Genomic DNA, 63,720 nt, shown 5'->3' with positions numbered 1-63,720 from the left:
ACTGCTGATGGGTAATGAGATTTGCTTTTCATCACAATCCTCCGGGTTGATGCCCAAGAAGAGGTCTGTAGGCTGCGATCTACCGAGTTGGGAGGCAGGATTAGGGGGGGTTATGCAAGCAAGACAGCAAAATCAATCACAAATGAAATTTAGACTCATCCCAGTGTTGTGTTGAACCCTGCCCTCTCCCCTTCAGCTTGAGGAGAAAAAAATGCAGAGATCTGTACAATGATTTGAGAAGTGGCTTTCAGGCACCGTCCCTCCTACTCCTTTCCAGCTTGGCTGTTCGCACTGCCAGATGCTGCCAGCATCTTTTGCTTCGGTTATCCAGCATGTTCATCAGTACCACATGCAGCAATGTGTGCTGATGTGTTTCTCTCATGCAAGGATGAAAGAAAAGTACTATAATATATGCATGCAGTCCCAGCCGATTCTTAAGTCTGCTCCTGGGCTGCTCAGTGATCAGTAAATCTAGATTTGGGCAAGGTGATGGTTTGCCCCCCAAGCACAGGCACGAGCACAGCTGGCCGTAAGGTCTCCAGCAGCCACTGTGGGGATGGCACGTGGGGTTTGCATCTCCTTCAGAGACGTCGGGCCTCCGGGGTGCTCCAGTTGTTTGCCTTAAGACAGCTGGAAGAGGCATTGCCTGGAATTGCTGCTGTTTTGCCACTTCATGAGGCGGTTACAGTACAGGCCATCCTGCCCTTCCCCGCACCTCGGGTAGGTCGCTCTGCAAAAGCGTCTGCGACAGCGTGAGCTGCGGCGCAGAAAGCCACCCACCCAACAGGGACTCAGCTGGTATCTTCCCCACGGCTGGAAGCTTTCTGCCCGCTTTCCTTATTTAAAGAGTAAGAAAGTTTTGTTTTTCATTGTTTTTCTTTTTGAGCTTGACAACCAGACTGTTCACGGTAACAGAGTTAGGTACAGATTAATGTGTTTCCATTATGAGGACTAATGCCTGACTCCACAAAGTCTTAGGCTCCTAATAATAAACACGGGCACCAGGCTTGCCCTAGATCTCCAAACCAAAATGCCCCTGATGATCTGGGTCTAAGTGGCCATATCAGTAAACCCATGAAACTAATTATACACAGAGGGCTATCAAATGCAGAGACTAATCAGCTAAAAAACTAGAGATTGCTTTTTGCTAATTGCTTTCATTAATAACTATTTGCTGTTATTGGTGATAATAGTTCAAACTCCTTTTCTCCTGCTGGGAGAACTTAAATGTTCCAACGCAATGCTCAATACAAATACAGTGCAACAGTACTGTGCTTCTGCAAGAGCTCCAGAAAGTAAAATTGACATAAAAATGAGAAATGTAATTTTTTGTCTAAACTAGTTCACTGTGATAAAACGAGCAAGCAAAATACCTACAAATACTGAATTTTTAAAAGTGTTATTGCTTCATATATTCTGCAATATTATAGGTTTAGCAATCCTACCTTTAAAGGTATAGACCCATTTTTTTTATATACAGGACCAGATAGTACACTGATGCAAATAATAATTTCACCAATTTGATCAAAGTGGCTTTAATTTTTGTTAAGTGACAAACAGATCCAGTAGTACGTGTCCTCTATTTTTAGCTTTACTCCAGAACTCCACATTGTCCCTGGCATAGTAAAATGACACCTTCCACAAAGACAAGAAATTCATTGACTTCATATTCTAAAGAAGTCATTGTTAAAATAAATGGAAGTCTCTTAACAATAGTGAGTCAGATGGATCTGACCTCTGCGGGTGGGACTTTAATTATGCCTGCTATGTTTAAGAAAGTACAGTATTGTAATAATATTATTCATTGCATACCAAGAGTTCCATCAAAGGCTTGACAATCCCAGGAAACGATGCACATCCTCACTTACAGTACTCCTAAAATGCTAAATATGTCCGGTCATATAAAGCCTGATCCTGTGAAGTTTTGGCATCGCCACTTAATAGGAACCAACAACATCTCCGGCCATCCCTTTCCCTAAGGGACTGTCATTGTGCTCAATCACAGCTTGCCGCCTTTAGCCCTCTCTAAAAAAGGATAACTGGGATAAAACTACAGCAAAAACAAGCGGTATTGCTGCTGTACAATGAAGTGTTTGTGAGGGTGGGAAGGAAGGAAGCCGAATAAGTGGTTATCTGGTGGGGAAAGCCAGGGACGGGTAATTTATAGCCTGTAGAGGACTGAAGGACTGCTGGAGGGAGATTCCAACGTGACATAAAAGCGGCGTCTCTCCTAACCCGCTGGAGTTATGAATTGGAGTTCCCAGGCACCAAACCATCCTCTGGAAGGGTGACATGCTGCCACCTACCGCTGCGGGGGCCGGCGTGGAGCGGGGGCCGATCGCCGGCTCTCCTGCCTGGCCGGTGGAGAGACCCGTCAGGAGGGATAACTCCCAGCAACTCCTTCAAATGATGTGGCTAATCGATACTGGCTTGATAATTAATTTTCAACTGATTTCATCGCAGTGAACAGAAAAGTTGTCTGAAAGGAGTTACTGCAGCAATCGGGGTTTTTTGCTGGAAATACAGGATGCTGCCGCCCGGTTATACTTCTCATTCACAGCTAGCAGTGTCCGCAGAAATAATCACAGCCTTATTCTGAGTCACAGGCTGTTTTAGATCCTGCTGAAAGAGGTTTTTCAGGTGGAAATTAACCACAATGTTCAAGCATCTAGAAAGTTAAACTTTTCCTCTAATCTTACATTTTCATTGCAGCAGTTGCGTCAGTAGCTGGGGTCCTGTGCCTGCTGGCATTCAACCCCGCTATTTAGCTTTGCTGAACAACTTGCTAAATCTCTTTCCTGTTGAGAACTGCTTTTCTGTTTGCTCTCTATTTGAAGGCCTACCGATCACTTATGTCTGGAAGATACCAAGCAGAAAACCTGCCAGCAGTTTGGGAGGCAGCATCTCTTCTCCCAAAGCCAGGAGGTGCATCTCTTGGGATGCTTTGACCTTCCTCTCCTCAAACCTAGCTCCAACATGTGACTAGTTGAGTCACTTTGCATCTTCTGCAACTCCAGTCGTACATCAGCTGCTTGGTGGCTTCTCGGCAGGAGCTGCCCCAGGAAGGTTGCCTGAAGGGGCTTTTCAACTGCTCATCCTGACTCTTACTTGGAGAAGAGGCTCTATTCAAAGAGGATTTTGCATCATTTCCCATATCTAAGTAATTAAAGCTTGAGAAAATATGGGCACTTGTAGCTAGCATGTAGTTTTTGTTTCTGTTTAAAATCTTCAAGAATTATTAGCTAGTCCATAGTCAACTGAAAATCCATATTTTCCCTCTAAAAATTAGAAAACTGGTGTAGAAATCCCCACAAACTACTGCCCCAGGAAGTGTTCCCAGGAGTTGGGGGGCCCATGTACAAGCTGGCTGACAGGACTTGTCCCCCTGACACACACAAGCCCAAGGGCCCAGCTCGGTCCAGGACCACCTCAGCGACAGCCTCTCCAGGGAGCAAGTTGCGTGGCTTTGAGGAGCAGCACAGGAGGGCCATCCACCTCTCCCACCACAAAAAAAGGAGCACCCAGAAGCCAGCTGCCATCTGATAAATTCATCCCACCCTTAAAACACTTCCTCACCTTGAGTCCTTTTGGAAAGGTGCTTGGTGACTGGAGGGAGCAGAATAACTGCTCTTGTGGGCAGCAGTGCCCTCCAGACCATGACACCACCAGCTTCCTACAGGAGCTGATATGTTGATGCTGTGATAGGGAAGATGGCATCACAGAAACACTGCCTTTGCAGGGCTAGAAAATGTTCAACCTGTCCAACATATTCCGGAGGGGCTGGATGAACACAGAGCATCTCTCTGCTAGAGATGTGCAGTTTCAGTACTGGATCTCATTTTTGTTAGAAAGGTACAAAATTATATTTGGATTCTCTTTAGCACTTCTATTATAGACTTTAAAACAGCTGGCAAAAATAAACACCCTTATACTAGGTGCTTAAAATGTTCCTTTTGAGCAGCGTACCCCAATACTTGAAACATAAGGTCTGTCACACCTCAGGTATGGACTCAGCCGCACATTTAACGTCAAATTGAGCGGGTCGCTACTGACTCCCCCTAACAACTTAGTGTTATTAACAGCTACAAGATATATAATGTGCTCCCTCAGCAGAAATGTGGCTTTCTATTTTATTAAAACTTCATAACATTTCCTTCTCGCTAACCTGGGAGGATGGCATTTATATGATCTATTTACCTTTCCAGCCTACCAATTCGGAAATTTATAAAGCAGCTCATCTAATTTGATAGCATGTTCTTTTCTTTGTTTTGCGTACTTGCTCAAAAGCAGCTGGGCAGAAAAGGCCCTTGCAGCAAAGGCAGCTAATGGCATCTTGGGCTGCATCAGGAGTGTTGCCAGCAGGTGAAAGGAGGGGATCCTTAGCCTCTACTCAGCACTGGGGAGGCCACACCTGGAGTGCTGGGTCCAATTCTGGTGTCCCCAGTACAAGAGAGACATGGACATACTGGAGAGAGTCCAGCGAAGGGCCATGTCATGGTTTTACCCCAGCCGGCAGCTGAGCCCCACGCAGCCGCTCGCTCACTCCCCCCATCGGGATGGGGGAGAGAATTGGAAGAGTGAAAGTGAGAAAACTCCTGGGTTGAGATAAAGACAGTGTAATAAGTAAAGCAAAAGCCGCACCCACAAGCAAAGCAAAGCAAGGAATTCATTCACCACTTCCCATGGGCAGGCAGGTGTCCAGCCATCTCCAGGAAAGCAGGGCTGCATCATGTGTAACGGTGACTTGGGAAGACAAACGTCATCACTCCGAATGCCGCCACCCCCCCTCTTCCTCTTCCCCAAGATCCTTATAAACTGAGCATGATGTCATATGGTATGGAATATCCCCTTGGTCAGTTGGGGTCACCTGTCCTGTCTGTGTCCCCTCCCAACTCCTTGTGCACCCCCAGCCATCCCACCGGCAGGGTGGTGTGAGGAGCAGAAAAGGCCTTGGCTCTGTGTCAGCACCGCTCAACAACAACAGGTCTGTATAACAAAAACATCTCTATATTATCAACACTGTTTCCAGCACAAATCCAAAACATAGCCCCATACTAGCTACTATGAAGAAAATTAACCCTCTCAGCTGAAACCAGAACAGGCCACAAGGGTGATGAAGGGACTGGAGCACCTCACATATGAGGAGAGGCTGAGAGAGCTGGGACTGTTCAGCCTGGAGCAGAGGCAAGTCAGGGGGATCTCATCAGTGTGTACAAATATCTGAAGGGAGGGTGCAAAAGGATGGAGCCAGGCTCTTTTCAGTGGTGCCCAGAGACAGGACCAGAGGCAATGGGCTCAATCTGAAACACAGGAGGTTCCCTCTGAACATCAGGAAACACTTTTTCACTGTGAGAGATGTCAGAGCGCTGGCAGAGGTTGCCCGGGGAGGTTGTGGTCTCCATCCTTGGAAATATTCAAAAGCCGTCTAGACGCAGTCCTGGGCAATCGGCTTTAAGGGGCCCTGCCTGAGCAAGGTGGGGTTGGGCCAGATGACCTCCAGAGGTGCCTTCCAATCTCAACCATTCTGTGATTCTGTGAATTCTGTCTGATAAACAAATGGATACACAACCATCCAGTATGGGCACAAGGATATATCCAGTGTGAAAAGCACACACAGACTGTGAAGGGCAATGGCCCACTAAGGAATTGCTGTGGGTAACGAGGGCAATAACCTGCAGGTGCTCCACCTAAACAGGTCTCCAGTAACAGCAAGGTGTTGGGAGAAGAAGATAACAAAGACAGTGTTGGTTCCTTTGATAGCCAGCTAATTGGGTTTGCTAGCTCAGATACTTTCTGATTTCTGACATCACATGATAGCTGCAACCCAGACACTCTTTTTATCTCCTGGGTCCACTGAAGAGATGATAGCTCTTTCTTGCAGACACTACTCCAAAATCTTTCACCTCTGTGTCCTGTGAGCCTTGCTTGGGTGACAGGTTCATATTATGGCAGTCCTGCTGTTCCCGCACGCAGAGCTGAGAGCAGCAGGGACAGAGACCCCACAGCACACGGTGCACCCCGTGGCTCAGGGACCCCAAGACTACAGCAGAGGGGGCATCAGAAGGTGCCCAACTCACTGAATTCCTATTGGGAAGGTTACTTCACTATTTCTAGCTATTATTTGCAGGTGTGAAGGTGCTTACGGCTTTGGTTAGATTTTCTTTTAGCATTTTAAATTCAAAGGACTAAGAAACTTCAGGTGGAAAAAGCCCCACTGAAACAAATCCTAGGTGAACTGTTGAAAATAATTTTTTAACGTAACCATAGGAGAACAAAATAAAACAGTCTAGAAAAACCCCAAGGCATGTGATGATAGACCTAGGAAATAATTACATTTGTGCTTAATTTTATGTCCTGTGAGGAATCTTGGCAATTCAACAGAAACTCTTCACAGTGCATAAAGCTAAACACCTCCTCCAGTCCAGCCCGGATGGTGGCTGCATTAGCTTGAGCACTGTACCATTAAAAACTCCTCCACCTAGCTGCCTTTTTCCATAACGTCAACCCCAGCAGCTGCAGACAAGCAGAGGCTTGCTGAAGTGTTATTTTGGGGGCAAGTGCCAGAAATTATTTATTTCAACAGAGTTTTGAACATACTGTACTATTATTCTTAGAGTGTATTAAGTGGGGTGTACTTTTAGTAGAGTGGATGCTTAATTCTTGTTTTGGGTAAAAAGATTGTTTATTAGGCACTAAAAATACACCAACGGTATTATATATGATTAAGGGATGTTCTTTTCAGTGGTGCCTTATTAGTGAGTCTGCTATGAAAAATGTGTTTATTAGATAGCTAACAGCACTTCAGTTTGTATTGGACCATTAGCTAGCAACCTCTTGAGTGACTCTTCTGCTGTTTCTGGGGGATCAGCTGGAGATTATTGCCTAATAACATAGCCCAGTTTGGGTGCAGTAAATCACTAATGTCCAAATTATGTTATCAACATAAAGTATTTGATAATAATACAAAGCTAAATGACTGTTGGAAAAGCTGATGATGGTGGTGTTGGCATTGATGTAATTCATGTGAGCCATACAGCAAATAAACTGAAGTCTGAAATTATTTTTTTAAAAGTTATGGCCAAGTTTTGTTCTTATTTTAGTCACTTGGATGATTGCCTGTTGTGCTTAGGACTTGCCATTTTCTGAATGCATTTAAAGAATGCATTTAAAGAAAGATACACAGTTCTAAATCTAGTTAATAGAAGAAATGGTCTGACAGTCCCCTGAGACGGTGCCCAGCCCCTGAAGGCCGCTGCCTCAGACCAACTCCTCTTTCCACTTGCATGACACTGAACTACTTTCTGTTTTCTGCCCTCTCTGAAGACGACCCATGGAACTAACACAGGAGATCAACAAACTGACTTGGCAGACTCAGACTTAGCAAAAAGATGAAAGGAACTACCTCAAAAGAGATACAATCAAGTAGAATCATCTTTCCTTGTCACCACCTCATCAACTCTACCAAAAGTGAACGTAGATAGTCTCCTGCCCTCTCTGAGTATTTCCAGACAAGCTTGGTAGACTCTTGGCAGAACTTCACCACTCTGCAGACTGAAGAGGAAAGACCTGCCACATCAGGATTACACTGGAGCTGAGTAAGGCAGCCTGGTCTGCTCCTCATGTAACAACCAGCGCAACTAAGAAAAGACAATGGGTGAAAGCAGTAGGCGACTCCCTTCTAAGCGGTACAGAAGCACCATCTGCTGACCTGATGCACTCTCTAGAGATGTGTGCTGCTTACCGGGGACTCGGATTAGGGATGTCATGGAGAGACTACCAAGCTTTGTACAGCCCACTGACTATTATCCGCTGCTGTTGTTTCATGTGGGCACCAGTGATACAGCCAGGAGCAGTCTGAGGAGCATCAAGAAGGATTACAGAGTCCTGGAGTGGTGGTAAGGGACTCTGGAGCTCAGGTAGTTTTTCCATCAGTCCTCCCAGTCAAAGGGAAGAGGTTTGAAAGGGCCAGTCGAATCTGGCGAGTCAGCACATCGTTACAGGACTGGTGCCACAGGCAGGGGTTTGGCTACTTAGATCAATGGACTGGCTTTGAGAAACCTGGTCAGCTGGGGGTTGATGGGATCCATCTGTCAGAGAAGGGGAAGAGCATCTTTGGTCACAGGGTTGCAAAGCTGGTGAAGAGGGCTTTAAACTACAGTTGCCAGGGGAGGGAAACCTCAATCCATCCCACTCCTACCAGTTTGATGCCAGTGCCAGCAGCAGATGCTCAGAGCTGGGACAAGGATCACAGGTCAGCAGGAGAGCCCCTGAAGTGCAGCACAAAGGAATTCCAGCCCCTCGAGCCAGTCATCTTCATTGGGGGCCCAACTTCAATGCCCCTATGGAAATGCACTTAGCATGGGGCATAAACAAAAGGAGTTGGAGACATGTGCACACCTGCAGGGCTGTGATTTCACCGGTATCATGGAGATGTGGTGGGATGGCTGCTATGACTGGAGTGTTGGGATGGAAGGATATGGGCTCTTTAGGAAGGACAGGCAGGCAAGATGAGGAGGGGGTGCTGCCCTCTATGTCAATGACCAGCTGGAGTGCATGGAACTCCACTTGATGAGGAGCTGACCGAGAGCTTATGGGTCAGGATTAAAGGGAGAGCAGGAACAGGGGCCACTATAGTGGGAGTCTGCTACAGGCCACCCAACCAGGAAGACCGAGCAGATGAGGCCCTCTATAGACAGAGAGGAGCAGCCTCACGTTCACAAGCCCTGCTCCTCATGGGGGACTTCAACTACCCCGATATCTGTTGGAGGGACAACACAGCAGGGCACAGGCAATCCAGGAGGTTGCTGGAATGTGTTGATGATAACTTCCTTCTCCAAGTGATAAAGGAGACAATGAGGAGAGGTACTATGCTGGACCTCGTTCTCACCAACAAGGAAGGGCTGGTGGGGTATGTGATGCTCAAGGGCAGCCTTGGCTGCAGTGACCATGAAATGGTGGAGTTCAAGATCCTCAGGACAGTGAGGAGGGTGCACAGCAAGCTCACTACTCTGGACTTCAGCAGAGCAGACTTTGGACTTTTCAGGGATCTGCTTGGTACAATACCATGGGACAAAGCCCTGGAGGGAAGAGGAGCCCAAGACAGCTGGCTAGTATTCAAGGGTCACCTCCTCCAAGCAGCGATGCATCCCAACAAAGAGGAAGTCAGGCACAAACACCAGGAGGCCTGCATGGATGAACAAGGAGCTCCTGGACAAACTCAAACACAAAAAGGAAGCCTACAGAGGGTGGAAGCAAGGGCAGGTAGCCTGGGAGGAATACAGAGAAATTGTCCGAGCAGCCAGGGATCAGGTTAGGAAAGCCAAAGCCCTGATGGAATTCAATCTGGCCAGGGACGTCAAGGGCAACAAGAAAAGTTTCTATAGGTACATCAGTGATAAAAGGAAGACAAGGGAAAATGTGGGCCCCCTCTGGAAGGAAACAGGAGCCCTGGTTACCTGGGACATGGAGAAGGCTGAAGTATTCAATGACTTTTTTGCCTCAGTCTTCACCAGCAAGTGCTCTAGCCACACCGCCCAAGTTGCAGAAGGCAAAGGTAGGGACTGGGAGAATGAAGAACCACCCAATGTAGGAGAAGATCAGGTTTGAGACCATCTAAGGAACCTGAAGGTGCACAAGTCCATGGGACCTGATGAGATGCATCCGCAAGTCCTGAGGGAACTTGTGGATGAAGTGGCTAAGCCATTCTCTGTCATATTTGAGAAGTCGTGGCAGTCTGGTTAAATTCCCGCTGACTGGAAACGGGGAAACATAACCCCCATTTGTAAAAAGGGAAAAAAGGAAGACCGACGGAACTACAGGTGGGTCAGTCTCACCTCTGTGCCTGGCAGGATCATGGAGCAGATCCTCCTGGAGACTACGCTAAGGCACATGGAAAATAAGGAGGGGATTGGTGACAGCAAACATGGCTTCACTAAGGGCAAATCATGCCTAACAAATTTGGTGGCCTTCTATGATGGGGTTACAGCATTGGCGGATAAGGGAAGAGTGACAGACGTCATCTACCTGGACTTGTGCAAAGCATTTGACACTGTTCCGCATGACATCCTTGTCTCTGAATTGGAGAGACATGGATTTGACTGATGGATCACTCAGTGGATAAGGAATTGGTCGCACTCAAAGAGTTGTGGTCAACGGCTCAATGTCCAAGTGGAGAACGGCGACAAGTGGCGTTCCTCAGGGGTCGGTACTGGGACCGGCACTGTTCAACGTCTTTGTCGGCAACGTGGACAGTGGGATCGAGTGCACCCTCCAAGCTGTGTGGTGTGGTTGACATGCTGGAGGGAAGGGACGCCATCCAGAAGGACCTTGACAGGCTTGAGAGGTGGGCCTGTGTGAACTGTATGAAGTTCAGCAAGGCCAAGTGCAAGGTCCTGCACATGGGTTGGTGCAATCCCAAGCACAGCTAGAGGCTGGGCAGAGAAGGGATTGAGAGCAGCCCTGAGGAGAAGGACTTGGGGATGCTGGTGGATGAGAAGCTCAACATGACCCAGTAGTGTGCACTTGCAGCCCAGAAAGCCAACCGTATCCTGGGCTGCATCAAAACCAGCAAGACCAGCAGGTCAAAGGAGGTGATCCTGCCCCTCTACTCTGCTCTCATGAGACCCCACCTGGAGTACTGCATCCAGCTCTGGGGTCCCCAGTACATGAAAGACATGGAGCTGTTGAAGCAGGTCCAGAGAAAGGCCACGAAGATGATCAGAGGGCTACAGCACCTCTCCTATGAAGACAGGCTGAGAGAGTTGGGATTGTTCAGCCTGGAGAAGAGGAGGCTCCAGGGAGACCTTACAGCAGCCTTCCAGTATGTAAAGGGGCCTACAAAAATGCTTGAAAGGGACTGTTTACAATGGCACGTAGTGATAGGGTATGGGTAATGGCTCTAAACTGAAAGAGAGTAGATTTAGATTAGATATTAGGATGAAATTATTCACAATGAAAGTGGTGAGGCACTGGAACAGGTTGCCCAGAGAAGCTGTGGATGCCCCATCCCTGGAAGTGTTCAAGGCCAGGCTGGATGGGGCTTTGGGCAACCTGGTCTAGTGGAGGGTGTCCCTGCCCATGGCAGGGGGGTCGGAACTAGATGATCTTTGAGGTCTTTTCCAACCCAAACCATTCTATGAGTCTATGATTCTATGTGGAGCAATCAAAGAGGGTATTACCATCTCTAGTTATCTGCTTTTCCCTTTTGCTGACGGTTACCACCTCATAACAGGCAGTAGAATCAATGTTTCAAACCACACAGCATATTAATGTAAAGATCCATCAGTTTGGGATTTATTTGTTGATCTGTTGTGGGTTTGTTTTTTTTTTCCTGAAATGGAAACCTTCAGGAGAGGGACAGCTTAGACAAGAGGGGAAGGTCATGTCTCTTGGTATGAACAAACAGACAGTGTCTGGAGACACTGTTCTGCTTCACGTTCTTTAACTTCTCTTGGATCATGACTAGATGGCATGGTAGGTTGGATTTTAGAGACGCCTGTTTATCCTCCAGTTACTGCCATTGATAAACCACAGAGTTACGGATACAGAATTGCTCTACAGGGAGAATGGCAACTGCAGGAAATTTTGAGAAGTCTGGTGTATTCAAAACCTCCGGGAAGGGCAAATGACACTGTAAGACTCAAAATGTTGGACAACTGAGGAAGAAAAAGATTTCAAGCCAGATTTTTCTTTTTCTGAGCACCTCTGAACTGCACTAGTTAATCAATACTTTGGAGAAAGCAAGTCTGTGCTAAGATTCTGCATTATAAATGAAATATATGGTCCTCTTCTATAGCAGAACCAACAAAGGACAAAGAGTGTTCCTAACCTCTTGAGGTTAAATAAGGAAGATCAGAAAAATCAATCCGCCATTATTTGTCATGCAAAAAATAAACTAATGGACCTTTTGCATCTGTTTAAAAAATAAAATCTTTTAGATATTCATATGAGTGCAAAAGTATTGATTCATGTGAAACAAAGCTATTAAATTGCAGCATTATAGTATTCTCCAGTATGGTTCAGACTGCATAAGCTCTTGATATATGAGATGTTTTCATCCCTTAGGATAAACAAAAAGAATTTTAAAAGATAGGGAAGGAACACTGTTTTCTAAGTTTATGGATCTAAGAGAGCGCTGGTATGCAATAGGAGCAGTTCCTCCATCTATGGATCTATGGAGGAACTGGACATCTATGGAACTGAACATCTATGGAGCTCTATGGTACAAATTAGGAGTCAACATGCAAATAAAATACCAATCAATGCTCCTGTAAGACAGGCCTCAGAAAGGTTTAATTTCATGGGTTTCCTTCAGTTCCTCCATAACACTGAGGTATGCTTAATTCATTACCCATTTGTAATAAAGACATGAGCTAAAGAGTCAAACTGCTGAATTTGCAGTTAACAATTGCTTTAGCTGAAATATTGTAAAATAACCAGAAAGGTGCAGTTTACCCATCCCCTCATTAATCAAGAACATTAATGGGTATATTCCTACATCAAAAGGAAAGAAAAGAGGAGACCTTACATGATGTACATTAAGAATCAGTCATTTAAAAATTCAGCATATAATTTTAAATGTTCTTCTTCCTACTGCTACATGGGAAACATACAAATTATTTTCATTTATAGACTTTCTATATGAAGAGGATTGCAGAAAGGTTTCCCAAGTAGATGGCTGAATCTACAGCAGGCACAGGCTGAGACTGAGAACCAGAAGGAGTTATTAAAAGCTGAGTCTTGCCAAGTTGTGTATTTAGATAATATTGAATGATAAAGCTAAAAGCACTGATCTATCTTAAGAACACTAATCAGTCACTATTTAAGTAAATAATATGCAGGGAATAATGAAAAAAATCAAGAAATCAGAAATATAAAAGATAAGCTAGTACTTTTAGAAAGGAGAATATGAAAAAGCAGAAATGGATACTGGTTTTTTGCCATTCCTTGGTCTTTTGAGACTGCGAGGTTTTTGAAGGAGTGACCTATGCAGCTGCACTCACATAGCACATCCTTAGGCAGTATCTGAAAGGAATCATAACCACAGTTACAACCTGAAACACACGATCCCCGGCTGCAGCTCGTAGTGCTACCAGCTCCAGCCACACATTGTAGCTTCACAACGTGCAGCTTGCGCATGTGTTTCATGCCGGATTTGTCCCAGGCGTTCGTGAAGCACCTGCGTGTGGTTGGCCCACATGCGTTATGCACCGTTACACCACTTGATGGAAGCGGGTGGCTAGCAGTGTGAGATCCCACAGCTCCATATGAGAAGTTGATAGAGGAGTAAGGAATCTTTCACAATATTTTGTCTTATTCCGGTTATTTGCACAAATGTAAAATACTCTGCTTCCCTGAATATTTCAGCTGTACTCTCAGTTTTTTCTTGGCGTTACTGGTTAACTCCGCTCCCTCTCATCCTCCTCTCACTCTGTCACACACACACACTCCCACAGCAAAACCTCCCCACCCAAAGAGTTCAAGCCCACGTGGGCCTTTGATTTGACTTGGCTTTTACTTAGCTATCTCCTATATTTCTTCTAAGATGAAGGGCGGTAGTTACACCCGACGCTTTCAATAATATTTATCTCAACCTGTTACAGCAAGTTTGAGTGAAACCAGTAAGCCTGTTTAGGGTGGCAAAAACGACCATTGCATAATGTGGTTCAGCTTAAATCCAATGTGCTAAATTGGTTAGACAGGTCACCATCCCATAAATTAGAACATATAATTTGGAATAAGAAAAGAACGCAGGCTATTTTAGCTAAGGAGTGCACTGTTGGTTTTTTGTTAGAAGTTGCAAGGTATGCACATACTATATGCTGGTGTTAAAAGCTCCAAGCATTTTTTTTTTTTTTTTGGTCTTAAGACTGTGAATAAATGTGGTTGGTCACAGCTCACTGCTAGTGTATTTGCAAAATGCTCATGGGAACTCTTGGAATAATTAAAGAATGGTGTCTCCATGACAGAAGAACACCCATCCTATTTCTTGCTGAGGAAACAATATGGTTATATATTATAAATTATGACTAATTATCTCACATCCTGTTTCCTCATAGCCCTAAACACAGGAAGCCTTTTCTTCTTCATGATATTCAATCTTGCTTTTAATAACATCTTTCATTTCTACAGTGGGATGTATTCCAGAGGATTCCAGTCTATCTCCACAGAGCACAGTCAAAATGTGACCACGACCTGGCATGGCGAGAGGAAAATTCCAGCCAAGAGCATTACAAAATTCCTCTGATCCTATATAAAAGGATTGCTGCTATCCACAAAGAACTGAGAAAGTCTGATTTCCTAGGGTTTTGTCCAAGATCTTCAGCTTCAGAGATAGAACATACTTTTAATTGAACAGGAAACTCTCAGGAACTGATGCATGGTTCCTGCATATGGAAATACTGTGAATCTGAAATGTGTGCTGCCAAATTTTATCTGATTTGAACCCACCCATCTGATTCTTTTGAAGCTGAGTTTTGCCAAAGATTAAGTCAACAGGGGTTTTTTTATTTAGTTTAGTAAATGGTAAACATGGCTGGTTCAAACACCAATAGTAGAACTGATAGTAGCTGATTAATCTCTTCGAATGACTTAGAAGACCCAAAAAAAGCAAACAAACAAAAATCCAAAGTGGAGGTTTGATAACTTTGTTTCCAACATGGCCCTTAGTATTTATTAAAACAAATACAGGAAGAAGAAGAAAAAATCCCCACAACAATTGTCTATCCTTTGAGTGACTACACTCTCAAAAAGTATTTTTTTTAGGTCTTAGACCAACCTTTTGGATTCCCTTTGGCTAAAATGCAGAAGTCTTGAATTCCTCATTAATGTGTGTTAACTCATCCCCCTTACTTTTATTTATAGAGTATCATGCTATATTTCCAAACAGTGATGCTTGCAAGCAAAGACATATTGCATGTCAATAAAAAACATAATATCTCAAACAAATTTTTAAAACAAGGAAAGAATGAAAAGCTCTAACACTGAAATAATGTTCTCAGTGCAGCCAAGTATCCGAAGCATCTTGACATATAAAACACACAATGTACTTACTTGGATAGATATACATATGGCAGAACTTCAAAATTAAAAAATCCCTAAAAAGCAATGAGAATGCAAGTACCAAAGACAGAAACTTCAGAATGCTATGTTATTAGAAAAATGGGCTAAGTCACCTAACTTATTTCCAGTTAATTTTTTTCTTTTGCACAATACAGGCTGGAACACCTTTCCTATGAGGACAGGCTGAGAGAGTTGGGATTGTTCAGCCTGGAGAAGAGAAGGCTCCGGGGAGATCTAATTGTGGCTTACCAGTACCTGAAGGGGCCTACAGGAAAGATGGAGAGGGACTGTTTATCAGGGAGTGTAGTGACAGGACAAGGGGTAATGGGTTTAAGCTGAAGGAGGGTCGATTTAGATTAGATGTTAGAAAGAAATTCTTTACTGTTAGAGTGGTGAGGTACTGGAACAGGTTGCCCAGAGAAGTTATGGATGCCCCATCCCTGGAAGTGTTTAAGACCAGGTTGGATGAGGCTTTGGGCAACGTGGTCTGGTGGAGGGTGTCCCTGCCCATGGCAGGGGGGTTGGAACTAGATGATCTTTAAGGTCCCTTCCAACCCAAACCATTCTATGATTGTATGATTCTATGAATATATGAACACAAGCCAAAGCTGAATTTGAAATGAAAGCAATAATCAAAATTAATTGCTGGAAAGAGGGAGAGAGAGATCCCTAGAAAATTTCTGGAAAAAATAATCAAGCAACCAATTTGTAAATACTTCAAAAATAAGAAGATAAGGACCAACACTAATTTTTCAAGAACAACTGATGCCAAACCGATCTTGTTTATTTTATAGCAAACACGTCCTTTGGATAGGACAGATGGAACACTTACTGTATATTTGATTTTAGTAGGCCTTTCAATGGTCTTTTAACCTAAGAAGAAAATTGAGAAGGAATTAAAAAAAGTTAAAAGCAGCTAAAAATCTGTTGCACTGTTCCCAGTGCTCATGGTGGACAGGACCAAATGTACGGGCTTCTGATGCAGCAGGAAGGATCCCAGTTATGGATCAGGAACAGCTTTCCAAAAGTATAAATTTTAAACCAGAGAAATACCCTGCTTGAGGAGGCTTCGGAAGATAGAGTCCACCTGCAGAGGTCTTGAAGAACAGATTGAATGAAGGAGCAACATATGCACGACTGACCTGGCATGGGGGCAGAGAGGGTGAATGAGCTCTGAATAAATGCTCAGAGTCCACTTCAGCCTTTTTTTAATGCCATTTGAATATATCAACATTCTTCAAAAGCTCAGAATCCAAGAGCCAAATAGATTAATCATTCATTGCTCTAACGAGCATCTGAAACCAGACCTCAAAATATTATATTATCAATGGTTCCTTTGTTCCCTGGGCACAGGATATTTTGGTGGCTTTAATCGATCGTTCCCAATATTGTCACAATAGGAAGAACAACCCACTATGCTAAAACTTTTTCATCTTATCTCTTCCAGAGACAGAATGTAGTACTGGCAGCTTCAGGGCTCCAAAAATACCACTTCAGGCTCATTCAGGCTTACTACATTGAGAAAGTAATAATAATAAAATCACTTGCCTGCACTTTTGTTGCAATGTTGTGTAGATGGCAAATAGCATAGGATCATTTCAATGGTACAGGATGCTTCAAAGTTAAGAATTCAAATTCACAGCACAAAACCACAAGTATCTCCATCTCCCCCTCTGTGCTCTATGCCAAATCCTAATTTCTGCACTCATGGACAACTACCATTTTGTCCCCCAGGAGTCCCACTCTTTACCATGTCCTGCTTCATCCCTGCTTTCTTCACCCACCACTTCCCCTTCTATGCTCTGTCTACCATATTATGATCAAAATCTCATGGCCTGTCCTGCCATCACCTCTCTCCCTCCCTCCCCCTAACACTACTCATTTCTAGTATCACAGTCCCTGTTGCTCCCTTCTCCAGATGCCCATGCCCTCATTCACACCATTCTCCCATGCCAGTTTCCTTCTGGCACATCTGGCTTCTGCTTGTCCTCACAGCTGCACAACGAGTGCAGCTCTGCTTCTGCTTTCACACAACGCTGTCCTCCCAAGAGACACACAAGTCAGCAAGAGGCTCAGCTTCAGGGAAGTTTCCAGCTCTCATAGCTGTAGGGAAACTGAAAATGTGAGCAGAGTATATCCTCTAAACAAAACACAGGGCACACACAAAGGGCCTCCAAAGTACTGCTAAAAATCATGTTCTCCTTACAGCTCGGGGTTTACTCATGATCTTTGAGTAGGGCATTCTGGAGATTGCTGGAAAATGAAGAAACACTCCTACTTACAAAGACAACAGGCAATAGTAACTGTCTTCACTAGTCCTATCCTTCATCTACAAAGGATTTATGGGTTGTGGTGTCCGCCTTCACTAAGGACAACCTCTGCCATCAGTCACTTGAAGAACACTTGAAGAAGCTAAAGACTTTAGAACACATAAAAACAGACTAAACATGAAAAAAAAATCAAATGTAAAAAATCATAATCTTGGCTCAGAAATCATAAGATTTTGAAAGTAAGATACTCCTTTCAGCAAACCTGGCTGGTGCTCCCAGCTCATCCACTAATCCATAAATTGTAACAAATTATTTCTGTAACCATTTATATCAATTTTGTCCAAGTCTAATACCTCTTTTCCTGCCATCTTCGCCTCAGTTCCCAATGGTATTTCATCTATCCCTTCGGGCCAAACTGTCCTCCCTTGATTTTTGAGAAAAAACACTAATGAGTACCTGAATGAGCAGAGCCCAATAAATTTATGAATGTGCGTATATCACAGGGTTTGCAAAGATTGGTAGAAAATGGGAGTTCATGACCACCTACTTCTACATCCCTGTAAAAAACCTGAACTCCTCACTCCTCCTTTCACCAGCCACAGAGTGGACAGGAGCCACATCTCATGCTGCCCTCCTCCTTTGGCAGAACTGACCGACTGCTCATCCTTGATGGGCTGGTTCTGGGAGCAGACATCCAACTGCCAACAGCACTGCCCTTCAGCCTCAGTTGGACTGGAAACCTCTGAGAGCTGGAACTTCATGTACACACAGAAAAACTCAAGACATGTCTGTCAGAGCTGACAGCAGTGAAGTCTCAGATTTTCCTCTCCATCATAAATAGTGTACGGTACGTGCTCGTCTCCAAAGCTGGACGAGAAAGAGTCAAAGCCGTTTGTCTGTTACTACATATCTTGAAGTCGTGTGAGTAGCTATAAAGGGCAGTGCTGGAATGGATGCAAGATACACAATCAGAGGATCAAAGGAAAGTACAGACAGCACCTCAGAATGATGAGTGCTTCTCTTTGCATTCCCCTCTCTCGCAGACACCTCTCTTCAGCTTGCCTGGCTCCTCTGCACGTGACCTGGGCAGCAGGAGTAGAAGACAACAATGTCTTTACGACTTGTGACAGAAACAGTGAATACTGAGGCTTTCTCTGCATCTCTGAGTCCCAAGTGACTTAGCAGTCATTTTAATTAAAAGACTCAAGAGTAACAAATAAAACATACAGCAGTTCTGTGTAGTATGCCCTCCTTGCAACAAAACCTTACCTCTGTGCCTGGCTAGTCAAACACACGGCTGTTCTTCTGCTGTCATTCTCCCATCTTAATTGCTTCAGTGCCTTGTTCTAGGGTCATTCAAGATTTCAGTCTATTCAAAACACAGCACTGAAAGTCATCTTTCTTACAACAGGGCTTTCTTTAATCCCAACCTTCAAAATGGCTTATTCCTTTCTATAGATGATACCATTAAAGATTTGGGGAGTTCATTAACCTTAATCACCTTAAAGTCAGACTTACCTTAAACAATTCATCTCCACTCTTAAGTCTGTGCTTTCCTACCTTTGGCTATAATCTTGCTTCTCATTATATTTCCCTGCAGCCTGCTAATGAATCCAGCCTTTTCCTTTCTTCCTGTGACTCTTCTTACATGCTGTCCCCACAGGCTGCTCTTACTTAATTCAAGTTCTTCTAAGTTAATCCTAAATTAATATTCCATCAGTAATCATGGCAACTAATAAGATATCATCATTCTTGGCAGACTGACACTGACACGTACCTTACTCTGCTCAGGCTGCAACCTCATCATTCTGGACGCAAGGAGACACTCAACCAAGCCTGCGTATTTGGGGTAGCTGGTTCCCCTTCCCTGTTGGTTGCCCTGGGGGTTCAGCTGAGGGTTTGGTGCTCTGCAGCTCCCCCCCAGCTCCTCGCTGCCTCACAGCCTGGGTGGAAGACATACGAGCACTCACGCAGTCTGGTGGTGCTGTGATGGAGGTGTATAAACGGGACTGGCATGGAACAGAAGCTGCTGCTTCGAACAACTTTTCTGTTTGCTATAACATATGACAATATGGCAAATGGCTTTGAAAAAAATGGTTATACAAGTATGTAAGGATTAAATCTTGCTACTTCTGCGGGACCCACAAGCACTGGCCAGCACCAATGGCCAGTGACAGCACCGGGGGCTGGAGGGACTCTTGGGGCGTCTGCAGCAGCAGCAGCAGCAGCAGCAGCAGCAGCGCTGCCTCTTCCCGCACAGCCGCGGGGCAGGGCCCACGCTGCTGCCGTGGCCCGCCCCGCACAGCGCCGCGGCCCTGCTGGCGGCTCCCACGGACCCGCACGGACGGCGCCAGGCACCCCTTTGGCGGCACACAGCTGAAAGCCCCAGGCCTCCTGCGGGCGCTGAGGGCGGCAGCAGAGGCGGCTCCCAGAGCCCCGGCCCGCCCCGGCCTCTCGCTCCGCCGCTGCCGCCGCCGCCATCGCCCCAGGCAGCGGACAGCGGGCCCGGGCTAGGCCTAGGCCGGCTCGTCAACCCTCACCGCCTTCTCACGCAGGTCGCGCTCCTATGGCCACAGAGCTCCGTCCAAAGCTCCTCTGGGATAATTTTATTAAAATAATTTTTTAAATAAACAAATCTCGGCACCGGAGGTATCCCCACGTCGCGGTCAGAGTACGTCATCGCCCGCGCGTCCCTCGGCCGCACCCTGCCGCCGCGCCGCCACCAGGGGGCGCAACCGCCCGCGACGCGTGGCCCCGCCCCGCCCCCCCAAGCCCGGCCCCCTCTTGCCCGCCCACCCTCATCCCATTGGCTCCTCGCCCACCGGCGCCGGCGGCGGGTCACGTGCCCTCCCCTTCCCGCCTACCTTCCCCCTCTCGCGACGGCCCCGCCCCTCCCCCCTCAGGAGGGCGCTGGAGGACCTATCCCATAATGCTCCCGCAGGCGGCGCGGGACGGTTTGGAGGCGTCTCGCTAGCGGGCTGCACCGCCCGCCCGCCGCCACGCCACCGCCCCCTCCCACCCTCCCCCCGCGGCGGAAGGCGGCAGAGCAGCGCCCCCCACCGGCCCCCGCCGGCGCTGCGCACTCCCGGCCGCGCGCGGACATGTGGCCCGGCGGCAGCTGAGCGGGGCCCCCGCCGAGCCGAGCCCGCCCTCCCGCCGCGCCTCCCGCCCCGGGCGGACGCTCCTCGGCCGCAGCGGGGCAGCGGACGGCGCTCCCGGAAGCCCCGAGGCGGCGGAGGAGGCGGCGCGGGGAACCGGAGCGGAGAACCGGAGCGTCCGCTTGCATGCGGGTGGCCGCGGAGCAGTGACCGCGCGAGGGGACGCCGCGGCGCCAGGTGAACGCCGGCGGTTGGCGGCGGGGGGGCGGCCGTCTCCCTCGGGAGTTTCCGTGAGGAAAGTGTTTGGGGGCGTTCCCCGACGCGGGACGGCGGCGGGGCGGTGGGCCGGGGCAGGGGACCGGAGGGAGGGAGGGGAGGTGGTCGGTGCTGCCGTCCCGCTCTGGCCGGGGCCTTCGCCGCCGCTCGGAGCCCGCCGAGCTCGGGTACTCCCTCCCTCCCAACGCTCCGCCGGGTAGAGGGCGGGGTTTGCTGCCGGCTCCGGCCTCGGGTTTTCCCCCCTCCCCTCCTCTCGCCGCCCGCGTCGTGGCGCCGGCCGGGAGGCTGGCCCGGCCCGGTGCTGGCGCTCGGCTGCCGTGACAGGCCGCTTCGGGGCGCGAAGCGGGGGGGGGGGCGGGTCTCGGCCGCCCGCCTCGTCTCCCGGGGCGAGAGGGGAAACAAAGGGGGGCGGCCGGGGCGATCCACCGTTCCCAGGAGACCGCCGGCCCCCTCCGCGCCGAAAGCTTTTGTGAAGGCACAACGGGAGGAGCAGCAACGTTGCCCGGTGATCCGTGAGTGGGGTTGGCGCGGGGACCTCTCCGCCACGGCGCTGGCCTGAACAAAGATCCCAGTCCGGGGAGGCACCGCCGTCCCTCTTCTTCTCGGGAGCGGCGGGCGCTGAACCGGCCGCCTGGAATTGTAAATACCGGCAGCGTTTGCTGGAAGAGTGTCTTAGAGTGGCAGGAGGTGCTGGAAGACTTTGCTGTTGTGGAGGAAGTTGCGCGGAGAGGCTCAACTTAAAGCCCAGCTCTGCTTTTGTGCTGTTGTGGAATCGCGACTTAAACATCAGTAAAGTTGCACAGAGTAACGCTGGAACCTGGAAGTGATACAGTTATAAAGCCACGGAGAGATTCTCCAATTCTTCTTGTGTTTTAGAGTACATTGTGCCCTAATTATTTTTTTCCCCTTTGGTGAGTATTAAAAAATATTATTAGCCTGAGCCCCAAATGCAACTCACCTTTGTTTGACAACCTGTGTCCACGTTTATCACTTCAAAACAACTTTAGTAGGCCTAAATTGGTTCCCTTCCTCTCACAGTGTTTTTATTTTAGATTTTTAGGAAGAATGAGATAACAGAAAGGCCAGGTAATTACTGTTTGCTTAGTATCAGTAACGAGGTACTGTTGGCAAAGAATCATTTATTTAAAATGTCAAGAGACGGTTAAGGCTGTTCACATCTAAGTAATAATTATATAATGGATTGGAATACCCCTGATTAGTGAACAGCTATTTTAAGATTGTAATTTTATAGTTTTTTAGGGCTTTGATAAAGGGAGATCTTAGTTAGTGTCTGGTGTTATGTTTGTATATCGCTAATGTATAGGGGGCTTTTAATTCTTTTTCAGTGGATCATAGTTTTAAGTGAAGTGTAATCTAACTTAAGAGTTTTACTGTGTGGGTATTCAGACTCTTACACACAGGAGAAGAGGAACGGGGGAAGTCTTTAGTCATTTTGTTATAGTTTCTTTCGATCTTAGCAAAAATAAATAGTAGGCTTATGAAATGACAGGGTGACAAAAATTTGCTTTATTTGGTTGGTTATACATGATAATCCATATCTCTTTTTAACTAGAAAGCTGTACTTAGAGATTTACAAGGTTAAAAAAAACCGGATAGCATCCTCTTTAGTGACATGGAAAAGACTTGGAAATGATCCCAAGTACTTTTTCAAATGTTTCCTTTAGAATTTCTAGGAATACAGTGTTTGTTGTTCTGTTCTCCTTAGATGAGATGAGAAATAGTTGGGGGGGAGGAGGCTATTTAGACTTTTATTCACAGTGTTAAATCTTTTGCAGCTTTGCTTTCAGTAGTTTACATTTGCTGATGTGTCAACTTTCAGAGTGATAAATGGCCCAAATAAGAAATAAATCCACTTTCTTTCACATTCCACTCCCCTTAAAGTCTGCTTGTGAATAAGCTGAATGGACAACACCTTCGTGGCCTTGCGGGGGAGGGGAAATCTCTCTCTTCCAAATGGTCTTGAAAGAGAATGTTTCTCAGACCTTTTAATAGCAGTAGAACTGGGTTCACTAGTTTATCTTGTATTCAGGTTATCTTTAAGATTGGGAACACTTCTCCAGGAATTTGGTGAGGTTTTTCTGAACATGAATTTATAGTGCTCAAACACAGTATGTGAAGGGTGTTGAATTTGACTCAACAGAGAGATGTGGATTATCTTATTCTCCAGTTATTCAGCTATCACTTTTGAAACATCCACCTGATAAAGAGTTTCTTTGTGCTCTCGACTGACTGTAGTTTGATACAGTTGATGCATGACTTCTAGCCTCTGGTTTTATAAAACTTGTAGATGGTTCTGCTCTGGTTACAAACATGTGGATTTTTTTGCTGTTACAGGGATTCTTTGCAGAATCTTCTTAGTTTTCCACTGTCCTGAGTACTAAGAAACCTGTGCAAAAACTTAAGCTATTTAAAGTTGGCTTTATTTAGTAATTATTTTAATGGTGATTTTATTTCAATGAATGCTATATTTAGACATACATGATATTAAGGGGGGTGGGGGGGAGCACTGCTGGAAAAAGTTTTATGGGCTGACTTGCCATACTGACACCAGAATTCTTGAAGCCTGGCCTTCTCTCAGTCCACTGGTCAGTGTTGGGATTTTCTTTGCCAGCAATCTAAGGTAAGGGAGAAAAACTGTCCTTTCAGTTAATAGTAACAAAAACTTGCAGTCCAGATCTGCTGATAGCTAAACTGATTATTCAGCGCTATCAACCATTGTTATCAATTTGCCTGAATGAATTCTGAAATGGTTACAGCTAATCTGCTAAACCATTTAAGATTGAAATAGATTTTATAAATATCAACATTGCTCAGTTTTTTTGTCTTTTTTCTTGCAAGTTGGAGATACACAGCGTTAAACAGATTTATACCCTAACCCTTCTTCTGTAGTCATAAATACCAGAGGACTCTAATGTGTGTACTCTGTAGAGAGGGCTAGTTCATGGTTTTGCAGGAGCGTAGGCACATTTTGTTTCACCTCTATGTACTAGTCCACCTTGCCCTGAAGGGCAGTGACCTTGATCTGAGAGGATACCAGTGCAGTGACATTGTATCTTCTCTTCCCTACTTGTTTGATCTCTTTACCCAACAGTTGAGGGTATGGGCAAGCAGAAAGCTGTGCACATCTCTCTTTTAGATTTGAAAGTTGTTTGGTTTTGGTACCCTACAGCACTTGAGTAGGATGATTCTCTTGTGTGGGAAGTTAGCTGCAGTAGTAAAATAACAAATGGAGGATAGCAGCCGCTGGAAGATGGAAGGTGAATGCACATCTGTCTTTCTGTTCCTGAACCTGCAGCTCTGCTGTCCTGAACAGTCGTCCATCACCTCTCTACATCTTGGTCTGGTGAAGCGCCAAAGGCAGGGAGACTACATTGGAAGGGCTCTCAAAGGTTGAACATGCATATTCTGTACTTCAGTGGTCCACAACAGATTCAACAAGTAGTTTTTCTCAGTCAGGAATTTAAAAAAAAAAAAAATGCTAAGGAAGTTGCCTCTTGCTGTTAGAAACATTCTGCTTTCCTACAGGTTATTTTTATGGCACATCAGATTGTTTCCCCAACTAAAAGTCGTAAGAAAAGCTAATTAAATTTAACCAAATGTGGAAGTTGTCACTTTTAGGCTGTGGAAATTAACTGACTTGGCAAAGGATGATCAAAATACTGCACTTAATTATGCATGAGTAGGCAAGATTAACATAAACTTTGTATAAAATGCATTTATTCAGGTAACAAATACATATATACACACACACACACACCCCCCGCAGGCATATGTGCATCTATGCCTTACATTTGTTTATGTTGTGCTAAAATGAATATTTTTACCCATTCATTTTTTATTATGAAATAATGCTGTCTCACAAAGTATCTTGATGAAATAGTAGTATTACTCTTTCTTTTTTTTATCCATGAGAACATAAAATTTGAATTTTAACTCAAAAATACTCCATTACAGCAGACGTAAAAAAGTAATATTTTTATTTGATGGTTCTGTGGTCAGCGGTATTTCCTCTTAACTTTCTGAGATTATTTCAGATTATTTCCTCTGTGTGTATATAAATGTTTAAAAAAATGTGAGTGAATATGTAGAGAGAATTGGGAAGAAGAAGAATATGTCATCCAGAAGCTGTTTTCTAAAGCCTAATACTGTGGTGAATTGCAGTATCTGGTCATTTTTTCTAATAGACACTAATAATAATGTCTGTCTTAATGCAGATTTTATTTAAGGATTGGTGAACTCCCATTAAAATGTGATGTTTGTTCCTCTGTTATTAGGTCTGTAAGTACTGCTTAACTGTGATCTGCCTTCAAAGGTATGATCTGTGAGTAAACCTGAATGATGCATTTAATGATGTCTGGAACTTTTCCAAGCTAGTATGAAATTGCTTGGAAACATCAAGTGAGTTAACATTTGTTGTCTCTGTACTTACTACCTGGCTTTTGTTAGGCTGCCAGTAGCAATAAGGAATGTGAAATTCCACGGGATCGATGTCTAACAAAAGTCTTCACGTACGTCCATACCTTCAGATAGCCACACAGGCCAAAACTGCAGCAGTGAAGACTTCTATCTTTCTTGGTGTGCCACAGGAGAGATGGAGACCCTTACATGAAACAGCTGTGCTGACCTGAGCTTATAAAATATTATTATTCGAAGTCAACAGGAGCTTCAGGAGCATGTTTTTTTGACACCGTAGCTTTCATCTAGTGCTTTTTTTAAAAAGAGGATGCCTTAGAGAGGCAAAATGTACTTTTGAGTGGCTATGCTATTTTCTTTTGGTTTTGAAGTGGTCTGTATATTTTACATGTAAGCTGAAATTACTTTTATGGAAACATTTTTTTTTAATACCAAAAGAACATGTCATATAAGTAAACTCTTGATTTGATGCTTAAAATGAAAGAACAGCATGCTTTTAATAGAGGACTCAAATTCAGTATATTTTTATCAAGTGTGTATGTCCGGTTCTATGCAATCTTCTGTAGTGCATTTTTCCATTTAAGTAAATCCATAAAATTATAGGGGAGCCTATACATTACATATATTTTGTTAGAGGGATGCCCTTCAGTTTGCAGGGCTTCAACATTCAGAAGCTGAGAAATAAGACTACCATGATGTAGGTGAAAGAAAAAATAATGGTAGTCTGTAATTGGACAATGCAGGCTATTTCTTCCTTCGCTGGATTCAGCCCATTCTTCTTTGACTCAGTATACTTTTCTAAACACCTACCACTCTAGTTTTGTTGCTCTATTAATTTTTTTTTTTCATCTTAAATGTGCTTCTTGCCATTGCTACTGCTCCTGAGCTTTTATTTTTTTTCCATCCACTGTTAAAAGCTGTTAGCTTTTCCACTTCTGTCTTTGCAAGGTCTTTTGGTTCAGCTCTTGCATCCCTGGTGTTTAAGTCCAGCTATTTGGGCATGTTTAGGATGGTATTAAAAAAATAAAGATGGTCTTCCTAGTTTCTTTAGAATGAGAGAAATGATTGCAACAAGTCCTGCTGTGTTGCCATAGCACTGGCTGAAGTATGCTCATTCATCTTGTGGGAATGTTGCATGTGCAGTGTAGCAATGGGATAGGAACTTGAAATTATTAGTGTATGCTGAGCACAGATCCAGTTTATGGGAAAAAATTAAATGCTACAACTAGGAAAGATTTCTTGAGTAAATGCAAACTTTTTTTCCCAGATGTATGACATGGCTAGATTTGGAGGGGTTGCTTGCGTGGAAAGCATATTCTTGATCTCAGTGACCCACTGCCAAATATCTGCTCTTTGGTGGAAAGCATGAAAATACTAGTGCTTCCAAGTGGCTAGAAAAATGTACATTTTTTTTAAACTGTGCTTGGAAATGGCTGAGCCATTTTTGCTGACTTTGGTATGTAATGCTATCCCTTCCAGCTGCAAAAGTATCCATGTGACTAAGGACCCTCAGCAGTGGAAGGTGAGGTCATGAGTTTATGCTGATTTGATTTAATTGCTTGTACCTTGTGCACCATGACAATAGTACCTAATCCCTAATTAGTTCCTGTTATTTGTAAGTCTCAGTTTCATCCAGTTTAGTCACAGACTACTTAGAAGAAACACCTAAGTGCTGAATTGTACATTTTGTGAGAGAGTGTTATGTGCGCTATTTTATTTTTCATATATCTTTGTATTATGTTAATCGCTACAGTACTTCAGTGTTTTATCAGCAGTATATGGAACAACATGACTTACCTCCTGGCATACATGTGTGTTTTCCCTGCAGGGGTGATTGTGGTATAGTGCTGCTTCTGCTGGGAGTCTTATCATACACATGCACACATGAAACAACAGCACAGTGCATATTGCCTTCTATTGAAAATACTATTTTGGAAAGCAAAATAGGGTGGTCTTTTAATTTCTGTGAATAGACATTTCATCATCTTGTATCAGACTTTAGAACGTTTTATTCATCCTGTCTTCAGTATAAATGAAGATGTGTTTTCCTAGGGGAGTTAACCATGGCTCCAACAAATATTCCTTCTTCGGGCTGTCATGGACCCAGCCGTGGACTTCTGTAAAGGGGGATAATTCAGGACATCTTTGGAAAACAGTGTTATGAGTGGCAGCTTACTGACAAGCTACCCTGCAAAATTGCCTTACTCCAGTGCGTAGGGAGATTAGACTTCTTTGTCCTCATTGCTTTTGCATTGTCAACAGAATTGTCAAACGGAGATTCGAGTAACCTATTTTGTCCCCTGGCAGCGTGGAAAGGGGTTTTCTCACAAACTTGAGAAATGCACTAAAGAGCCAGCAGGGACACAAGCATAGCTTTAAATTACTGGTTAGATTAATCAGCTGTGCAGTATATGCTTTGAATCAAATGAGACTGCACTGTGACAACTAGCTCCCCAAAGTGCTTGCTTTTGTATTTGTTTTTTTTTGTTTTGGGATTTTTTTGTTGTGTTTTTTTTTTTTTCTTGCTAACTAGCAAGTTGAGCTTCATCTAGTTCTCAATCTGCAAACTGAATTTGCCTAAGCACTGGACCATCTTGGTTGTCTAGTGGTCACCCTGAACGTACCCATAGCATAGAGCTGCCATTTCGCTATGCTTTGGTATGTAATTCATGTGGTCTGATGAGTTAACCTCACAGCTGCTGGCAGATACTGAAAATGTTTGATTTAGATTGACTTATGGAGGAAATCTGCTGAGGGACAGTTTGTCATTGCTGCTTACTGGGTATGAGCCCTTAATATGAGTTGAGGAGACATCCTAAACTTCTGTCACCTATCGTAGTGGAACAAAGTGTTTTATGGTTGACAGTGCAGAAAGATGAGAAATGAAATTTGCCTTCTGTAGATAATTACCCATCAGTGCCAGTTAGGTAACTGTACTTCAGTACCAAACTCAAATTTGTCATGTCTAAAAGCTGCTAACTGCTGTGCAAGCCTGTAATCAGCTTTCCTTTACCTCTCCATGAGCTTCCTCAGAAAATCGGGCTCAGTCTTGTGTGATAGCATGGTGAGAACTGATGTATACAGGAAAACTTTCTTCAGTGCGGTTTTGGCAAAGAGAATTAATATCCCTTTGATGCTTTAACTGCTTTGGTCAAACATCATACCTTTTCTGGCTTGTGGAAGTATCAGTCTGTATGTGGATTGTCCCAGTAGTTATATGGGTGCTCATGATTCTGATGAGGACATCAGCCCTTGCATGTGTCATCTTTGGAGGGTGGGAGCGGTGATACAAGTTTTTCACAAACCTTGGTGCCTTCTGTTGTCTTAAGTTATCTACTACTTAAGACTGATAAAATGGCTCACTCTTTTGGATAGCTTCTTGGAATGGGATTTGGAATTTCACTGCAGGGTGTGATAGCTTTATTATCAGTTGAATTTTAGCGCAAGTCTTTTGAGTTTGTCATTTTGCTACTGCTTGTTTTCCAGTGCTAATGGTGCTTCTGTAACCTACATCCTTATTTTTCTTTATTACTTGCTAAAAAAACAATGAGAACTGGTTACTTTGGGGAGGAAAGGAACATGAAGGCTAGTAAATCAGGGGGCCAGCTGTATGACTGGGATTGAGATGAAGGGGTGCTTTGTCCCATGCATGAGTTTCCCAGTACAGAGAGAGATGGGAAGTTCCTTAATAGATACCTATTGGTGATACCAACTTTGTTACTATCTTTTAGTAACATGTAAATCTGTTGGGTTTGGGGTTTCTTTTGGCTTTGACAATAGCTCTTACTTAAAAGCATTAAATTGGTGTTGGTAGAGGTATTAACAGCAAAGTACAAGTTTTGTGATAGAAGTATGATGCCCCTTTTTTTTCCAAGATGGTACTGTCTGGTTTAGTTCTGTGTTGTACTGAAGCTTTTTGGATAGTGACTTTTCTAAGTAGCGCTAAACAGTTATTTATCCTTACACACATGAATAACATATGAATAAAGTATTCTTCAGTTACTGTTAGTAATTGTAGAATACTAAAGAAACTTGTGGATCAGCATGACTTGTCAAGGCATGGATATGAGAAATGGTACTGCTGACGTTGTTTGGCTACCTTCTTTTACTGTCTAGTAAACTGAAGTGTTTTAAATGCTAAACACTAGAGTTCAATCTGATTTGTAGCACTTCATCATGCAGCATTCTGTAAAAGGCATGGTGTCCCCCCCACGGTTTGTAGAATGTTCTCAAATATGTGAGGTCTTATAACATCTTTTTTACTGCCCTGATGTTTTGCCTATGTCTTGCAGGCACTCTTTTGTTAAATGTCAGTGGGGAACACTGCCTGCTCCCTTGGCTTAACATGAAAAGATTTGTATGGCAGGTTTTAAGCTAGTTTATGATTATAAGCTTTATACAGGAAGGAGATTACCTTGTGTGTGTGTCCATGGTAAGGTTCTAAATCTTCCTTGAAACTGTGGGCTCTTTGGATGCTCAGACAGGTTACTAGATAATAATTGCTGCATCTGAGCCACTGCAGCAGTCCCTCAAGCTGTATTTGCGCCTTTCCATTGAGTTCTGTGTGCCTTCCTTGCTTAGGGGGCAGTTATGATGTTGTCCTGTATGCTTCTGTGGGTGCTGACTGGGCATGAGCATTGAGCGTCCACAGCTGCTATTCAGTTTGTTATTGTTAAGGTGGCCACAAAAATGAAAGCATTGAATCTAGCAGGGATGTAGCTGTAACCACAGCATCTGCAATGTGAATGTGCTTGTCATTGTTCTGCTGCTAGACTGGAAAAAGAAATCCTAAGGAAGATATCCACTGTGTTGTTTTGGGGTTGTTTTTCTTCTGTGTAAGGAAGGGGAAAGTTGGCAGAAGACGGTATACTGTTTAGGATGGTATAATTCCAGCCGTTTGGCTTGGACGGTTTTCTCTTCTGACTTTACCTTGCATTTTCATGAACTTGGCAGGTAATCTTGGTACTGCTATATCCTTGAAGGGGGATAGTTTGATAACAAAGTCTTGGTTATTTTAGCACCTTGCCATTGCCCAAAGGGGCAATCCTGGTTTATGTCTACCCCTCCCCATTCTCTCACTTGCAATTTCTTTGGCACACGCATCGGTCTTAGCTAGGTCTGCTCACCATTGCTAGTGGTGAGAAAGACAGCTGCTTCTTTGGGTGGCAGCAAACTATTAGATTAGCTCTCTTGGGTAATTGCATCTTTAGAGGTCTGGAAAGAGTCTTTAAATGAGCGGAGTCTCCTTGCCTGAATAGCACTGATTCTTTCCAAGACACTGGATCTACATGAATAGGCTTAAACCACCTATAGAAAAAAGTTTCTGTTCCCCAAAGCTAGCACTGGTCTCTTTCTTTCTCTTCAGCTTTGTTGGTTGTATGGCATTCCGTTTGGGAATGCAGACGAGGTGCAATTTGAGCATACAAAGAGCAAAGATCCTCTTTAAAAGCCCTCTTTGAGTGTGCCTGTTGGTTCTATTCTCACTAATGTTCTGGGCCATGAGATTTTACTACACAAAGGAGTAAATCCAGGATAAGTGCTTCCAGATCCTCAGTTTAGCCCTTATTTATTGGAGGGCAAACAACCTTACTGAATTGTCACCTTCCAGGCTCTTCGGACAAATGAAGTTTTTCCAAATAAAAAGAACTGTGAAGGTTCCTGATGTACTTTTGCAAATACCCAATAGTGTCTTTTTTTTTTTTTTTTTTTTTGCATTAGACTTGGTGATACAAGTAGGTCAAAAGCATTTCAAATGTTCAGCTGCCATTAGAAATACTGTTTCCTCAGCCCATCTCCAAGATGGCACAGGATTTCTGGCAAAAGTTTTCAAAATTTTCATCAGCAGCTGGACATTTGCCCCATAATAGTCCAGAGGTTATGGTGAGTCCATATGGGGAACTCCAGAGGACACTGTGTTCTGCCATTAATTACTAAAAAAAAAAAAAAAAAAATTCTGTTTTTGTAAATGTGGCTGATTATTGAGATCTGTTTTCCTTTAAAATGTGCTTGCTGAAGGAGAGTCTTAAACCTCCTTCTGAGGTTTCTTAAAGACCATCAAAATGCATAGGGCAAAATAGAGCCCTGCTTATTGCTGCTCAAAGTTTTGATGGGAGTAAAGGGTGTTACTGTTGCTTTATTAAGCAAATAAATTAAACGCTGTACACTGAACGTATGGCTGACTGTTATTTCATATTTGAAACTGATTTTTTCTTGATTTAGTAAAGAACTCAAAACACAACTAAGAGTGCCACAAATCCTTTTAAAAAGAAAATATTTTTAATAGGAACAGAACAGTGAAAATAAGTCATTATGAGTATTGATGTATCTAAGAAGTTGAAAGGTTAATTACAAATGTTTCCTAAGTTAAGTCCGTTAAAGGAACAAGAATAAGCCGGTCTTGGACATCATTTTGCACTCACTTACTGGAGATCTTGTTGCATGTGTTCTTGATTTCCATCCCCCTTTTCTAATTGAACAAGTGTGCTTCTGTGTGGATGGGTCTCTAGACCATTACTGTATTAGAGGAAGAGTATTTAGCTGTTGCATTTTATTTACAGGGCATAAAGAACGCTTGTAAAGACTGTCTCGTAGTTAGTCAAAAAGGAGGCACATGCTAATTTCATGTGTTACTTATAATTAGGCTAGTATAAATTTTCATCTGATGAGTTTTCTATGCCTATTCAATTTTAAGATTTTAATGTAATAGATTTTTAGTTCAGTGAGAAATTCAGTTGCATGACTTTGAACAGACCGAGTCTTTTCGTTCTGCATGCACAGTGAATTAGTGTTGAAGTACAACTGTATTTTTAGGTTATGAATTGTGTGAAGTAGTTTGTGTTAATATAAAAGGTAAATTTTTGTGATACAGAAAATTTAGTGGGTAAATGGCACTTACATCAGTCTGCTTTGTGGAGTTGTTTAAGTACATCATGAAGTTGCGTTCCTCAGACGGACAGTGAAGAATCTATTCCTGTGTTCTACAGTTAACTCTAAGCACTTTTGGTGACAGATGTCTCTGGCGTCTGCCTTCCATGAAGACAAGAACAGGAATTTCCTTTGAAGAATAACCTAGAAACTTAAATGTTTAAGTCCTTTAAAAATGACAAGGGGATGGGGTGGTGGCATGTACTTGTGGTAATGTCCTTGTTCACTGTTTTCAGTTCAATATACTAGAGTATTCTTGCCTGTATCTCAAATATGAAATTAAACAAGGTATTGCTCTTACAAAGTAATTCCATTGAAAATTTACAAGCACCAGAAAAGTACCATCTTGGCTGTAATGCTATGCTGTCTTTAGGCATTCTTAGAGAGTATTTTATCTATAGAGTTGGGGGGGGGGTGTTGATTTTGATTTTGTCAGCACTAATATAGTATAGTACTGGTTGCTGTCTTGTCAAGTACCTTGCATGTGTGGGTCTTCGGGTATTTTCTAATATTTCGCATCAACAGCTGAATGATGTTAACTAAAATGTGTTGGTCATGAGTCAGTGGAAACTGGTAGAAGTACTCTTTGGATACTAGCATTCTTCAAATACATATTAGCCTGATTGGACACAATTAGCCAGAGTATCAGTTGCTAGATGGCATTAATGATGCTCATAAATTAAAAACAGATTGTGAATGATCTATATCTACCTCTTAATGTCATAAGAGTAATGTCATATACCTACTTTACAAAGGTATAATGAAATGGAGAGCACTGGAGAGCACTCATTAAACCCATAGTGGTCATTTTTATTTTCAAGTTGCAAGCTAAATTAACTGTGTACACTGTTTCTATGTTTTCCAGACAACATTTTGTAAGAAGATGAAGAACAGAAAGCAATGTATTCAGGATACTGAGGGTCAGAAGCATGAATGCATGGAAGGTAAAATCTGTGCGTGTGAAAATATTCAAGTACATTATTCAGGTTCAAGCTGTGAAGGTCAGATTTTACATTTGCTCTCTCAATTAGTATGCTGCTTGTTCTGAAAGAAATTGTGTAAACATAACCACTATCTCAGCATAATATTTTTCTTTGGTCTGTGGGGTCCCCAAATCCTTTCCTATCTCTTCTGGTTTTTACTTGTTGACTTCTAGTAGCAGAACAAAAATGGAGATAGCAATTGTTATTCAGGAAAAAAAAGATTAATTTAGAGTAAAATTCCTTGAAGAAGAGTTCTTGCATTTTTATATTCTGAAAACAATTTCTAACTTTAACAAAATCGGGAGCATTTTTTATTTAATGGACATGATTAGGTAAATATTTGAGGATGTTCAGATTAAAGTAGTTCTAAGACTGGAAAAATAAAATAAAGGTGGACCATGTGTATATAAGATAATGAATGTAGAATATGCTGGTCTAATTTATTTCATGAAGAGAGAGTGCAAACATCCGAGGAGAAAGAACTCGGGAGAGTAATGTCTAAATGACTCTATGGCCAATAGGAAACACTGTGTGATGCTTTATTTAAATAGCACTAGAGCTAACCTTCATTTGTTTTAATGGCAAATATTGGTACAATAGTCTATGAAATACTTTGCGTAGTATTTTTCACCTGAAATACATTCTTTTAACTTCTACTCTGGTCAGCGTCTAGACTGCATTAGACCTGAACACTTGATTAACTTGCTTTTAACTACAGAAAATTGTGTCTTATTGCCTTATTATTCAAATCTAGAAGGACTTTGTTTCAAAAACTGACAAAAATTTTAAATGTCAATGTTGATATCAGGTGAAGAAAATGAAGAAGGCTGTTCCTGTTCTACCTTCTTATATGACAGTGACACATGCCCCATCTGTCTGAACTGCCTTCTAGAACAAGAGATTGGTTTTCCTGAGAACTGCAGTCATACCTTCTGCATGACTTGTATTCTTAAATGGGCTGAGGTAAGACTGAGAACCAAGGTGTGTATTTATTTTTTCAGTGAAATCTATTGCATCTAATACCTACAGATTTATTTTTTTTTTAAGAAAATAAGTTATGCATTCTGACTTTGCACGGAAATGTTTCAGTAACAGTTTATAAACAGATTGTAGGAAACATTCTCCGTAGGGCAATAAAGTACTTTGTGTTTTCTTTAACTGGACATCCTGACTTATTAATGGTTACTAGAGTTCAAGGATCAGTAAAAAAATGGTGTTGGCTGTTTGGAAGATCAGACAGTGTTATGTACATGTCATAATATTGCAGTGTCATTAGCTTAATCTTATTTTGTTATCCCGTATGCTGTTTGTCTTACTGTCAACTCTTAGGGCTGGGGTCAATATGTTTTCATGTTAGTCTGCAATATGAGTCTGATAAAACCTTAGTTTTCTAACTCTACAAGAGAGCTCAGCTAAAAGGTTTAGTGCTTTTCTGAATTAAAAATTTTCATTTTAATTATGGCTATTATTTGATCCATGTCAATACTTTTGTAGATAGCTTTGGAACCTTAAAGGAAAATGACTTGTTGAGCAAATTCTTGATGATCTTGTTCAACTTAGTCCCTTTTTCCTCACATATGTCCTGTAATCATCGCATTAAGTCTGTAATATCTTTACTTTTCCTGTAACTTTTTCAATTGTCAATATAAAACACCAAATTAGAATTGCTTTATACTGTACTGGAGGATGCTCAAATGAGATGCTGCTTTTTGTCCTGCTTCTATGCACTTGAATTGGTTGCTTATTGTAGTAGAGACCACTACTTGGTTTCTTTGCAATAACTTTCTTTTGAAGTAAATGATGATTCTGGTTTCAGTATATGCTTTAGAAGGTTGATATCACTTATATGTATGTATATCTACAATATACTTATTTATGTATTATTTTTACTTACTATATTTTTAACCTTAATTTTTGTGTTATTACTGAAGGCAAACAGTAACATACATTGCTTTCTGAAGATTTTGTATAAATTCCAGGGTATGAAAAAAAGGTTATTAGATGAAGCTTGCTCTCAATTCACAAACTAGATAATAAACTAAGTCTCCTGTTGCCAGATTTCCTGTTCTGCAAATGATTAATTGCAGTGTTTTTATTATAAGGGAACAGGAAATTCTCATCCACAATTTTATCCTCACTTCCTTAGCTGGTTGTTATAATGGTAGCTGAAAGGCAATAAATAGTGACTTGCATAGGGAGGCAGTACAGTAGATGGAGGGCTTGCTGCTGGATTTGAGTTTTTCACATTGTCTAACAGATGCTTTTAAGCCCAACGAGGAAGGGATATTTTCTTGTTTTAGAGGGAAATGAACTATATGACATTTTTCTTGGTTTTTTGTTTTGTTTTGTTTTTATGAAGTACTATCCAAATAGAATAAAAGCAACTTGTGCTCTTAAGAGTTTACAGGTGACGGAGATGTGCTGCCATAAAAATGGTGGGGGGTTGGTTTTATAGCTACATAAGGCTTCTACGGCTTCTTCCCATTGGTAACATCTGATGGGTAAAAACAGTGAGCGTTCTTTTTCTGAGGATACTTGACAGTTGAACCTGTTGAGTTCATGAAACTCCATTGCCTAATCTAGTAGTTTTAATTGAAAGTAAAGGGAACAAAAAAAAGCGTTGAAAACTGGCTGACAAATGTTCACAGGCTTCAGCTGTGAGAAACAGCTGAGGTTTTATAGTTTGGAATGATAGAAACATATTATAAGCATGTGGCCATTTGAAGCATGCTGATGCCATGTGGGTTTTGTGTCCACTATTAATATTTACTAAGTAAATGTTTTTGTTCTTTTTTGAGAAGTGTTGCATAAGGTTTAGCTTTCTCTGCTAGTTTTTGGTGGATCGTAACTAACAAAAACTAAATAATGGACAAGTTGTCAAATTTAATTTTTACATCTTCATTATTCAGAGTGACTTATCTGCTCTCTAAAAAACCACGCTACCAGATTCCATTTAAAGGTTAAGTATTTTTATTGGGTATAAATAAATTTGGTTTAAAAACACTGTTTTCCTGTTTAAGTGCTGGCAAATAACAAAATTGAGAATAAGGTTATTGAGCAAAATCTAAAAAAAAAAAAAGGCACCTAGCGTTCACATTATTTGAAGTGCTCTTCTCTGCATCTACAGTTATGCTGCGTACACTAAAGGCTTTGCCAGCCGTCTGTGCTCATGTTGGGTATTTCCTCTATCTTTCTGTGTTGCATCTGGACTTCGAAATGTAACAGGAGCAACTACTTCTTTAAACTTTTTTTTCAAATTGTACCATAATTATTGTTCTGAGAGTTGATGGCTTTGTAGATTCTAATTAAAACAAGGGTAGTTTAGGCAGACGTCAAGAGTTTGTTTACCATTCTGCTCCCTCTTCTGTCTGTGGGAGATTTTCAGCATTGCAGCTGCAGTTAAGTGTCCTGTACCAGCAGGTTTTCTGTCTGCAAGCAGCAGCCGTAGCACTCTGAAGATAAGTCTTTCGAAGAAGAGAGAATATAGATACATATATGTGCACTTAAAAACAATCTTTATATATTGCTTTTAAGTGAGTATATTCTGGTTCATTCTATGAAGGGGTAAAAAGGAATAGGAAATTTGCCACAGAACATCTAGTATATTAGATCCTGATAGCTAAATCAGAGCATTTAGTTTCAGAATTAAGTAGCATTACAGTTCAGTCAGTGCTGTATTTTCTTTCCCTTTGAGGAAAGGTGTCCAACTCCTAAAAGAAAAATGAAGGGGAGACCAGAATCCCCACTAAGAAGCTAGTCTTCGGATTAACTTTTTTTTAAACATCCCTTAAATTCTTCTGCTCTCTTTTGCTGTGTTTACTGTAGTTAATTGTGGCATCTGAGAGCATCGCTGCGCACTCAATTCAGTTGCCTACACTTTTAAACTCTCCTATACTATTAGGTTGTCATCTTGTGTGTCTTTGGCCGTGCTAACCAGTGCTCTCCCAAGAATGGCTGGGCAGCACTGGGCAGGCAGACTGTTGGGCACTGTTTTCAGTAGACATGCAAAGATTAATGTGAATGTCATTCATCCTGTGCTGGCTGTCAACCGCTTCTGTGAACCGACACTGTGTGATTTACTAATGGAGACTTTCAAGCTTGGGACTGTATTTCAGTGAGGCTGTGTTGGAAGATCGTAAAAATTAAAAGGCACTAAATGTGGAGCTGATGTTGTTGGACGCACCCTTCAATGGGAGTGCTAAAGGATAGTGTAAGTGAAGGGTTGCTTTCAGTAAAAAGAACATGTATGTGCTAACATTATTGTGGCCACGTAACAAGGAGAGAGCTTTGGCTATTGCTCTGTGTGTAAAAAAAAAAAAAAAAAAAAAAGGGGGGGGGGGGGGGAGTGTCACCAACAACAGAACCCACAGAAATCCCCTCTAGAGTCTTCAAACACCATTGGTACTGTTGTGGTATACCAAGGGAAGTAATTACATTATGTGTTTCTCTTGTCTGTAATACCACTAGTAAATTAAAACTAGTTGGGTCAAAACTATCGGGTTTTTTAATATTGTTTTTCTGGTATGCTTGTATTTTGTATTTCAGTTGGTAAGCACATGTGTTCTAATTTATAATAATCAGTTCTGAAAGCATTTAAGTAAAGCTAATGTGAAGGGAGGTTAACTAGGTATCTATGGCAAGCAGATATGTGAAGTAGCCAAAACCACCTCAGCTAAGACAACAGTTTTAGCAGCAGTAGTATAGTCTTGCCTGCATGCATTAGAAAAAAACTTTCTACTTTTTTGTATTGTATTTTTTAAAAAAAATCTTAAATTAGAGGAGCTAAATATTTACTCTGTTTTACTGTAGACTTTTAAACTTCCTTTCTGTTCTTCAGAGTGCTAATAAATAGTGTGGAGATTTCTCTCCTTGTTCTTCTATTAGTTCCTCTTATGAACCATCATGTGAGAAGAGTGCTAAAGAAAAGATTGTGCGGTGTCTGCATTCTCACAGTGATTGTGTAAGAGACATTGATTTCGGGGACCCTCCCCTACTAAGCTTCTATCTCTGTCTCTCATCAATGAATGATGTTTCCCTCATTCATTTTTCCTCATCTGGAGGATTTGAAAGTGGAGTATGTTCAGCTGTAAATTCTCCAAAGCATTAGGGCATATTCAGGTAGGCCCTGCGCAGTATCAGTGCTTGACTTAATAAAACTACACAGTTGGCACAAAGAGCTGTCTTGCATTATATTTCTAGCAGATGCTCTGTTCTTAGAATAGTTGTTTCCTTTGTGCTGGTATAAGGTTTGGATCATTGATTACGTAGAGTATACTGCACGTGTATATTCTTCTGAGGATAAAGAGAGTTACCTGTATGGTAACTGGAATTCTTAATGTGTATTCTTTCTGATCTGGATTTCTTTTGTCCTAAAGGATGTAGGAAGGAATCAGTTTATGTGGCAAGAAGCTCCACAGTGATCTGCAGTACAGAGCACAGTGGGCAGGATTAAGATTACATTCACGAATCAGTTATGCAGTGTGTTCAAGGAAACACTAAACCTAAAAACCAAAACAACAATAAGAAAAACCTCCTTATTCAAGTATGCCCAAGATAATGCATATATAGGCAATGCATCTGAGAACTGCTGCACAGAAAAAACTGTATTAATCAAATTCTTTCAGAAAATCTAGACTGTAGATACCTTTTTTTTCAAATGACATGTTTGTCTTTGTGGTATACAGTTGTTCTTGGTGTATTTCCCTGCTTAAGCAGGGTGGTTGGACAAGATGACCTCGAGAGGTCCCTTCCAACCTTAACCATTTTGTAATTCTGTGATTTATCTAGTACATTCATGCAGCAACTTATGAAAGTTAGTGTTGTAGTCTGTTGAGACTAGAATCTCTGTTCTATGCACTCTGTGCACTCTTTAAGTAGACTGAAAAAAGTCATCCTGAGTTTCTACATGCTTCTAGAAAATACTGCATTTCCTGATGTCATCCTCCTTTTCTTTCATCAAAATGTGGAGAGGTATTTCTCACTGCGTATGTTGTTACAGTCTCCCTTCTCACTGAAGTTGGAGATGGAATTGTTGTGGGGTTTTTAATGTACTGTTATTGCTAGGTGCAGTTAAATATATAGACATTACTCTTACAATCTAAACTTCACCTTTAAGACTGAATTTAGTTCTAAGAATCTGGTATTTGTGTTGCTTAACAGGCTCTCTATAAAGAAGCAGTAAAGAGTGCAGGACTGTGTTTCTTTTTGGATCAGCTTTTCAATACAGTAATTGAACAGCAGACTTTTTTGTCTTTGAGTGGCCCATAATACGTATTATAGGGGAAGAGATTTACTGCAGCAACTTTAATTCCGTACTCACATCTTGTTACTACTTGTTATGAAACCTCATAACATGGAACTTGATGAGATGGGGATATCTGACAAAGTTATTTTGTCAGCCAAATGTGTTTTGGGGTTAGTTTGCACCTATTTGTGTAGCTTCCTGAAAATTCCCAGCTGGAATATAGTAACTGCTTCATTCAGCCTTTTGTCTACTTCACTTTGTTCCAATGCTGTTTGATAAAATAAGGGACACTTTACTCCTTGAGTTTAGAGATCACAGTTTTGTGGTGCTGTAGCAGTTACAGGAATATTCAACGTTAAGTTATGCCTATGGAGCTAAAGCAAATAAAATACTATTAATTAATTAAGAGTTTTGGGAAAACTTAACACACACACACATGCTCATGGATAGCTTTTCAGAGGTTGCAGACTTCATGAATGCTTACATATTTTATGAAGAGAATTCTCCAGATGTCACAGGATGGGTGCAAGAATGAATCACTGCAGAGTTACCAGTTTTAGCATGAAAACTATGAGTAGCTTCGTGTGGAGAATAAGCACTCAAAGACATTTTGAAGTGTGCTGAGCTACTATCCTGTGTTTTTCCAAGAAAAGCACTGTTGGCAAGAAAAGCAAAGCAACTCATACATACCAACTGTGAGGTTCTAATGATTTTGATGATTACAGTAAATACTACATGTTCTGATTGTTAAACAGCTCTGTTAAAGGAGGATATTGTATGAAGCTGTGGTTCCTCTAGGGTTGTGACGCGTTCCACATCCCTCTTCCCTTGTGTACAATAAAAGTGATAGCTGCTGCTTGGACTCATTCCATCACAATGGCTTTTTTTACATATCTTTTTCCTCCCCAAAAGGACAGTGTACATTCACTATTACTTACAATGCTACCCAAACAGAAGCCCCAGAAGAATGGAATTGTTAACTTGGGTTGAATGAAAGAAGACTCAACACCTTCTTTGGGTTACTGAACCATATTTTCAAAAAAGATGAGAGAGATGAGTAAAAGGCCACTACTCTTCACAATTGCTTCTTGTAAAGATGTAGTTTATTTTTTTACCCTCATTCCTTTCTATAGCAGCACAAATTTAGTCTTGTTGAGAAAAGGGACGGGGGAAAATTTTTTCTTCCATTTCCACTTAAAAGGCTTGTTCTTATGTGTTAGCAGACAGATGAGAGCTGATGCATGTTTAGCCCAAAGTGTTATATAGATGAAGTAACCTCTAGCTTACCTCAGGGCTACCCAGCAGGTGTACTGTGCTGGGAGGCATGGGGGTGCACGCAGAACTGTCTTGTCCTTACTAGAATTTCTCTTGAGATTTGTTGTGAACTATCAGGTAATGCTAGGGCATTAGGGAAAAGCAACCGAGTAGGGAATGGAAAGAGCATCTGCTGTTTCTGAACATATCTGAACCTAACGGTAGCTTTTGATTATTCCATAATGTTTTCCTCTTTTTCTACTACTATGTATAACTGCATGTAATTGTTAAACATTTGTCCAGAAGAACTGAACATATAACCGTGAACAATTTTTTTTTTAGTGGAGCAAAAACGCTTGTCATTTGGATTGCTGCTAGTAACACATATTCTATGATACTTCATTGCAATGAATAAACGTAACATAATATGACTTAAGCATGGGAACATAATATGAATGTATAAATTTAATATAGAAACAGATTGTATTCTTGGAAAAACTTACTTTTCAGCTAAGGTAAATCCTGAAATGAGACTGAAAATGACTAAGAAAATTAACTTCCTCCTACCTATCTTGGACAGTCTGGTACATCTAAGAATGCAAGTATTTACCTTGAAGTTTGCAGCTAATTCAACAGTTACAGCACATTGCATACTATCAAATATCCCAGTTGAACAATACACTGCAGTGTTACTGTGGGATAGCTTTATGTTGACTACCAGACAAAAACCCTCTTCATGATCTGAGTCCTTAGGGATCTGGCTTAATTACCCAATATGCTTTTCTTAAGCAAGGCCATGACACTGCAGGGAACAATGGTATCCCCCAACAGGGGGAAGTTTTTAGTTAGGATAAAATAGCAGAGCATCAAAAGGAGAGGTAATAGCTTTAACTTACGTTCTTGTTGAACAACTTGTTCATGAAACTACCCCTGGGGGTTTTTTGTTTTTGTTTCGTGTTTTGTTTTTTTTTTAATCAGTCTAACTTTGTTCTGTCTAGTTCAGTTGAAATCAGAAGCTGCCTGAATGCTCAAGGTTTGAGGGCTGTATAGGTGAAAAAGCAGTTGAGCACTCTTTGAAATTGAGAAAAGAACAGAATCAACTGCAAAATTAAAAGCCCCAATGAAAAGACAAGAATGAAGTTCACTGAATTTCAGGACAGAGTTCATGTGCAAATTTCTCATAGCTACTTATGCAATTCTAATACTGTGTCTTGCTTGCATAAATAAAAAGTGTAATACCCTGGTAGTTCTCTTAAGGGAAGAAGCTGCATGCCTCTTAAGGGCATACTATTCATGTACTGGTTCTTGTTCAGTGGATGATTAGGGATGGAAGGTTGGGTGTGGGGTTTTTTTCTTTGGTTTATAAGAGTTCTGAACTGAGCCTGTGAAGGCCAATGGAATGAATGAGGGGGATGACAAAAAAACCAAACCAAAGAAAACCCACCAAACCCCCCAAACACATATGGAATTAAAATGAATAAGCAGTTCTCTAGCAGCAAAAACTAATATCTAATATGGATTTCTCTGAAAGTTGATTCACTACATAATCCAGTTGGGTGGAGCTTCAGTTGAAGCTTCCCTATTCTATGGTAAATAACATTTTATTGTTCTCTGTGTGTGCGTGTTATCTGAGGTAGTGCGGCCTCAATAAGAGGGCATTTATGTGATTGGAGGAAAACCAATAAATCTGTATTTCCACCAAACTGTAGGGTAAAATAACCACCTTCAGTTCCATTCTCTTGCAAAGTGATTTGTAAAACTTAAGTTGTCTTAAATGTGGGAATCAGTTCTCTCTGCTGACTGCAAAAAAAAAAAATAGATGTAATATAGTCAAACAGATATGCAAGATGAGGGAAAGTGTTACCCTGTTTGTTGTTGGTCTTCCCACTTTTATGTTTTGCAGGGGGACATGACCCAACATGCTTTATTTTGAAAAAAAGTTAGGAAATAAAACATTAGAACAATAAGAAATAAAAAGGACATTTGTATATTGGTATAAAATCATGAGTTAACTAACAGGGATTTAAAAATGTAGCTAACGATGTAAAATACTTTTCCTTTTTTTGAAGACAACTTCTGAGTTTCCTTTAGATTTTCCCCTAAGGTGAAATCTACTTATATGAAACAAAATGCTGAGTGTATGGATAATGTGTGCAAATACATTCTTAATGCGAACAAGTTGTAATTTTGTGTATTTCTGGAGGCTAGTATAATAGCAAACAAAAGAACAGAAAAATGAGACTTCTAATTTATTACAAATTTTTCAGACACGGGCTTCATGTCCTATTGATCGCAGACCATTTCAAGCAGTATGCAGGCTTGATGCATTAGAAGAGCAGATAAAGGTAAGTTCCAGACTTAATTTCTTAAATAATTTCAGTCATAGGAACACGCAAGTTATGCTGCAGCCTTTTATTCATACATCTGTGTTAAATAAGCTTTCCTAATGAATAATTATTGCTTTAATGTCTCTATTACATATTCGAAGCTAGGGATTATTCTTAATTATTTTTTTAAAGCAAATGTTTACAGTAATAATAATCGCAAAGCTGCTGTTGCTACTTTATACTATCTTTAAGTGTTCCTGATATATCCAAGAATAGAAGTATAGTAATTGGTCTCAAAGTGTTTTTTAACCAGGTTTTGTAAACAAGTGCTATATCAATTAGCATGCAGTCTTGCCTTTTTTTTTTTTTTAGCTGAGGTGAATCTTGTGTGTTCACAACCTCCATTTCATAGACAAAACTCATGAAGGCAAGAGGAATCAATTAATGCTAAGCCTTTTTCAACCTAAACTTCTGAATTTTTCAGCTTTCAAATATTCTGACTAATATTGCTGTGGAGAGTAACTTATTAAGTAGGAAAATAAAACTTGTTTCTGACAGATGATCTTGAAAATCTGTATCGAAAGATGCTGATAATTCTGTGTACAGTTTTGAAATTCTGTGGTGAAATTATGGTTATAAGTAATTCCGAAGCTGTTGGGTTTGCGTTGTGCTACATTTAGAAACAGGCTCCTACTACCCATTTCTCGTGCTTCTAGAGGCCCAAGTAGTCAACTGCAAAGGAACCAGACTGACAGCCACAGATACTTCCTTCTCAAAATATGCTAACATGGTTTCTAGATCTTCATTATTTTTAAAGAATCAAGGAAGCAGGTGAAAAAAGATAAACTGAAGTTTTCATTTGGAAGAGTGTAAAGGCTGTATCAAAATATACTTTTAAGGGTTCTTGTTCATAGAACTGCAGTGTAAACAGGCAGGCAGAGAACAAGGGTCCTGCTCTGAAAAAGAGCCACTGGAGCAGTAGGGGTAGATGATATGTGTGCTGAAAAATGCTGACATGGTGGTCAACATTAGCAGGGGCTCTGTCAGGACATTGCCACCTTGCCCTTTCTTATGTTCATAATTGGAATAGCTTAAGGAGTTGCTTGTAAAACCAAGGTTCTAGAATGAAGAAATACAAAATACCTAATACAAACAATTGCAGTGTAACTGTTGAAATAACTTCATGGTATGTAATAAGAATTGTATTGCTTTCTTAGAATTTTGGCGAGGTGAAAAAAAAACCAACCCAATGTTATATGAAATCCATTCGTTATTTTACTCTAGAGGAAAACCGGGTAGTTTTTAATTATGGGGAAGCATTTGAAATTGAGTGGTAGTTCAGCGTTCTCCCAGGCTGAACCTTGTGTATTCAGATCACCCAATTTAGTTTAAGACACTTAGCTTCCAAATTCTTAATGGAAGATAGTGCTTAGCTTTGAGGTACTTGCCATGGCAGTCTGAACATTCAGGGATTTTTGGTCTTGTGGAATTAGTATGCATCTCTGGCATAGCAAATATACATATCAAGGTGGAGTGGGTTTTTTCCATTTCATGAAAAACAAATGAAAAAATTTCAAATCTGCAAACTGTGAGATTAAAGAAGTAATGATTTGAAATAGTTTCAAGTCCAAACAGAATTTAAGCTTATTTTTCTCTGTAGACCTTAAGAGTCTTTGAATGTATTTAAAGCTATTGTGTATTAAGATTGTAGATTGGATTGACTTTATTTTTCAATACAGGTTCAGGTTAAAAAACAAGTAAGGAGGAAAGAAGAGGAGGAAAACTGTGCCTGCAATAAGGGAAAATACAGCCATGCAAAGATGAAAAGTTTTGTGAGGTTGGTCGTCCACTTAATTTCAAGCTTTCTAATTGGAATATTCAAAATATAAATTCAAGTGTTTTACAATGTATACCTTGGAATTGTTTTTTTAAGTTGCCCAGAAATAACTTTTGTAATGTCTTTTGTTAATCTCGCAGAAGAGCTGTGTGTCGAGACAGAGGGCCATTAGCAGCAAAATTAAGCAAAGTTGTGAAGAAAAAATACAGTAAGTTGATATTTGTCCTCTATTTGGTAGAATTGCTGGTTCCATTAAGAAAGTGTAGAATTTATATTCCTGATGAGCCTATTTATTTATTTATTTTTAATTACTTCCATTTGCATTTGAAAACCAAATACCAAGGAATAGAAGTGTGGAACTTAAGAGAACAAAATTGCAGTATGGGAAGCTACTTTTCTTATTTTACTGGAAAGACTGACTCTTCAATTTCAGTCACAAGTGAAATGGATTTGGTTTCAGCCTAAAATCATTTTCTGCATCAGACAGTTGGTGCACAGCTAATGACTAGCTTTTATTCACAGGAAATGTTTTTGTGAGAGTTCAGACACAAGAAGCACTTAGTTGTATTTTGAGGCTGCCATTTTGAGAGGCTTGTTTAATAGATATTGTTCGGTAAGTCTGTTCATAACTTTGGGAACTACACAAACAGCTGAAGAGGTGAAAACTGCTTGATATATAAAAAGGTAGTGTTGAAGGTGCATGCATTTTAATTTTACTCAGCTTGTAAACACATTGTAGATATACTTGAGATACATTCTCATTAACTTCTCATTGCGTTAATGATTTTGACAATTTAATACGCTAAAGTTAAGATCCAAGTTTTGTTTCTTATTCCACACAGGTAATATTTTGTATGACAAACGAAACAAGAAAGCTTTGTCTGTGAAGGCAAACAAGGTTGGTTCTGATAATGAAACGTTTGTAAACTTTTTTTTTCATTAAAGCATTTCTAAAACTACCTTTCTGTTTATTTTTAAGGTTAACTACTTCTATTTGTTAATTTTAGTATGATCCGAATTTTGTTATTTTGTCTCTTTTTGTCTAGAAGGAAGTAGTTAGAATGTAGTGCTAGGTTATATGAGCTTCTCTCTCAGATTAAACTTATTTTTATGGTCTTGAGTATTTTCATTTAGATTAGGATGTTGCATTATAAGATACTGTAACTACCCTGTTTTCATCTTTCTTCAAAAGAAGATGGTATCAGTTACAAGCTGTTAGCCAAGTACCATTATATGAAGGATATGAAGGTTTTCATTATTTTCATGAAAATACATAGTTGTAATCAACCAAGTAATTTGTTATATGAATAAGCCATGGAGATTATAGTTTACATCAATTTATCAACTTTTTTTTTTAATGGGAGATTACTCCCAAGAATGTTTGTGTTTCCAGGTTTCTTGTTTAGCTCATAAGTTTTAGCCTATAACACAGGCTTATAACATGCAGAATTTATAAGGACCTGTAAAGGCTCTGTTGTTTGATTTCTGCCTTCCCTCCTTTCAAAAATATTTCATGTCTCTGGGACACAAGTTTGTGATCAGTGCTTGCTTACTCAGCTGTACCTGTAAATGTATTTGCATGAAATAGTTTTAGGCCATAAATTTCATTCTGAAGTGTAAATGTCATTCTATCTTACCTGAAGTTTAAAAATTTGGAGGAAAAGCTGTCTTCAAGTTGCTGTTTTGCCTGCTGCCTTGCTTCACGTAGTATATGGGTACATACTACATCATGTGTCTTTTCAGTAGCTGGTAGCCTGAACTGTCACTTTTATTTGGTGCTTATACACCACAGTTCTCAGGGATATCTTGAGCTCCAGCCTTCCTCTTCTCAGTCAGGTATTTAGAAATTTTGGTTCTGTTTCCACGTAATGTTAAAGATACCTTTCATTGAAGTGAAGAGGTTTAAAACTGGAAGGATAGGGCTTAATGGTGGATCAACCTCTAATTTGAATTCAATGTTGGTGAAATGCTTTCATATCTAGTTTCACTGATTTATCGTGCACTAAATAGCATTAATATCTCAAAGGTTACCTGTTGCAAAAAAAGGTGCATAAACAGAAGTAGAGCCATTAAAAACCTTCAGGAGGAGGTACAGAACTCAACTATGCAATACACATTAAAAATTTAAAAGAATTTAAAAGAAAGCAATGATTTACTAACAAACACTTCATAAGGATATTTGTGGAACATCTGGATAGCTTTTTTAGATGGAGGGAGAAATGTTAATGTTCAGAATAATAGTATTTTTAAAATAAAACTTAAACCCAACAGCTTTTTAGGATAAACTTAGAATTTGCACACTGATGAAATAGGGCCTGTTCCAATCATGCAAAACCAACATCAAAACCAAATCTGTGCCAAAGTTTGATGGAGCATATAGATAATGATGGCATACTTTTGAGACATGTATTTACATACATCCCATTACGAAGTTTATTTTTCATCAGAGTAAATATATTCTGAAAGAAAATGACAGGAAGACTCTGTAAGTTCCCATTTTAACATACCAGTCATGGGGAATGAACAGGAATGTTTTAGTCAGATTTGAGGTGGCATTGACCCTTTAGGTGAAAGGATATAAATGGCAAAAATGGTCAGCGTAGGCAAATGTGTCAGTGTGGTAGCCTGGGAAAAGTGCCTTTGTGTGAGGGACAATAAACAGACACACCAGTCAATCTTCAATTTTGTAGTCCTACTTGAAGCCAAAAGAAAATCCCAGGTACTTACATTAGGTTTTCGTGTTACTTTGAAAGCAAACATTCCGTGAACTGCTGCGAAGGGGTCTGTCTGAAGGTGCTAGCGCTGTACTTACTGTGGTTCATTAGGTAGCAGAAATGGGAGCTATGAAATAGTAAAGATCAGGCTCATTTATTCATAATTTCTGTATGGACGGTTAAAGATTTTGCTGTGGAAAGCCTATATAAAACATAAACTTTATCTGCAAAGAGCAGATGTTGAATATTTAGAGACCGAATAGAGAAAATTTGTTTTCTGTAACTGCAAATCTCAGCTTATAACTATAGCGCTACTATGGTGCCTGCTTTTTGTGAGCTAAAGTCTTGCTGACATGATTTCAGTGCATCTTCATGTATTAAATGTTAATTATTTTATTTTATTTTGGATGTCTTTAATTCATAATAATTTTTTTTGTAGCCCAGAAGACAGACCTGCTGGAATGACTGCTTCAGAACTAATTTCTTCAGCACACTTCCGGCCAGTGGTAGCAATGAAGAATCCTTTTTTAGCTGTAGAAATGACTGGTTAGTATATACTAGTGCTTAATATAAACTGATGGGTTACTGTATTGTAGATGCTGTAGTTCCTTCTGCTTCTGTCTGTATATACTATGTTGAAATATTTTGAAGATTGGCTGGGTTTATGAATTCATTGATGAAGAGCAGTTAAAGGATAAACACAAACATTTTAAAATGAGTATTGTTAAGGGCACACCACAATTTCTGTCATGTGTTCAACATTAAAATACTTAAGTGTGTGCTTTTAATCTCGTTGATTTAATATGAGTTAATAAGTTTTATTTTTAGCTCTTATTTAAACTCCCTGCTGAATTGAAGCAGGATAGGAGAGGGTTAGTCCTGTTATTACAACAGCAGTTAGCAAAACAGTTAACACTAAATATCCTGGTTTGCGTCAGAAACAATCATCTTTGTTGTTGTTCCTTGACTCCAAGAGGAATACTTTAAACATACATGAAGCAATTTTGCTTAATGAGCCTAATACTTAAGAAGGGGTGTAAAAAAAAAAAAAAAAAAAATTTTTTTTTTTTGGTTGAGAAGATGGAAGAAGAACAGTCCATAACATTATTTGGATCACATGGCCTAATAAAAAAATTATTGTGTTTATATATTTTAGCAGTCTGTAAATGAAAAAACCTTTTGCCATGTATGCAACAGTATTAATTTGTCAAGGATGCAGAGTTTCTCCATCTTTCATCTGCCCAGAAGACACATTTCATCTCCTGTTTTCCATTCTGTCTGCCTCATTTATTTAGGACTTCTGTTTACTATGACTGCTTTTTCCTTCTAAACAATAACCATGCATAGTTTCATCATGACTGTTGAAAGTTCTACTACAGTTAAATAAAAAAAAAAAAAGTCAAGCAATTATTGAAATACAAAGTCATCGTAGTACAAAGTTAACTTTTTGTATGGAATTTGTATTTCAGTACAGAATTTATAGAAGTCAATGAAGCGATCAGACAGAAGAGACAAGAACTGGAATTGTCCTGTTCATCTGTGCTTGCTAGAGTTGAAAGGTATGTTGTTTGGATCTTAATATAACACTTCAGGCTTGGAATTTGATTAATTCAAATTGCTCCTTAGATAGAATATCATTGGATCATAAAACTAAATAATTTTTGCATGTAACTTGCTAAATCTTTGTGTATTTGCTGCATGCTGGTTTTATTCAATTGATTCTTTTCTGTATATCTTAGTGCTTTTTTTGATACTCATGGCAAGCGTAGTAACTCCCACTGACTTGTGCATCTTACATTTCTGTGGAAAAAGTGACATATTAAGTTAAAATATATTGTCTATTTGGAAGTTAGTGTTCAATGTGCTTTTTAAATTATTTCTAACATTAGAAATCAGACTACATTTGCTTTAACATCAATCTGATTCTCATCCCTCCACTTTCACGGGTTGGTTGTAACACTTCTTTCTGTAATTGTTTATAAACAAATGCATCTAGAAGGAGTTAAGAGGGGTTCTATCCAATGAAACAGAAAACATAAAACATTTTTTTTTGTCAGAGAGCAGATGTTAAAATATCCCCAAAGGATGTTTTCATTAATATAAAGCAGAAGCATAACAATAACTGATTTTAAAATAACAGAGTAAAAAATAGGTGCTGTCCGTGATCTTAATTTCACTACTTATTTCTTTACTATCTTTGGCATAAAACAAAGGCTAAAGACAAAAGAGAGAGAGATTTTCATTTGTAATTAAAATTTGCACCTAGGATTTAAAGAATGAATTTAATTTTTTTTTTTTTACATGTACTTTTTCTTATGGAAAGTTTCATTCCAACTCAGTGATAACTTAAAAATTGTAGATCTATAACTAAATCCTGTTTTTGCCCAAGGTTTACTGAGGGAGTCTGAATAAGTATATATATATTTTGTATGTTTGGGGGAAAAAAAAAAAAGCCTTTACTAAACTATTGTGTAGATTATTTCTCATTTTTCTGTAGAAAAGGCTATTCTTCTGCTGAAGTACTAAATCAGTGTTCAGAATTTCATTTCCAGTAGTATAGCCTACTAATTTGGAGTAGACTGTTACAGTTCTGTGTTTGGTTTTGAAGAAAGCCAAATGTATATTGCTTTAACATAATGTACCTTGTTCAAACTGTTGTACTGGATTAGGCCTTAATATAAGCCTGAAATTAGAGAAGGAAAGTTTTGTTTTCTGTCAGCTTTGCCTTTCTCTCCAACTGTGATGAGGTTGGAAGTGTCAAGGTTGCCTAATGTTTTGTTTTGTGCGTTGTTTCCAAAACTTGCTACAACAAGCTAAAACAGCTAATATTAATGCTTTTACTTTTCCAGAATTCCTTTAATGTCTTATGGAGCAGAAGCTGAGACCTTTCTTCTCACTTCTACTGCAATGGCAGGGACAATTCTTCCAACAGATATCAGGCCTTTGGAAAACTTTGGTAAACTATTTTTTTGTAAGTTTTATTTATAGCTCATGTGGAGTATTGTTAAAATATGATGCTCAGAAATCAAAGCGGAGTATATAGTTACAGTTAATAGAAAAAAAATATCTGTTTTGCTGCAGTTTGGTACTATTTCAAAATCAACTGGTTTATTTCTGAAATTAGACTATAGAAGGTCAGCCAGCCACCCCAAAACTGGCATAACTGTTCTTCATTTGAAGATCAGTTCCATTTCTAAATTCAACACTTTATTTCATGTTACAACTTCTTTTCCTATTGTTCAAGGCTAAATTTCATTTTGATACATTATGAATTGCTGGACATATTTCAGTTGTATATTGTGCAGTGTGAGGAATAAACTGTTTCCTGACAGAGAAGAGGAGTAGTCAGGAAACAGTGCAGCCTATGGATCTCTTCCGGTGTGCCTACATGCCCTACAGGGCAAAAGCTTGCAAAGGTGCTCAAGCTCAGAGTCTGTCAGGAATTTAGCAGAAGACAAAGACATGAAAGGAATTACCTTCCTCTGGTTGATCTAATAGTCTCTCTCTCCATACTCAGCAAGAATGTAGTTTCTCTTCCAACAGGCTGCACAAGTTCAAAGAGGTGAAAACAAAGGAGCACTGTTTTTTAAGGCTAGCAATGATACCTTCTTTGAATTGGGAATTCTGCTACTTTCACTTGACTAGTAGGCAAAAAGATGGGAGAGATTTGGGTCTCTGGGCTCACAAAAATTGTGAGGAAGTAAGTGAATTGCTGGAAAGGGTTAAGTAGTTGAAGGATCATGAAAAAGATACTTTATTCATTCATCTGCATTCTTGTTAAAGGTACTTATTTCACTTCTGCATTTTCCAGTGAACAATGGATAGGTTGCTTTCTTAGGCTTCTGATGTTTGGCAGTGCAATTTAACTGATGCTTAACAATTTCTGCTTCTAGCAGTAGTGAATGTACATGCTGGCTCATATCTCTGGACTTCCCTTCACCTTTCTACTTACAGAGTCAGGCTTCTTTGTTAATACGCACCAGAAGCATTTAAAAAACTAACTAACCAACCAAACAAAAAAACCCCAAACCTGAAACAACAGGTTTTTTTCCTCTCATCAGACAAAGACTATTTAAATAAGCTCCAAATTATTTTTCAACATTAGACTATTTAGAACATGTAAGTAATTGCTGTTGATAATATCAGCAACTGATCTACAAATACTGATAACATTGTCAACTCCTAAGACAGAACATGGAACTAAATCCCTTATGCTATATTTTGGGAGAGGCAGGAGATTTTGAGTTTGAATCTTGACAGCAAAAGAAAAGGAAATTATTTTTCCAGATATTTTTGTTTTTAAATTTATATTTAGAACAGAATTTTCTCATTTGTCATCTTGATTAGAACTTTGATATGTTTTACGTAAGCATTCCACTTCCTCTCTTAAAGGTGTGATTTTGAAATGTGAAATTATCACACTAACAAGACACAGCAAATACATTCTTAAGTTATTTTTGTATGTTTCCATACGTTCTTGCCTGAACTTCAGGTGTGTAATGTTCAAATACCTCAAATAATGCCAGTCACCTAAAACTCCATTGGAAGTTCTTTACCACACATGTTGTTTTCTTGAAACATATGGTGCCTTCTATACCATTGATACCACTGGTTTTCATTATCTTAAGTGATAATTTGATCTAATCAACATCCAAAACTCAAAACTATATTTTTTTGCTTTAAGGTTATCAGATGCTAAGTTTACATTTAATGGACAGTGGTATGGTTTTGATTCTGCTAACAAAGTAGTAAATGATAGAGTATTTTGTGCTGTTACATATGTGTCTTATTCCTATCTTATTTTTATATAATTTGTTTAAGAATACATTAAACAAATAGTGCAGTAAAAGCATGGGAAATAACTACATTATACAGAGTTAGAATCAAGACTCTGTGTGATGTGATAAATACATTGCAAAATCCATAGAAATTAATCTTTCTTAGCAAGTTTCTACTATTTGTGTATGAAAATGAAGCTGTAAAAAGCCCCTAATTTACACACCAAATCCTTAATGCTTTCTGAAGTCTACACGACTTAATGGACATCTCAAGAAATTGATTTAGTTCTGAAAAGAGTATTACATTCAAGCATACTTAGTTAATTATCATTAATCTTTAATTCCTGAGCTGTCCCTCATAAGCTTTCATAGGTATCAAGAGAACAGTCTGTTCCCTTTGCAATGAATATAACCCTTGGCTTCCCTACAAAAACTTTTGTCAAATTGTGGGTTGCATGAAATAAATTAATACAGTATCAACACAAGAACTGCTGTGTTGCTGTGTGTGACTTACAGTCATTCTTCTTAGAGTTTTAGGGGGGTTTTATGCACCCTAGGCTGTCTTAGAACTTGCACTCCTTATTCAGTTTGTTAGGCGCTGCACACACCCCGGGGGCCTTACGGCAGAATTTAAGTCCAGTTTGTCATGGAGTGTGCAGGGTCTGTCTTAGAAGTCATGAATGAGTTTGCACTATCTGAAATTAGATTGTGTAGAGAGGTATGCTGTCATTGCTGCTTCTGATCAACTGCTTCCCATGTGATCATCCATTGATGACCATTTAAAAATGGCACTTTCTGTGCTATTGAGCTTCACTTCTGTAATACTGAGGCTTCACTGCCAGCAGGCTAACGTTTTAGAATGACAGGTACTGCTATATGCTAACAGTGTTGTGTGGTTAATTTGTTACTTTTTTAATAGCTTAAATGCTGACTATCTTTGAACAGCAACATCAATAGCAGTTTCATCATGAATGCCATTAATGTCCATGTAGCCATGCCAGCAATGTTTATAAAATGTGTGTCTCAATGTCTAAGGTATCACTTTGTTAGCTTGATTCTGTTCTTAAAAAAAAAAAAAAAAAAGTCTGCACAAAAAAAAAAATGCTGTGGCAACATTTCATACTAAATCTTAAATTGTATTATTTGAGGATATCTGTTAAACTGGAGAAGGTCATTTTATGTGCTTAGCTGTGTTTGGATAAATAATAATTATTATTATTATCATCATCAAACTTTAATGTATTCTGCTTTTATTAGAATCTTCAGGCAAAGGATATGCTGTTGCATGTACCCAAGAGGGAGAAGAGAAAAAGCAAGCTTCTGGTTCGTCTGGCACTAGAGGAAATAGAAGGAAATCAGTTAATACTACTCCTAGAAGAAGGTCTGCACGAAACAGCAAAAATGAGACTCTGGGTCAATCTCGGAGCTCACCTCGGTCAAGCAGTTCTGCATGTGGTGCCCCTGATGGCAATAACTCATCTCTGAATAAATCTCCTTCAGAATCAGAGAAGGCTCCTCCAAAACGAAAGTCTAAAAGAATAGTTAAACAACAAACACCTGTGGTTAAAAAGAAACTGAGAAGTTCTGCACGTTCTGAAAAATCGTCCAGTGATTCAGTGGAAGGTGATGACATTGCTGAGTCTGAAGCAGTTCTAACATTAGATAAAGACCAGCAGTCAGATAATGAAAGCAGTAACGCAAGCCTTCCACAGAGAAATAATGTGGAAACAGAATCTGCTAATGGATTGGAAAGCTGTAGTGAACATGCAGAAACTGAGGAAACTACAGAAGAATGTGACAAAGTTGAAGATACTTCAGGCAACACGGATGTAAGTTTTTCTGTCCAAGAACCTCCAGTATTAACTTCAGGGGGCGAAAATCAAGAATTTGAAGTAAAAGGAGTTACTGAAAAAAATGTAGATCTTAAAAATCAGGACATCTGTGAAAATACTCCTGAACAAATGGAAACAGTAGCCAGTCCCAGAGATGAAGCATGTGACCATGCAACTTTTGAAAATGTAGATCAGGCATTGTGTAGTCCTCAGAATGAATTGTTGGAGAACGTAGAAACTTTGACAAAAGTAGATCAACCCATAGCTAGTCCAGAAAATGAATTGTTGGAATATCCAGAACCTTTGGGAAAAGATCAGCCATTAGAGAGTCCCAGAAGCGAATTGCCTGACCATCCAGAAGCCATAGAAGTAGATGATTCCAAGGCTGAAGAAAAAGCAGTAGTAGACTGTGCAAGTACAAATATCGAAAACTTAAAAACTGTTCAAGATGAAGAACCAGATACATTAATAGACAGTATTTCTACGGACAGTACATCAGAACAATCCTTAAAAGAGAACACCATGCCAGAAAGTGAAGAGGTTAGAACTTCAGAGTCACCGCAGGTAAATGCTGAACATAAACATTTTGGTGAAGATAACAATGAAATGATACCAATGGATTGTGACTCATTTTGCAGTGATCAGAATGAACCTCAGATTGAGCAGTTACCACCAGTTGAAAGTACAGAGCAAGGAAAAGTGAACTCTTTACAGTGTGATGTGGGAAACTGTACATCAGCTTCAGGACTTTCTGATGAAAAAGATGAAACTATTCCTCAAGAAAGAGAGTGCCAGTCAGAACTCAAAAAAGATAAAAAGACTCGAACTAGAAGGTCTAGATTTCACTCTCCATCAACAACTTGGTCTCCTTCTAGGAGAGAGGGCAGGAAATCTCAGTCACCATCCCCTAAAAGGGAGATGACCAGAGACAGGAGCTCACGATCACCCAAGAAGGAAACTGTCAGGGAAGGAAGGAGATCCTTATCTCGGTCTCCAAAGAGAGAGACGCTCAAAGATGAGAAAAAAACACCGTCTAGATCTCCCAAAAGGGAAACTGTCAGGGAAAGTAGGAGATCATCTTCTCGGTCAAGAACTAAGGATTCGTCTCCAAGGCAAAAATCTAGGTCTCGAAGCAGTGATAGAGATAGTCAAAGAAGAGATCGTGACAGAGAAAGAAGAAATAGGAGGTGGTCTAGGTCACGGTCACGATCTAGGTCAAGATCGCGATCTAGGACAAGAAATAAAGGTTCTTCGTTCTCTAGAAATGAGAGGGACAGTCATTCACCTCGATGGAAAGACAGATGGGCAAATGACAGCTGGAGGAGTCCCAGGGGAAATGATCGATACAGAAGAAGTGATCAAGAAAAACAGAATGAAAATCTTAAAAAAGAGAAGGACAATACAGAAAAAAACAATGATGATCAGTGTTCTTCAGACAAGCGGAGAAATGATTGTCCAGACTGGGTAATGGAAAGGATAAACTCTATTCCAGAAGTCAGGAACAGAGAGAGAGATAAACCACATTGGGATGACAGCAGGCATGATAATTCAGGACAGTCTTGGAATAAAAACTTTGGTTCAGGTTGGATTCCAAATCGAGGTAGAGGTCAGCGTGGCCGAGGTGGGCGTGGAAGAGGTGGCTTCATGTATGGAGACCAGAGTGAAAATCACTGGCAAAATAGAAAACCTGTCTCAGGGAACTCCAGTGGTTCTGGGAATGAAACTTCAAGGTGCCCAGAACATCAGCCATACAAGCGTAAGAACGAACAAGATTATTCTTTCGATACACCTGCTGACAGATCTGGGTGGACATCTGCATCCAGCTGGGCTGTAAGAAAGACTTTACCTGCTGATGTGCAGAATTATTATTCAAGAAGAGGACGGAATTCGTCAAGCCCGCAGTCTGGATGGGGAATGAGACAAGAAGAGGAGACACCTGAACAAGGTATTCATGGGTTTGAAACATAAAAGCTTAGTCACAGGTACAGTAGCCGAGTAAAATCCTAATCACATTGGCCTATCCTGAGTTGAATAGTTCTTCAAAATAATTCAGGATGAATCTATGGTCTTTTTGCAACATGGAGGTTTGTAGGTGTGGAGTTTGGAGATTTCTTGTGTTTTGATGGCTTTTTGGTTTTGTTTATAGTTAGTTGTAATTTAAGGACTATGCATCTGAAGAGTGCTGGTTAGGTAAATCGATTTGGTTGAAGAGAAAGCATATCCTCTTCATGCTTACTGTTAGCATCTGCACGTCTTTTTAAAATGTACTTTTTTTCAATGAGATTTGCATTTGCCTGTGCAGACCCACACAGTAGATTCCAGAGATGACAGATGATTATGTTGACATTTATCTTGCTTCTAAATAAGCATTTTCCTCTTTGTATGCCTAAAAAATCTAGGGAGATTTATAAATGCAAACCTGGTATTTTTACTGTACTTTAGCATTAAATTCCTCTAAAGTCTCAATGGAAGTCTAATATTTTTTAGTATTTTGTATCCAAAAAGTAACTGCCCTGACAGAAATAAACTTCTTGGTAGAAAGTGAGTTAACTGTGGATGAGATTTGATTCTGAATAGTGAAGAAGTCATCCACAGATTATTAATGCTCTGAAGTAAAAGACAGATATGAATTGTATTTAAAAACTGTAAAATCCAGTTCTGAAGGCAACCACATTTGCACTTTCCCATTGTCTCCTTGTTTTGTCTTACATGTTTATCCATTTTCATCATATACGCCAGCAGTTTTCTTCCTCTTTTCAGAGACAACTGCATCAACGGCTTCTTAGTTTTGAGGCAACTTTGTCAACCTTCAGTCCGCTGCAGGCAAAAATTATCAAACCTTTAGTTGAAAGTATTGTATGATTTACAGACTTTATTTCACATAGTTCAGCAGCAATACACTGTTGTGTCCACTTGTGGAATGTGAATTCAGCTGAGAATAGTACAGTGATCTCTCAAAACTGGATAAAACAGGTTAGGTTGACATCATGACATGGTTCTGGGCAAAACGGTCCTGGGCAACCTGCTTTTGCTGACCCTGCTTGAGCAGGGGGGGTTGGACTAGGTGGCCTTCCAACCTCAGTGATTCTGTTTATCCTGTGATCTTTAAAAAAGGTGATTTGGGGTGAGGCATAAGGGTTTAAATCTCATTCCCTGTGAATTAGGAGACAGGGTTCCTCAAGGAAGGGATTCTAAGGGAAGGACATCTGAATTATAACCCATAAACTGTTTCTCAGAACTAATTTCTTGACTTATGAAAGGCTTGCTGCTTGTATCTAGAGTTTAACTTTTCAGCTTCTGTTGAAGACAGATAGTAATTTTTTAAAGTGCCACCCCAGAGGTTGTTTTTACTTCTAGGCTTTACCTGTTGTACCATTTACAGGGTTTTTGAACAATTCTTTCTGAATATGAACATCTTTGAAATTGGTTGAGGAAGATTTATTATTCAGTGAAAAAAAAACCCAGCAGAGTATTTCTACAGTTACCAGAAATAGCTGCAGTGAGTGTGTGTGAATCAGGCAAAGGGGAGCAGAGCGTTGCATATGTGATAACGTATGACTAACCTGCAATTGCAGAAGCTGGATAAGTTGTGTTGTCTTCCTGCTGTTTGGGGGAGAATTACTGTTTTGTTGCAGTGAAATAATTTATTAGCTGTGTTGTGGGAACAAGTAGAATAGAAATTCAAAATTGAGACTTCCCTAGTAACCTGAACTTTTTAAACTCAGAAACTAGTATTTGGCTCTGTGACATGATGAGGAGCAGCTGAGGGAACTGAGATTGTTTAGTCTGGAGAAAAGTAGGCTGAGAGGAGACCTTATCGCTCTCTACAGCTACCTCAAAGGAGGTTGTAGTGAGGTGGGTGTTGGTCTCTTCTCCCAAGTAACTAGCAATAGGACAAAAGGAAATGGCCTCAAGTTGCGTCATGGGAGATTTAGATTGGATATTAGGAAAAATTTCTTCACCGAAAGAGTGGTCAAGCATTGGAACAGGCTGCCCAGAGAGGTGGTGGAGTCACCATCCCTGGAGGTGTTCAAAAAACATGTAGACGTGGCACTTTGGGACATGGTTTAGTAGGCATGGTGGTGTTGGGTTGACGGTTGGACTTGATGATCTTAGAGGTCTTTTCCAACCTTAATGATTATGTGATTCTGTGACATGTCTGGTGATGAGTGTAATAATGTAATGCAATATCTTTAAAATACTCAGATGATAGAAAGCTTTTTGATACTCCATACTTCATAAAGAGTGTTGACACCTGGCTCTACTTCTACTTTATGAAGTACAGATTTTCTACTTTATATACTGTCTGATTTTTCTTTTGATAGATCCAAACCTCAAAGACCAAGGCAACCAGCAAAGTGATGGTTCTCAGTTACCAATAAATATGATGCAGCAACAAATGAATGTAATGCCACAAGTGAATGCACAGCACCAACCCATGAATATCTTTCCGTATCCAGTGGGTGTCCATCCTCCCATGATGAATATGCAACGCAGTCCTTTCAACATCCACCCTCCGATGCCCATGCATCTCCCTACCGGAGTGCCTCTCATACAGGTAGCTGCTCCCACAAATTTGTCTCAGGGATTACCTCCGCCTCCACCTCCACCCCCACCATCTCAACAAGTCAGCTACATTGCTTCACAGCAAGATGGAAAACAATTGCAGGTATGCTTTATCAGAAGCCAAGGCAAGAGCAGTATTGAAGTAATACCACTTAAGGGTTTCTTACATTGAATACCATAGTCTTGATAAATTTATACTTGCAGTTTCTTTCTCTCTTGCCTGTCTGTCTTCCACCCCACACGAAATTTAAAGTGGAAGTATCCATGAGGATATGGGTTGTTTTGGGGCTGTAGCTTTTTAATACTAATACACACCACCATGACTGGGGTTTTGTGGTAACAAGGTGTTCCAGCTGGTAATGGAACACTAAAAAATTTCATCAACGTTGTCCACTACCTTTTTCTTCTGAGAAGTGCCCTGTTTCCAAAACTAAGCTTTCCCTTTCAAAACCTGATTTTTAAGCTTTAGAAAATGCTTGAATCCCTTTTCAGCAGCGCGTAGGAAGTGACCTCAACCTCTTTGTTGCAGTTCTCATCCCATGGGGTGTATCAGAAGAAAATTATCAAGTACCGCATGGCACCCATTTGTTCCATACTTTCATTCTCCAGCTGTCACTATCTCAGCGGCTTCCCCCCACACACACATTTTCTATTCTGTTTAATCTTTTGAGCCTCTTTGTTAATAATTTCCAAGCTTTCTCTGGTACGTTTTACTTCCCCCTTCTTGCCTGATTCTCCTGTTTTTGCATGTCCTGTTTGAAACCTAACTCACAATTCATTTCTCCAGTTTCAAAAAGACTCTGCCGTGCTTGGGGCAGGTCAGACCATCTTTTTGTGCCTATCTTAAACAGCCTTTGTGTATGTGAGCTCCTCCTGTAGCCAGCTGTTTATATTAAGAGCTTTTATATCAGGGAAAGGAATATGAACAACTTCCAGGAGAATACATGGCCCTGTGAGGAGATGTAACGCTGCATCTGTGACTGAGGTTTGTGCTTTTCTGCTGTTGCAGGCTGCCTGCTCTAACCTAAGATGCTTTCCCCTGCATCCCAGGTTGAAAAAGTGATGTCCTAGAAAAACGATTTCTAACCCTCTGTTTTCATGCATCATCTCTAAAGATTTGAAGCAAACTGATAAATGGCCTACATTCTTTTCACTTTCAACTGCTGTTATCCATTCATATTCATTAACTTAGAACAAAAGGAGTTAAGTACTGTGGGAAATACTGAGTGGGGTTACAGGCCATATGAAATACTTTAATACTCTGCAAGGTACTATTGGGACTAAAATGCTGGTAGATTGCTTGTTGATTTGATTAATGCCTGCTATGAAAATATTTTCAGAATTGGAAATGCAGTAGGTTTAACCTCTAAAAATATAAGAAGTCAGAACGTGGGCTACAGAACTCTGTGAAATAGAGTATCTCATGCAGCAATAAATATGTTTCTATAAAGAGTGTGTATTGCTCCAAAATACAGTTATTTGTTAGTAAAGCCCCTGTTATGTTTGTTGCTCTTACCTTCTTTGTGGAATGGCATCCGTGAACCTGAGTGCTTTTGGGAGCTGCTGCTGCTTTTTCTTTGAGCTTTCACTGCACGAGTCCTTGGTGGTAGCACAGTGGAAATTACTGACTGCTGTGGGACTCCACCTGTCCTTCCTCTTGAAAGGAGGATGAAGAGCACGCAGTGGCAAGCGTTAGCATACTGATTATAAACAGCTCAGTATCTGTGTCCTTTCCAAGGAGGTCAAATTCCTGTTTCATTATTTTCCATCTGGATAAATGCAGATGTGAAAAAAGTAATGGTGATGACCTGCAAAAAAGTAGGAGTTAGGGCAGCCTGCCAGAAACATGTTGGGAGGATGCCACCTTGACTTTTGCTAAAAATGACCTCTGTCTGAGGTCTGCGAGCCGATTAATTTTTCGGTTCCAAAGTATCGACAGTGCCCATGGTATCATTTGGTGATGTTTGGAAATGTACAGAAAATGGCTTTTCCTGAAGAACAGATGCAGCGTTTCACCTCTAGCCTCAAGTAGACTCGTCGGTGTGTTTATATTTGAAATTTACTCACAAGTTCAAGCTGATAACAGATAGGATAATAAATGTTTTCAAAGCGGCATTGTTATGATGCAGGAATGCAAGTGAGGTTTGAGGTAACTTTTTGTAAGTATGTTTAGGTGCCAAGTTTTAAAAACCTCTTCATGTGATTTACAAAACAGGGCTTCCTATACTGCCGTGTGGCAAGCAGAGAGGTTCTGCAGCCATAAGCGTCCTTCCTCTTGCGTAACACCCTCCATGCCTGTTTGCAGGATACTTTGCTTTATCACTGGGATCGGAGCCAGAATCTAGCAACCGCAGTGGTGACGTGGTTTCAAGCTTTGTTTCAAGTGGCAACATGACTTTTCAAGCTCTATTTTTTTTCTCCTTTGAGTAGATCTGATAGACTATAAGTACGTTCCAAAATGATGGATAGTGTGGAAAGAAACTAGCTAATGAACCAAAGCATGTAATACTGAGGCTTTTTCTATAGTTGCTGAGGCTTCTAGAAAGGCACATTGTCATACTGAAGGATAATGTATTAACTACTGGTAACTTTTCAAAACAGGGTATTCCAAACGCTGCTCATGTAAGTAATAACATGAGTGCTCCAGCCTTGCCTGCTCCAACAGCAGTCCTGGGAAATGTGGGAACAGTTCAGGGACCAAGTTCGGGTAACGCGACGTCATCAAGTCACATCAAAAGCTCTAATGCAGCTGTAAAATTGGGAGAAAACAAAGCAAGTGTAACAGTGGAAGCCAGTGCAGATAGCTCGAAGAAGGACCAGGCAAGTTCAAAGTTCAGAGTATATTTATATATACTGTTTTATTTATTTATATATTATATATACACAAATTCTGATATGCTAAAAAGTAGCAAACTATGACAATACCCCTTCTGTGTAATATACTTGATACCATCGTGTATGTGATACTTCTGTGGCAGCTGTAGGACATAAATGAGCAAGCTGACTCTCTTTAATGTCATCTTCTTTAAAGCTACACGATTATGAATAATATTGTAATTGCTGTGGGACAATATTCTGTTCTTAGTAAAACCCAGGCAGCTCTCACGAGAGCTACAATGTGAGCGAGGGGAGCGGGGTTTTCTAGTCTTCTGTAGCGACTTCTTCCTGTAAAGTTTCAGTTTGTGATTGGTAAAAAGAAACCTATGCAGGCAGTGAAAAATAACACTCAAGTTTGTTTTTTCATCAGAAATTGTTAATTCAAGAAAAAGCGGCACAAGAGGTCAAACTAGCTATTAAACCTTTCTACCAAAATAAAGACATCACTAAGGAAGAATACAAAGAAATTGTACGGAAAGCTGTAGATAAAGTAAGTTGATCTAGTAATCTGAAATGCATGTGTTGCAGTTGAGGTAGGGTTTGGGGTGGATTTCTTAATCTCATGGGAACAACTGGTAGTTGCTGGGAGAGGGAACAGGAAAAGCAAAAATACTTTGGTCTTTGTCCATCCACGAGAGCTTTCTCAGCTCCTCAGAAGGTAACTCATTTATTGTGTGAAAGAGTTGAAGGGGAATTCAGAGGTATTTGGAAAGCAGTTGGGAAGTATTAGGAGATTCTGAAGTTGTTCTGCCTGAGATGGAGAACCCTGGGCTCTTGGGGAAATGAATACATAATGTGGAACAGTGGCAAATCGACAGAAATGTTTCAAACTTTTTTTTTCTTTAAAACTGTTGTAGGTTTGTCATAGCAAGAGCGGAGAAGTTAATTCTGCAAAAGTGGCAAATCTAGTGAAAGCGTATGTAGACAAATACAAACATTCACGGAAGAAAAATCCCGAAGAGGCGGTGTCCTGTGAAAGGAAATAGAACATGCTTTCAGTTTTTAATTTTATTCTATCTGCAAAGTGCAATTTCAACATGAACCGTTAACTGAAAATTGTACATGACAGTGATTTGAATCTGGTTTTGATAAAATTATTTTTCAATGTAGTATATAATGTTTTGTTCTAAAGAAATATAGATCTACAGGGCAACTTCTTTATTCCTTTTTAAAGCAGATGTCTAAAAAAAATAAAGGTGTAAAGAAGAATCATTAGGAATGTACGATTGTGTGGATACTTAGATGTACAGCATTTTGACTTGAATAACAGAGTGCATTAAATTAGAAGCTTCTGCGTACAGTGGGTTTGGAACAGGTATGTACAGTACATGTAATCGGTCAGATTAAAGTAAAATTTTTCTTTTGATTTCTCCCTAATTATAGCAAAGATAAAATAATGTATTGCCTTGACAAATATTTTAGCGTTAACTGGACAGGCTGAATGCAGGGGTCACAATGTGTATATAAAAAAAGCACATGGAGTTGTCTGAACAGAAGAACTGTTTAGATTTTAAAAAGGAAAATCATAAACAGTAAAATGCAGTGCCCAAAACCCTGGGCGCTGCACATCTGTTGTAACACCAAATAAAAATTATGCTGCTTGGTTTTGTTTGTGACGTTTTTCCATTTGTTTCAAGATAGTGGGATGAACTTGAATAATTTTTATGTGCTGAAAGCCCTCATTCACCACACACTGACAACCTCAGTTCATGTCTAACCCTGCCCTGAGTTAGTAGGGAAGTAGTAGGCTAGAGCTGGATGTTCAGGAACATAAACCAGTTTCTTCTTCTAGTAAAATCAAGAAAGCTGGAATTTGTTACTGGTTCCCGTTGGTCAGAGACCACCAGTTGTGCCAATCCTGGCTGCATAATACTTTCATTGTTAACCAGGGACTGTAGCACGAACCACCAGACTGGTATCCTTGCGTGTGTGCAACCTGAACTCATGTGCAACAGCTTTTGTACTCTCCCCAGCACTTTGATGTGGAGAGGTTGGTAGAGGGAGTGCAGGCATTTTAAAAGCAAAGGTGGGGTCATTGGATGTGCTAGGGGAATGCTTACGCCTAAGGTAAAACCAGTTTTACTGAGGTAGCAGCAGGGAGGGTTGCTGCAACGCTGAGATCACTGCATGCCTCTTATGGAGAGAACAGCTTCAGATCCTTCCCCATTTGAGGGGAGAAGGAGCCTTACTCCAAGATGAAAATATTTGTTCCCCTGCACTCAGACAGCACTATTAACTTTTTGGCA

The 63,720-nt window shown here is 40.4% G+C and overlaps 1 protein-coding gene across 3 annotated transcripts; it reads left to right on the top strand.

Annotated features, from left to right (window-relative positions):
* The first annotated feature begins 20,384 nt into the window (after positions 1-20,384).
* On the top strand, positions 20,385-63,078 carry SCAF11 (SR-related CTD associated factor 11). 3 transcript variants are annotated; one of them, XM_054827848.1, is made up of 15 exons: positions 20,385-20,665; positions 32,928-33,006; positions 33,854-34,008; positions 42,811-42,888; positions 44,610-44,707; positions 44,848-44,915; positions 45,550-45,605; positions 47,861-47,967; positions 48,891-48,980; positions 50,271-50,377; positions 53,457-55,976; positions 58,357-58,589; positions 61,199-61,417; positions 61,845-61,964; positions 62,332-63,078. In XM_054827848.1, exons 2-15 carry the CDS (start codon positions 32,946-32,948, stop codon positions 62,458-62,460), a joined length of 4,041 nt encoding a protein of 1,346 aa, XP_054683823.1. In that variant the 5' UTR covers positions 20,385-20,665; positions 32,928-32,945; the 3' UTR covers positions 62,461-63,078. The 3 variants fall into 3 exon arrangements, with proteins under 3 accessions (XP_054683823.1, XP_054683807.1, XP_054683813.1); XM_054827832.1 differs by having other exon boundaries at positions 20,386-20,665; positions 58,357-58,700; XM_054827838.1 differs by lacking the exon at positions 20,385-20,665 and adding an exon at positions 20,961-21,615 and having other exon boundaries at positions 58,357-58,700.
* The last annotated feature ends 642 nt before the right edge of the window (positions 63,079-63,720 follow it).

Source organism: Grus americana, chromosome 1 (genome assembly GCF_028858705.1).
Source record: "Grus americana isolate bGruAme1 chromosome 1, bGruAme1.mat, whole genome shotgun sequence".
NCBI classification, from domain to species: Eukaryota; Metazoa; Chordata; class Aves; order Gruiformes; family Gruidae; genus Grus; species Grus americana.
Note: the sequence above shows the minus strand (reverse complement) of the source record. Positions and strands in the feature narration are given on the sequence as shown.

Excerpts from the sequence above, each read along its gene's own strand:
- SCAF11 (XM_054827832.1), top strand. The coding sequence starts at position 32,946 with ATGAAGAACAGAAAGCAATGTATTCAGGATACTGAGGGTCAGAAGCAT. Across the intron at positions 45,606-47,860 it reads TGTCTGTGAAGGCAAACAAG|CCCAGAAGACAGACCTGCTG; the intron begins GTTGGTTCTGAT and ends TTTTTTTTGTAG. Across the intron at positions 61,418-61,844 it reads ATAGCTCGAAGAAGGACCAG|AAATTGTTAATTCAAGAAAA; the intron begins GCAAGTTCAAAG and ends TTTTTTCATCAG.